At 39.4% G+C, this 64,937-nt stretch overlaps 1 protein-coding gene and 1 non-coding gene across 5 annotated transcripts; both read left to right on the forward strand.

Moving 5' to 3' along the window:
• The first annotated feature begins 8,703 nt into the window (after positions 1-8,703).
• LOC124622139 (methyl-CpG-binding domain protein 3) lies at positions 8,704-55,562 on the forward strand. 4 transcript variants are annotated; one of them, XM_047147769.1, is made up of 5 exons: positions 8,704-9,006; positions 10,139-10,291; positions 16,884-17,025; positions 53,577-53,822; positions 55,062-55,562. In XM_047147769.1, the coding sequence occupies exons 1-5, from the start codon at positions 8,861-8,863 to the stop codon at positions 55,158-55,160; spliced, it is 786 nt and encodes a 261-aa protein (XP_047003725.1). In that variant the 5' UTR covers positions 8,704-8,860; the 3' UTR covers positions 55,161-55,562. The 4 variants fall into 4 exon arrangements, with proteins under 4 accessions (XP_047003725.1, XP_047003724.1, XP_047003727.1 ...); XM_047147768.1 differs by having other exon boundaries at positions 8,705-9,006; positions 16,881-17,025; XM_047147771.1 differs by lacking the exon at positions 10,139-10,291 and having other exon boundaries at positions 8,705-9,006.
• Trnas-uga lies at positions 51,532-51,606 on the forward strand. The gene has a single exon. It is a non-coding gene; the product is annotated as a tRNA-Ser (tRNA).
• Positions 55,563-64,937: the final 9,375 nt, after the last annotated feature.

The following is a 64,937-nucleotide window of genomic DNA, read 5'->3' on the forward strand; positions in this document are numbered from 1 at the left end:
TCCATTCAACTGCTCTTCCAAGTCCTTTGCTGTCTCTGACAGAATTACAATGTCATCGGCGAACCTCAAAGTTTTTATTTCTTCTCCATGAATTTTAATACCTACTCCGAATTTTTCTTTTGTTTCCTTTACTGCTTGCTCAATATACAGATTGAACAACATCGGTGAGAGGCTACAACCCTGCCTCACTCCCTTCCCAACCACTGCTTCCCTTTCATGTCCCTCGACTCTTATAACTGCCATCTGGTTTCTGTACAAATTGTAAATAGCCTTTCGCTCCCTGTATTTTACCCCTGCCACCTTTAGAATTTGAAAGAGAGTATTCCAGTCAACATTGTCAAAAGCTTTCTCTAAGTCTACAAATGCTAGAAACGTAGGTTTGCCTTTCCTTAATCTTTCTTCTAAGATAAGTCGTAAGGTCAGTATTGCCTCACGTGTTCCAGTGTTTCTACGGAATCCAAACTGATCTTCCCCGAGGTTGGCTTCTACTAGTTTTTCCATTCGTCTGTAAAGAATTCGTGTTAGTATTTTGCAGCTGTGACTTATTAAGCTGATAGTTCGGTAATTTTCACATCTGTCAACACCTGCTTTCTTTGGGATTGGAATTATTATATTCTTCTTGAAGTCTGAGGGTATTTCGCCTGTTTCATACATCTTGCTCACCAGATGGTAGAGTTTTGTCAGGACTGGCTCTCCCACGGCCGTCAGTAGTTCCAATGGAATATTGTCTACTCCGGGGGCCTTGTTTCGACTCAGGTCTTTCAGTGCTCTGTCAAACTCTTCACGCAGTATCATATCTCCCATTTCATCTTCATCTACATCCTCTTCCATTTCCATAATATTGTCCTCAAGTACATCGCCCTTGTATAGACCCTCTATATACTCCTTCCACCTTTCTGCTTTCCCTACTTTGCTTAGAACTGGGTTTCCATCTGAGCTCTTGATATTCATACAAGTCGTTCTCTTATCTCCAAAGGTCTCTTTAATTTTCCTGTAGGCGGTATCTATCTTACCCCTAGTGAGATAGGCCTCTGCATCCTTACATTTGTCCTCTAGCCATCCCTGCTTAGCCATTTTGCACTTCCTGTCGATCTCATTTTTGAGACGTTTGTATTCCTTTTTGCCTGCTTCACTTACTGCATTTTTATATTTTCTCCTTTCATCAATTAAATTCAATATTTCTTCTGTTACCCAAGGATTCCTACTAGCCCTCGTCTTTTTACCTACCTGATCCTCTGCTGCCTTCACTACTTCATCCCTCAAAGCTACCCATTCCTCTTCTACTGTATTTATTTCCCCCATTCCTGTCAATTGCTCCCTTATGCTCTCCCTGAATCTCTGTACAACCTCTGGTTCTTTTAGTTTATCCAGGTCCCATCTCCTTAAATTCCCACCTTTTTGCAGTTTCTTCAGTTTTAATCTACAGGTCATAACCAATAGATTGTGGTCAGAGTCCACATCTGCCCCTGGAAATGTCTTACAATTTAAAACCTGGTTCCTAAATCTCTGTCTTACCATTATATAATCTATCTGATACCTTTTAGTATCTCCAGGGTTCTTCCATGTATACAACCTTCTTTCATGATTCTTAAACCAAGTGTTAGTTATGATTATGTTGTGCTCTGTGCAAAATTCGACCAGGCGGCTTCCTCTTTCATTTCTGTCCCCCAATCCATATTCACCTACTATGTTTCCTTCTCTCCCATTTCCTACACTCGAATTCCAGTCACCCATGACTATTAAATTTTCGTCTCCCTTCACAATCTGAATAATTTCTTTTATTTCATCATACATTTCTTCAATTTCTTCGTCATCTGCAGAGCTAGTTGGCATATAAACTTGTACTACTGTAGTAGGCGTGGGCTTCGTATCTATCTTGGCCACAATAATGCGTTCACAATGCTGTTTGTAGTAGCTTACCCGCATTCCTATTTTCCTATTCATTATTAAACCTACTCCTGCATTACCCCTATTTGATTTTGTGTTTATAACCCTGTAGTCACCTGACCAGAAGTCTTGTTCCTCCTGCCACCGAACTTCACTAATTCCCACTATATCTAACTTCAACCTATCCATTTCCCTTTTTAAATTTTCTAACCTACCTGCCCGATTAAGGGATCTGACATTCCACGCTCCGATCCGTAGAACGCCAGTTTTCTTTCTCCTGATAACAACATCCTCTTGAGTAGTCCCCGCCCGGAGATCCGAATGGGGGACTATTTTACCTCCGGAATATTTTACCCAAGAGGAAGCCATCATCATGTAATCATACAGTAAAGCTGCATGCCCTCGGGAAAAATTACGGCTGTAGTTTCCCCTTGCTTTCAGCCGTTCGCAGTACCAGCACAGCAAGGCCGTTTTGGTTATTGTTACAAGGCCAGATCAGTCAATCATCCAGACTGTTGCCCTTGCAACTACTGAAAAGGCTGCTGCCCCTCTTCAGGAACCACACGTTTGTCTGGCCTCTCAACAGATACCCCTCCGTTGTGGTTGCACCTACGGTACGGCTATCTGTATCGCTGAGGCACGCAAGCCTCCCCACCAACAGCAAGGTCCATGGTTCATGGGGGGGCTTACAAATATGTGTTTAAAAATGTAAAACATTTACAGTATCTACATGTTTTGTTAAACGACTGTCATTAAATCAAAGCTCAGATATTGAAGACCACAGAGATTTCACACTAATTACGGTGATGGAGGGTTCACTTGATACTTCCCCACTATTTCTACAAGACATTTAAGTAGAGTCAGGTTTTACACACTAAGGCCCACACATGTTACCGTATTTAAGAAACTGATGAGTAGTTTATCACTGCTTTTCAGGAGTCCCAGTATTTTCACAGGTTAAATATGGTAAGGTTAAGCAGAAGCTGACAACATTCTCAGAGTAATAACGCTTCAAACTTTGTATTGTAGACTGATGTCCTGGCAGCTTACTTCAAAATATTTTGAACAATCATGAAGATGATAACAGACAGAAGCCCAATGTTAAATTTCCGTTCACTCACCAAGTAAACCATGTCTGTCTCCAAGGTTGTATTGTCGAATTTCGTTCTTAAGGCTTATTTAAATTAGCAAATTGTTTAACAATATTAAAAAATTTTGTCGTTTGTAAGCGCAGTTATTTTAAAACGTAAAAGGTTAAAATGAGAACAGAGCAAAAAATGCTGCCCCCCTTAAAGTGCCGCCCCTTGGCACATGCCTAGTGGGCCTATAAGTAAATCCGCCGCTGCTGCCAGCAGCGCGCCTAGTGGCCAGTAAGTTAAAATGTTGAGTTTGGCACGATCGTGAAAACGAAAGCGAATAGTAGTTGTTTATTTTGGTTTGTACAATGGTTTTTACAAATGGGAACGTAGCGTAGCGCAATAAATTACAGCAACAAGTAGAAGAAGATACCACACCTGTCTTTCTTTAGGTTTCCTAAAGACCCTGAGAGGTATATATTATCATGTTACTAAACTGTATCGTCAGGATTCGCTCGCAAACTACATGTATATTGATGATTAATGTTCCGTTTTAGGGGTAGAAAATGGATAGTGAATAGCAGATGAGGACATTTTTATGAAAAAAGATCTTGTTTAACTTCATAATAATGTTAAGTTTTGTCCACCACATGTCGAACAAAACCAGTTCATGAATGCAGACAATATTAAACTAGTGTGAAATGCAGTTAACCTCACTGTTTGGCATTTCAAATAAGACACCTCAACTGACAATGAAGAGGAAACTCCTACAAAGGTTCGACAATTAGTCTAATGCTGTAAAATATTCTATGGCACAGAAGCAGCCAGTTCAACTCTCCATATATCAATGCCAGATTCATCTGAATCGTCATCACAGACCTGCTTTGACGATGAAGTGGCAAAATTAAGTGCGGTTATTTGTGTCTAGAAAAAGCTTGTGGATTATCAGAATGTGCAAATCACAAGACTTCATACAAAACTGTTATGGGACAAGGAAAGTGCCTATCATTTTAAGTACAGACAGTAACAGAAACTGTATGAGAAGGATCAAATGAAGAAGGAAAAACAAATTTTGAAGACTATAGGATCCCGATATTTAAAAAGAGATGCCAGATTAAAATGCCATTTGCAAGATGGAAAGACAAAAATTTACTGTTTGCTGTTTTATGTTCCCATCAGTGCATACATTACAGAGGTATGTGGAAGGCATACAAATTAACTGTGGGATAAATGACATTATATTCCACCTTTTATGCAGAAGGTACAACATTTCTCCGATACTGATAAACTACTGCATATGTCATTGGATGAAAAGCATTTAATGACAAATTTAGCAGATGACAGACCTTCTGACAATGTTATTGGCTGTGAGGACTTGGGGTTTACACTCACAGTATATTTCTCCCACTATTTTGGAGATGCTCGTCCCACTTATAACAATATAAAGATGAAGGTCTTACTAGTGGGAACAGGCGGAATTGACTAAACACAGTAGACCTATGGAACAACAGATGGGGTGTCGATCCCTTTTGCATGTAGAGGTGTGAATTATGTGATTATATTCCGTTGATATCTATGTGGTAAGCTGCAGTTCTATCAAATATTACAAGCGTTTCTTCACGAATATTTTATTACTTGCCACTGGATTCATGATTTTATCCCTACTTGCTCTTATTTTAGAATCATTTTAGAAACATCTACGTCTTCTGATAATACAATCTTGGAGGCAAAAAAATAGTTCAAATATTTCGTAAATCACGTAAGAAATGGATGCAAAACAAACGTTATGCTTACGACACATGTGAAGTTCTGCTTTCTCGTCGCTTGGAACCCTAGTGTCACTCCAGCTCTCAAACGGTAACAGCTTTTACAGCAGTGAGTGTCGCGACTGTTATATTAGACTGTGTACGAAGTGTCATTACAGTGTCGGGCAGACATGCTATTCATAGAGTTGCCCTATCTAACTGCGACCTCGCTGGGACACTCTGAGATAGGTTTGTCAAAATTAAGTAAAAAATTTATTCAATATAATTGCTTTTTATTTAGAACACTACCGATATTACATGGAAATGCTGCGGTAGAAGTAGTTGGTACACCACGTTTTTCGGAAGATTTCATCTTCTTCAGCAAGTCATTTTTCCCATTTACGTATTTGTAAAACTCCATGTAAGTCAGCTTGTAGCTAAACTGGCATTGGAAGATTGATTCCACAGTCCCTGGCAGCAGTCAATTTCTTTTATCACCCCACTGGGCCGACGTCAGCGAAAATACTTTTTCCACAATGGCATCATATGCGGGAATAGAAAGCAAATACTCACATAATTTTAGCAGCTGGTGTTTGTATTCAGGATTTTCGTTTTTCTTAAGAAAGTAAATCCACCTTTCTTCTAGGAGTGTTTAGACTTCCATTCTTCCAAGTCCATTCTAAAAAGTTCTTCAGACACATATACTGCTGAAAACAACTGTCACCTGAAATCCTCACACCATATATATTCAGGTATATAATAGTGTTTACAATCATCCCCCAGTTTGGGGTTTCAGATAGCATCATCAAATCAAATACTTGACATGTATTAAAAGAAATAGCCCATTTCTCTAAGTAATCAAATGCTATGGCACAGAAAGCCATTCTCTCTCTCTCAAATTTCGAAATGAAGTTAATTATTTCTTGCTTAGGGTTCTTATCTTTTAATTTGTTCGAATTCATTTGGTTTGCATGGCAATAAAAGTGGCAGTCACCTTTTCATTCAAATGCCTTTGAGTGTCGATTGATATTTTCTTATTTCAACTATCGAGACTTTTTTCTTCTCCATGCTTTCTACATTTTTTCCCAAACAGAACCAAGTTTGACTGCAGAAACATGAAGTAAGTTTCACTGATTGGACTACTGAAAAAATCTAAAACTAGTTTAGGTAGCCTGTCTTTGGCTTCAAAAATTTGGAATCCAAAGCTTAATAATTCTCTCAACTGTAAACATTAATGACAGCTGCATCTTGTTTTTGAGTGAGATGGAAGACTGATGATTGACAGCAATGGATAAGCAGAACTCTTTCAGCTTCTCTGTCCTTACCATGTGTATTGCAAAATAATTAAATAATTTTTCATGATGGTTATTTCATTTCTGACAATTAAGACTCCAGCACTGCTTGAAATAGCATTGTGGAGACTATGGACAGCGCTTGATGGGCAGGGCATCCAATTCTTTCTACCTTTTTTTTCCTAGTTCTTCTTTGATTTGGTCATGTCTATGAAGCCCTCCACAGTTGGCATTGGTATTGGTATGTCTCCACAAAAAGTTATTAATTTATCTAATAGAATTTGCAGTTATCTTAAAGTATCTTAACAAAACTATGTAACTGTCTCCAGTGTTTCGTTATTCAGCGAATCAAACTTCAACAGCTTCTGCTGGGTTTTGTCAGTTCCAGTAAAGTACTAAATAATTAAAGGAAAAAACATTTTGAGCCTTGTGCTTCGATACGTCGGCGCCTATGCCATAAAATGAAACTTCTTGCAATTGTTTTATGCATTCTAACATGTAGTGTGATGCAAGAATATTTTTAACAATCGCTGTGGCTTCGGTCCTGGCTGTAGACTGCTTTGCGGCGACGTTGGAGTCAGGCTACATTGGAGCATTCAGCTTAATGAAACAGTCAAGAGAACTGAAGGACTGGTGATGCTTGACAACCTTATAAACTGTTGTTAGTTCTTCAGCAGCAACGAACAGTTCTTCCTGAGTATCTTCTTTAATGTAGAGATAGGCTTTGATATTGATGCTTTTGTGAATCTATTTGTACAATTCTTCGTAGGAATATCATGCCTCACATCTGCCTTACCTTCGTGAGTTACTGAGATGAAACAGGAACATATCTCACACAACACTTCCTGATCTGTACGTCGTTTCTTGACAAAAGACCACTCTTTCGTGTAATCATCCGAAAAGTGACACTTTCTCTTTCCAGCCTTAGGCATTTTCGGATGCTATGATAAGTTTATTGGGCGGTAAACAGCCGACAGTAACACTTTATTCATCGAAGTACGTCACTATACACTTCACGCCCTATATACCCACAGTAAACACTTCAGACATTATTAACTTGCACTCGGTCGTATTACATTTACAAAGAATCGTCTTATCAGATAGCTATTCGAGAGGGAACTGCACGATTCTTCCACGTGGCGCTGTTTAAATAGTTCCAGCCCCGTACTACTGGAGAAGTCAGGTACTTTATCGAATGATGACGCTAGATCTAGAATGTGCTTTGATCATCGATAAACGATATGCAGCATGCAATGTCATCTGTGAGACAACTTAGTCAACGTATACTTGCTGACATAAATAAAACTAACTGAGGCTGTATTTACATGTTGCACTAACAGACAGCGTTACTTCAGTACCTGAACCAAGCTCGCGACAGTATTTTGCAAAATCGAGAGAAAATTTGGTGTTATTGGGATGTTGGGACAGAAAGATCCATAATGGTGATGGTCCCAAAATATTGGGACAGATGGCAACCCTACCTATCCAACTAGTTAGACATGTTCTTATCGATGCTACTGTTTCGACTGCGCCGCTTGTGGACAGTAAACATTTTCATGATTGTGGCTGTCAGCCAGTTGAACAGTGCTCAGACGTTATTTTCCCCCTACTATTTTGCTCAATAATGTGTAGCCGATGCCAACAACAACTGCATCCATCTTGCCTCGCCGCGACCTTAACTCGCCTCCTGATGAATTCAACCGATTAACATCAAGCACGACACTTTCGTCATCTTGCCATCAAGGTGTGGACCACACCAAACGCACACCCGCCCATTTCCATGAGTATCATCTCTATCTACACTCTGCACCAGACCGCAGACCACCCTCGCCCGTGTTTCTGCCCTTCCAATCATCGCCTCCACAGCGCACTACCCGGTACGTGGGAGGGGGGGGGGGGGGGGGGGAGCGGTGGAAGGGGGCTGTGTGGCAACGTTAACGACGCTGGCCAGAGAAAACTACTCGCAGTCTCATCTGTGACTGTTGTTGTGAGAAGTTTAGTTCGCTCTGTGACTCGAGTGCGCTAGGTCGTACATCCTTGTATGCATTGATTTTCTGTAAAATAAAGTGTGTTGTGTACTCTGTACCACTGTGTATCAATCATTCGCTATCAGTGCGTACCGGAGTCCTACGTTATTAGTTTGTGAGAAAAATAGACAATGTAAATGGGCTAGCCGGCCTAAGTGGCCGAGTGGTTCTAGTCGCTACAGTCTGGAACCGCGCGACCGCTACGGTCGCAGGTTCAAATCCTGCCTCGGGCATGGATGTGTGTGATGTCCTTACGTTAGTTAGGTTTAAGTAGTCCTAAGTTCTAAGGGACTGATGACCTCAGAAGTTAAGTCCCATAGTGCTCTGAGCTATTTGAAATATTTGTAAATGGGCTGTATTTATACCCTCATAAATGTTATTTAGTGTATATATAATGTCGATGGTTTGAAATTTTGAAATGTTGTTTCACTTCGCAGCACTTCACCACAGAAAACTGATTAATAACTTACGTTATAAAGTTTGCTTTGGCCATTAATTTCACCGTTCGTAACTGGGCTACGCGAAATGATGTGACGTGACGGACAGCGTGAACTGTGAATACATCCCGACGTGACGGTGACGGAACGTGACCATCAGTCTGAATCGGCTTTCGAGACGATATGACAATGCTCGTTTGATGCTGATAATCGATTTTTATATCGATAAAACGTTGTCTTCGATGCACCCAAACTGGTAAACAAACGACGCACGGGTGAATATGCGGTGGGTGCTTGTCAGAATTCGATAATAGTGTTTGAAAGTTTACTACATTTTTGGAGGTGTTTGTGCATCACTTATAAATACATTAAATAGATAATGTGACACGGAGCTCAATGCAGGACGTGATTGGTGATACGAGAACAATGGCTCTTGAGAAAAGGAAATATGAGTGCAGTGCTTTACCTAAGGGATGGCAGCGAGAAGAAGTAATCAGAAAGTCCGGCCTATCTGCCGGAAAAGTCGACGTTTATTATTATAGGTGAGAAAGAAGTTGTGTATCATAAGCAGTTGATTTAAACCATTAAGCTATTCTTTGCTACTCAGTAGACGTTTATATGCATACTACACAGCCCCAAGTTTTTTAGGGTTATTCAATAAATTGCTGTTTGTGTTAATCTTTTTTACTACTCTCAGTGTAAATCTTCCTTTTGCTGGCAATACCTTTTTCGAAGTATAATTGCCTCTCATGGTACGTGACATTTCCTTCCATTATGAAATTTCAGTTTAATTTTCTGACAGTTTCTTAAGCAAAAATTTTAAACCTGACCAAAGAGAGTCGTATCCTGGGTATGTTGAAAATAAGTTTTGGCATTCATTGCAATTGCGCGAGAATTATTGCAGTATCAATTATTTGGTGTTACAAAGGCTTGTGTTGTTTTGAAGTAAATGATTAACAACTTTTATAACTTGTAGGGTTGTATAGAGAGAGCAGTTTATTATATATCTTTGTTAAGTCCACGTGAATCAACTTGCTTTTCGAAGATTTAAAATTTTAAGCAAATGCTAGTCTTGTGACTGTTGCTTTCCATTACATAACCGTTTTCATTAGTTTTCTTTGTGGTCACAATATATATCACCTTGTTTCCTGAACCTCACTGTGTGGGATGAATTTGAATTTATTGTAAATAAATGCGTCACCTTCACATTTTTTTTTTTAAAGAGTAAAATGTTTAATTCACTCGTTTCTCTTCCTCGCTCGATAGATTAATATTATGCATTTTCTGACTCAGGCAGCATGTATCAAGGACAGTGCTGCTGCAAATGCCTGTCGATAAATTAATTTACTTTTATTAGATAAGGGTATTAAAATTCGTACATAATTTGGAGTATCTGTTCTTTTTTGCCACCAGCATTTGGAGATTGTTTTTATTGCTCATAACCTATTGTTCAGTATCAATAATACAAATCATAATTTTAGTATGTGGTGGCACTGTTTGACAATGTTGCAGTATGGAGCAGTATACTACCCTGCTGAAATCATGCAGTGTGGTGTGCAATTGCATGGCATTTCTCTGTGTAAATGCCCTCTCAATTTAACTAAATTTTAAATTAAATATGAGTGAGGTAAGAACAAGATAGGCCGCGACTGAGCAGCTGTTTTCCAATTCCAGCCCAAATGGGAAGAAGTTTCGCAGCAAACCACAACTGGCTCGATACCTGGGCGACGCTCTAGACCTCGCCACGTTCGATTTCCGGTCTGGCAAAATCAATTCCCTGCTTCTCCGAAAAAACAAGAAGCAGAGGGGAACTCAGTTTGATTACAGGTAGGCTTAAGCCTACAGACTTGCACTTTATACCTCACTGAGAGGGCTGCGGGTGGCAATTGACTGTCTGTAGTCACTGAATTGGCTCCATACTAATTTATGTTTATTAACAATATCCAGGATAGTTTGTGTGGTATATGAGATAAGATCATGTGTTCATGTTTTCTACTTGCTTTTCGTGTACACTGTTGTGGAATCTGTTGTAAAATGTGACCCAATTACTTTCAAACAAATTGTGTTGATAATAAAATGATTTGTTTTGCATGAGTACTGTGATTATTTCCATAGTTTTGCTACACTTTGTTGGTGGTGTTCATGTGTTGTGCTTTAAAACTGGCTTTACTCTGTTTTACTAACTTTAAAACAGTAAATTATGTTGGTTAAATTTCTCTCCTCTTTCCAACCCACCCAAGAGAATCTGTAAATCCACTGCCTTGTATACGTTTAGCATACAAACTTAAATATGTTTTGTGTCTGGTTAAGTTGGTTGGTAACTCAGCAGCTTTTGCACCTCCTCCTTCCACTTTTACTTATATCAAAAAATTATGCTGCAACTCTGTCTACACTGATCAGCAAAACTGAAGATTGCAGAACCTCCTGTCTGTCTGGACCCATGATGTCGCCAAGATGGTGGCCACCCCTATTTCAACTGTATACAGTATGGCAATCATGGCATCACTGGTTACGCGTGTGAACAGACATAAATAATTGAATAAATATGTAACTGTAAATATACAATGAAACTAATGGCATAACCACAAGAATGGGTTTTTTTGGGCAGGGACAATTTAAATGTACAACAAACCTAATTATGAAGTGATAAATTTTTAGTTTCTCATCCTCAAATAACATTCACAAAATGTTAAAGACTATTATTAGTTGGTTTTATTAAATTGAAAAACAACTGAAGACAACACCCCTCCTCAATACAACGATTTTTATATTTAACGGTAACAAAAATGAAAGTAAACCCAATAAGCTTCTGAAAGTGATGAATCTAGGAACTGGTAAGCCTTTGGTAAAGATATGTGCAATCTGGTCCTCCAAACGTACATGCTCAGCAGTGATGATGATGTGGAGGTGAAACTAATCCACAGGGTCATATTTAACGTTGATGTGCCTCAACCGATGATGTTCCCATTTTTCAGGAACTATATACAGGACTGATTGTCATTGAATGTACAAATTGGTAGCTGAAGTGGAATTTGAATATCGTCTTTGAGCCAGAGTAATTCAGCAGCAGATGTTGCCGAAACTACGTGTTCTGCCTCTGTAGAAAACAAAGCAGCACTAGTCTGTCTCTTTGTTGCCCAACAGACAGTATTTCCAAATATTTGTAACAGATAACCAGAGGTAGATCTTATGTCTTCCTTTTTGTTTCAGTTTGCATCAACATAGGCCAGTAGAGGCTTCTTGATTTCCCTTTCGATGATGTAGTTTCATATTGATGGCTCCTTTGATATAGCTCAAAACTCTTCTCAAGTATCTCCAGAGTTCTTTCAATGGATTGTTTTGGTACCTGCTTAAGAAACTAACCACAGCATGCAAATCGGTCCTTGTTTGCTATCATTACACACATCTTGCATGTTGAATCATTGTAGCAAACTCTTCAAATATGACATTTGGCTCATATACATTTCTTCTTTGTTCCATGAAATCTCGATTCCCAAGTATGATTGTGACTCTCCTAGTTCCTCCATTTAAACTACTACTTTTAAGTTAAAATTTTTTTCTTGGATGGTTGGTTGCTTGATTTGGAGGAGGGAACCAAACAGTGTGGTCTGTCCATCAGTTCCATCAGATTAGGGAAGGATGGGGATGGAAATCAGCCGTGTCCTGTCAAAGGAAAGCGATTTTGGGAAATCATAGGAAACCTAAATCAGGATAGCCGGATGTGAGTTTGAACTGTCATCCTTCCAAATGTGAGTCCAGTGTGCTAACCACTACACCACCTCATTTAGTAAATTTCACTCTGTCCACTATCTTTCTGTGATTTCCTGCCATCAGACTGTCATCAGCACATAGAGCACAATGTAAATGACAACTTCCTTTAAATAAAGTAGTAAAGACATTATCTGCTTCTGACTGAGTGACTCTTATAGAAATAAGAAACATATGAATAGAATGATTCCATGCTAATGGTTCTGGCTTTAAGCTATATAAATACTACTGTAACATGCAAACCAACCCAGTTGCATCTTTCAGTTCTTCAGGAATAACCATGTATATTTGCTCCATGGCTAATCCTTGAATAAAAGCATTGGCAACATCAAATTGTTCCAGAACCAGTCCTTGTTAAATTGTAATAACTAGCATTATTCTGACAATTGCAAGTCAGATCACTGATGCATATGTTTCCTCATTGTCAAATCCTTTTGTCTGTGAACATCCTTTAGCCACAAGTCTAGCCTTGTGTCTTAAGATATTTCCTTCTTCAATTTGAATTCCCACTTACTGCTGATGACCTGTCCAGGGGATAATTTAACAAATATCCAAGTCTTGTTTTCCTTTATAGAGTCAGTTTCATCCAGTATAGCTTTATAACAGTATTCCTTATCTTCATGACTTGCAGTTTCCCTCTAGCTTTTCGGTACACCATCAACAAATGATTCAGCATTCAGTGCAAGAACATTACAGCCATCTAGGTGTTTAGGAGGGTTCCCCTTCCTGGTAGAATGTCGAACAGCTTCATTTTCAGTTTCCTCTTCATCACTGGTCAGTTCTGGTATGAGAACTCTTTTGTGACCTCCATCATTTGATTTAACATTGTCTTTGGTGAGTTCTCCTCCATTATTGTCCTTTTGCTGCTTCTATGATGATTTCTGTACAGATTCTGGTCTCCAGTCCTCAATTGGTATATGTTCAAAGTCAAATCTGCAATTGTAGAAAACAATATTGCTTCCTGTGACTTTTTTTTTTTTCTCCCTATGGATACCAAAGTCTCTAGCTATTAGGAAAGCAGCCAGTGAAGGAGCACTTCAAAGATTTGCAATTGAATTTCTTTGTTCTAAATTCCTTTGGTATATGTAGATAAGCAATATGTCCAAATGCTCTCAGCTTATTCAAGTTAGGTTTCTCATTGTACCACAAAGCTGCAGGAACCTTTCCTTTCAAAGCCGCAGTAGGACTTAGTAGGTATACAGCGGTACAGACAGCTTCTGACCAGAACATCTCACTTAATTTACATTGAAGTATCAAACAGTGAGCTCTCTCAGTAAGAGTGTTGTTCATTCGCTCTAAGAGCTCATTTTGCCAAGGAATGTATCTGATTGTGAACCGAAACTGTATTCCTTGTTCTTCAGAAAATTGCTAAAAGTCATTCAAGATGCATTCAAGACTATTGTCACACCACAGTCTGCTGATCCTCAAGTTGAAATTAGTTGCAGCCATGGCGTGAAACATGTTCAGATATAGCAAGTTACCTCCGACGTCAATTCCAATGTGTAGTCCACTGTCAAATGTGTAAAGTCATCGATGAACATGAGTACATACTTCTGATCGTCGAACGATTCTAGTGAGATTGGCTGCTGTCGATCACCTCAAGAGATCTGGTGGCACATTTCCTAGTGTGATTGTATAATAGCTGTGATTGTTTTCCTTCGACACAATCTGAGCATCGTTCTGTGGGGATCGTTGAAGGGTCCAGTTCCATTCTGTCAATGTGTGACTGTAGGTGTTTAATGCTATCATACCTCAAATGGCCTAATGTGCGGTGCCACAGTTTCACCTTAGTTTCAGTTGAAGCAGCTGACAAGGCTTTACATTGCAAAAAATTTAAAACATATAGCTGAGATTCATTCCTATTTGCAGTAGCAATGATTTCTTTTCCCTTTTTAATTTAACCTTGAGCTTTTTCAAATGTGATAAAAAAACCATTCATTTCCAATTTTCTAACTGACAGGAAACTATAATTAAGACTAGGCACAGATAAAACATCTTTGATCGTTATATGAATTTCCCCTCCTTTTACAACACTGTTGACTTTAATGTCTCCTTTTACTTTAGCCTCATGACAAATGCCTGATTTAGCTACTTTAACTTCAATTGGTTGTTCCAGTTTCTTTAAATTAGTGAGAGGTATCTTATTGCTAATCAACTATTCCAGAGTCCAAGAACCAACTTATGTTGTTCACTGATTTATCTTCACTTGATGCTGCAAAGCAAAAACCATCTTCCTCTTTGACATTAGCCACGACCACTGAATTACTGGTTTCTGAATTCTTGTTTGGTGACTTAACTCTGCAGTTGGCCCTTTTGTGACCAGGCTTTCCACAGTGATGACAAACAAAGTTGAATGAGTTCCCTGAAGTTCATTGCTGACTTCTTGTTTTACTGGTGTCTGATGAATCTTTTTTTCTGATACCATTGAGTCTAAAAGGCTGTAGGAGGTGCTGTATCTTCACTGTTGTTTTTACTGATGACTCCTGCTTTGACTCTTCATCCAGTAGCCCATTTTTCACAAAACTCAGCATCAAGTCTTTCATTGAGAACGTTTTGATTCCAGTGATCACTATGTTGTATTTTGCAAGCATTGTTAAAAGTAGATGGCATACAATGACGATTTCTTCAAAAGTAGCCCCAGTTGAATGTAAATCTCAAATCAGTATATCAAACTTAAGAAATGATTAACTAGCATATCATTTGCCACATTAAATTTCGTATTTAACAACTGTTTTCTCAATGGAAGTTGACTAGCAATTCCTTTTATCTCAAGCTTATTGCACAGAGATGTCCATAAATCGAAAGTGTTAATCTTATCTTTTGCATATTCCAAGTGAATGTCGGTGATGCATTGAATAAGATGAGACTTACATTTCTGATCTTGTTTAGCCAGTTCAGCCAATCATGTTTCCTTTGTGACATACTGCGTGTTCACCTGTCCATCTACAAATTCCAACTTTTTCCGATAATTCACTTGCACAGGTGGTAAAAGTTCCAGTTCCTCAAGCAGAGTTTCCATCCTGAATTTCCAATTGTTGAAATTTGTTCCATTGAATAAAGGAATACAATATTTTTCAACTTTGCTTACCACCACAAAAAAAAACTTTGTGAGGATCCACTTGTGGCCAGGTATTTTGTTACAAATTCCATTTTGAAACAAACCTTGGCTCATGACCTATTAGATTTTTGGTTTCTCACCCCCAATAATATTCACAACATGTCAAACACTGTTATTAATTGATTTTATTAAACTTAAAAAAAACCAAAGACAACTGAACACAAAATAACAATGGCAGGAAATATGCTTTTTATCTTTGAAATTATTTTACATAAATCACAAATATAATCATTGAAATCACACTCAGTGTGAAGACTGCCAAAACAAATACTAACACAAAAATTAAACATACAAAGCCTTCAGCAATTAACGCAACCTACGTACCCCGATACCACACACAACTTCATGACGTGGTATCTAGCCCTTCACTTAATCTATATAGCTAGAGTGAAGTTAGCAGTACCATAAAACCAAAACTCATTGGTACAACTAATATCTAAAACCTAACTTTACCAAAAAAAAAACAAAAAAAAAAAACTCCACAGTATTTACCAATCAGAATCCAACAAAATTAACAATAAACAAAGCAACCCAAAAATTCATAAAAAAAACTGCATGAATACCAATTTCAGTATACGAGAAACATGCATGTAATACAATAAAACCATAAAAATGTACTTACCAAGTCACAGCCAGCCAACACACAAATTTAGCAATCTAGTGATAAGAAAAATAATTTCATCAACACAGTCTCTCGAGAGGCCAGCCAACATATGAACCAGAAATTGTGGATAAAATGCCATATGTTGTCCCACTGACAAGACCACAAGTCTTGGTCCCTGATCTGAGCAACTTTGCTCAATCTGATGCCTTCTCCACAAATGTAACACTTCACATACTTGCCAACTAAACCAAATAACTGTAGGAATTTAAGCACAGTCAGTATGTTGCCCCCTATTTAGGTACTAGCAAACTTCTTTGTAATATCCAAAATAAACAAAAATATGAAACATAAAATTAAATCTCAAACCATAAACAACACTGCAGTAATAATTACAAACCTGAAAAGTACCCACAACTGCCAAAATCCAAATAACTCACTCAAAGAATGCCACAAACTCTTCCAATATTATTCTCACAGGCAGCACTCTGACCCAGTGAATCACTAACATCTCTTACAAACAATTTAGAAAGCTAAGCATCCCACATGAGAGTGCCACCACTTAATTCAACATGCCCTCTACAGTCACAATCCATTTCGAATAGACTGCGCCCCTTTGATGTCATACGATGCAGTTACGTCATGGGTCAAAGCAGATGGGTGGTTCCGCAAACTTTGGTTGATGCTGGAGCCTGATGTGAACCTGTGATCTCTGTGATTAACAATCACCATTGTTCCTTGACACTACCATAAAAAGAATTGTCAGGTGTTACAATATATTATTTTCAAATATTTATGCAACATTTTGAATTGATTTTAAAATGTACATGCTAGATTTGATGCATTAAAACTATACTTTCATTCAGTTGGACACTATATAAGAAGCTGTTTCCAGGAGTATCTGCTACTTATATAGAATTTTATTGCAGCAGGGGTGTCCGCAATGATGCCTCTCTAGTACCTCCAATCAGGCAGACAGCATCAATTTTCAAACAGCCTGTGACTGTGCACAAGATGCAAGAAGGCAAAGTGAAAACAGATTTCAAGCATGGTCCACAGGAGAAGCCAAAGCAGGTTGATACATTAACTTTATGGAAGCATATTTTGTAATTGGACTTTGTTGCATCAGAAAAAGTTATATTTCAATAGTGGCTAGACTTACAGTGTATGAGACTTCATTTATTTTTTTATGTGTAAAATACCAGTCCCCAACACTTATTAATAAATCTAAGAAGGCATAACATATATGTAATGTAGGGGAGTTATGATTATTATATTGGATAACTAAAACAAGCAGAAAGATAAAAAATCCACTCACCAACCGGTGGCAGAACACACACATAAAAGAAAGTCATAATTAGGCAAGATTTCATTGCCTGTGGCTCCTTCTTCATGCAGAAGGGTTGAAGGGGAAGGAAGCGACATGTAGGAGAAGGACTGGAAAAGTTTAGGGAAAGGGGTGGATCTCAGGAAAGTCACCCGAACTGCAGGTCAGGGGAGACATATTGGATGGGATGAGAAGGAAAGACACTTTTGGAGACTGCATTGGACGAGATTTGAAAACCTGAGAGCTTAAAGGTGGGAGGCAGGGTAAGATGCAAGACAGAGATTACTGCTTAAACATTGTGCATGAGTTAATAGCAGTGAAAAGCTAAGTGTATTGTACATAACATGTGGAAGGGAGATGATAAAAAATAGATGGGCAAGACAATGAAAGATTTAGAATACTAAAACTGAGTGAAGAAAAGAGTAGTTACTGTGAAGAAATGTAAATTACGGCCAAGAGGGTGGCGAGAGCCAAGGACATGTTTTAGCTTTGGTTCCCACATACCACGACCTGAAAAACTGGTGTCTGAGGGAAGAATCCAGATGGCACATGTGGTGAAACAGGTACCGAGATAACGATTGTCATATGGTAGAACATGCTCCGAGTCCATATAGACTATGATGAGGCTGGCCTGTTAAAATTCCTGGAATCTCTGAATACCTTCTCCCAATTAAATTTCACATGGCCCTATTCCAAATCCTGTGCCACTTTCCTTAATGTTGATATTGTCCTCACCAAAGGCGAGCTACACTATTCTGTCCACATAAAAACCTACTAACAACCAACAGTACTTACATTTTGACAGTTGCCATCCTTTCCATGTCAAACATTCCCTCCCATACAGTCTTGGCATTCAAGACAAACATATTTGTTTGGATGCAGACTCTTTACAGCAATAAACCACCATTCTCACCTCAACCTTCACTGGACGTAATTACCCCACCAGCCTAGTTCAAAAGCAGATTTCCCAGGCATCACATCCTATTACTGCTGAACTCTTCTAAAAACGACTTCAGGGCACACCACTGGTCACTCAGTATCATCGTAGTCTGGAATGTATTAATTAGTTACTTTGACAAAGCCATGACTACCAAGAACCATCCCCTGAAATGAGATCCATTCTGTCTGAGATTTTACCCACCCCACCTACAACAGCTTTTCATCGCTCTCCCAATATCCACAATATTCTTGTCAGATCCTACGCACATTCTACACACATCTCCCTACACTATGGCTCCTACCCCTGTGACCGTCACTGCTGCAAGACTTGCCCTGTGCACCATCTTACCACCACCTATACCAACCCTGTAACTGGCAAAACACCTACTATCAAAGGGAGGGCCACCTGTGAAGTGACACGTCATCTACATCTACATGACTACTCTGCAATTCACATTTAAGTGCTTAGCAGAGGGTTCATCGAACCACACTCATACTGTCTCTACCATTCCACTCCCGAACAGTGCGCGGGAAAAACGAACACCTAAACCTTTCTGTTCGAGCTCTGATTTCTCTTATTTTATTTTGATGATCATTCCTACCTATGTAGGTTGGGCTCAACAAAATATTTTCGCATTCGGAAGAGAAAATTGGTGACTGAAATTTCGTAAATAAATCTCGTCGCGACGAAAAACGTCTTTGCTTTAATGACTTCCATCCCAACTTGTGTATCATATCTGCCACACTCTCTCCCCTATCATGTGATAATACAAAACGAGCTGCCCTTTTTTGCACCCTTTCGATGTCCTCCATCAATCCCACCTGGTAAGGATCCCACACCGCGCAGCAAATATTCTGACAGAGGACGAACGAGTGTAGTGGAAGCTATCTCTTTAGTGGACTTGTTGCATCTTCTAAGTGTCGTGCCAATGAAACGCAACCTTTGGCTTGCCTTCCCCACAATATTATCTATGTGGTCTTTTCAACTGAAGTTGTTCGTAATTTTAACACCCAGGTACTTAGTTGAATTGACAGCCTTGAGAATTGTACTATTTATCAAGTAATCGAATTCCAGCAGATTTCTTTCGGAACTCATGTGGATCACCTCACACTTTTCGTTATTTAGTGCCGACTGCCACCTGCCACACCATACAGCAATCTTTTCTAAATCGCTTTGCAACTTATACTGGTCTTTGGATGACCTTACTAGACTGTAAATTACAGCATCATCTGCGAACAACCTAAGAGAACTGCTCAGATAGTCACCCAGGTCATTTATATAGATCAGGAACAGCAGAGGTCCAAGGACGCTTCCCTGGGGAACACCTGATATCACTTCAATTTTACTCGATGATTTGCCGTCTATTACTACGAACTGCGACCTTCCTGACAGGAAATCACGAATCCAGTCGCACAACTGAGACGATACCCCATAGGCCCGCAGCTTGATTAGAAGCCGCTTGTGAGGAACGGCGTCAAAAGCTTTCCGGAAATCTAGAAATACGGAATCAACTTGAGATCCCCTGTCGATAGTGGCCATTACTTCGTGCGAATAAAGAGCTTGCTGCGTTGCACAAGAACGATGTTTTCTGAAACCATGCTGATTACGTATCAATAGATCGTTCCCTTTGAGGTGATTCATAATGCTTGAATACAGTATATGCTCCAAAACCCTACTGCAAACCGACGTCAATGATATAGGTCTGTAGTTCGATGGATTACTCCTACTACCCTTCTTAAACACTGGTGCGACCTGAGCAATTTTCCAATCTGTAGGTACAGATCTATTGGTGAGCGAGTGGTTGTATATGATTGCTAAGTAGAGAGCTATTGTATCAGCGTAATCTGAAAGGAATCTAATCGGTATACAATCTGGACCTGACGACTTTCCCGTATCAAGTGATTTGAGTTGCTTCTCAACCCCTAAGGTATCTACTTCTAAGAAACTCATGCTGGCAGCTGTTCGTGTTTCAAATTCTGGAATATTCCATTCGTCTTCCCTGGTGAAGGAATTTCGGAAAACTGCGTTCAATAACTCCGCTTTAGCGGCACAGTCGTCGATAACAGTACCATCGGCACTGCGCAGCGAAGATATTGACTGTGTCTTGCCGCTTGTGTACTTTACATACAAGCAGAATTTCTTCGGATTTTCTACCAAATTTCGAGACAATGTTTCATTGTGGAACCTATTAAAGGCATCTCGCATTGAAGTTCGTGCCAAATTTCGCGTGTCTGTAAATTTTAGCCAATCTTCGGGATTTCACGTTCTTCTGAACTTCGCATACTTTTTCCGTTGCCTCTGCAACAATGTTTGGACCTGTTTTGTGTACCATGGGGGATCAATTCCGTCTCTTACCAATTTATGAGGTATGAATCTCTCAATTGCTGTTGCTACTATATCTTTGAGTTTGAGCCACATCTCGTCTACATTTGCATAGTCAGTTCGGAAGGAATGGAGATTGTCTCTTAGGAAGGCTTCTAGTGACACTTTATCCGCTTTTTTAAATAAAATTATTTTGCATTTGTTTCTGGTGGATTCGGAAGAAATGGCATTGAGCCTAGCTACAATGACCTTGTGATCGCTAATCCCTGTATCAGTCATGATGCTCTCTATTAGCTCTGGATTGTTTGTGGCTAAGAGGTCAAGTGTGTTTTCAATTCGTGTGGGTTTGTGGACTAACTGCTCGAAATAATTTTCAGAGAAAACATTTAGGACAATCTCGGAAGATGTTTTCCGCCTACCACTGGTTTTGAACAAGTATTTTTGCCAACATATCGAGGGAAGGTTGAAGTCCCCACCAACTATAACCGTATGAGTGGGGTATTTATTTGTTACGAGACTCAAATTTTCTCTGAACTGTTCAGCAACTATATCACCGGAATCTGGGGGTCAGTAGAAGGAGCCAATTATTAACTTAGTTCGGCTGTTAAGTATAACCTCCACCCATACCAATTTGCACGGAGTATCTACTTCGACTTCACTACAAGATAAACCACTACTGACAGACACAAACACTCCACCACCAATTCTGCCTAATCTATCTTTTCTGAACACCGTCTGAGACTTCGTAAAAATTTCTGCAGAACTTATTTCAGGCTTTAGCCAGCTTTCTGTGCCTATAACGATTTCAGCTTCTGTGCTTTCTATTAGCGCTTGTAGCTCAGGGACTTTCCCAGCACAACTACAACAACTTACAACTACAATTCCGACTGTTCCTTGATCCAAGCACGTCCTGTATTTGCCATGCACTCTTTGAGATTGCAGCCCACTTCGTATTTTCCCGAGGCCTTCTAACCTAAAAAACCGCCCAGTCCATGCCACACAGCCCCCGCTACCCGTGTAGCCGCCAGCTGAGTGTAGTAACATATACCAGCTGTTATGTAAATACTGTTTGGCCTTTTATATTGGCATGACTACCACCATATTATCAATTAGGATGAATGGACATAAGCATATGGTGTATACTGGCAACACACAATATCCTGTTGCAGAGCATGCTGCACAACATGACAATGTGATCTCTGTGCCTGTTTCACCATATGTGCCATGTGGATTCTTCCCCCAGACACCAGTTTCTCAGAACTCCACGGGTGGGAGCTAGTGCTATAACATGTTCTTGGCTCTCGCCACCCACCTGGCCTTAATTTACATTAATTTCTTCCGTCTCAGCATTTCTTCACACTTACTACTCTTTTCTTCACTATGTTTTAGTCTTCTACACCTTTCATTATTTTACGCTTCTATTTTTGACCACACCCACCCCCTCTCCCGCCTCTGTTATATACCATGCACTTAGCTTTTCACTGTTATTAACTCACGCATGATTTTTAAGCAGTAATCTCTGTCTTACATATGATCCTGTCATCCACCTTTAAGCTCTCGGGTTTTCAAATCTTATACAATGCAGTCTCCAACAATCAGTCTTTCCTTCTTATCCTGTCTGGTAAGTCTCCCCTGACCCATGGTTCTGGGTAACTTTCCCGAAATCTACCCCTTTTCCTAGACCTCTCCAGTCCTTTTCCTTCATGCCTCTTCCTTCCCCTTCAACCCTTTTGCCTGTATAGGAAGCCACAGGTTCCGAAAGCTTGCCTAATTATAACTTTATTTTATGTGTGTGTTCTGCCACTGACTGGTGAATAAATTTTCGATCCATCCAATTAAATTATTTTGCCAAAAATTGATTGTTTTTGTTCTTATAAAATGAGCAGAAAGATGTATATGTTCAGAAAACTGGGTAAAAAATCAGTATGTTTCAGCACAGGGCTCAAGTTTAAAAGAATAGTTGACCATGCACTGTACTCCATGGTATGCAGTCTCTGTAAAGAAACTTCTGAAAAAAAAAACAGACTACTGTATAATAGCTGTAAAACATTGCATAGGACTATTGGCAAAGAGACGCTGGATGAAATACACATGGCTGTCAGGAGAGCAAGTGTGAAGCCTTCAGTGATTACCGTAGCAGAATATTGTTAAATGATCTTTCACAAAATCCAGAGAATTTTTTTTCGTATGTAGTGGCTGTTATTGGCACTGCAGTGAGTGTCCAGTCCCAAGCGAACGGACAGAAACTGAAACCGAGGGAAGCGAAGCAAAAGCTGGAATGCTTAACACCATTTTCAAATGTTATTTCACAAAAGGAAAGCCCAGGAGAATGTCCCCAATTTAATTCTTGTATCACTGAAAAGATGAGAGAGAAAAGTATTAGTGTCAGTGTTGTTGAGAAACAGCTGAAATTGTTAAAATTAAACAAAGCTCCAGAGCCTGATGGAATCCCTATCAGAGTCAATACTGGATTTGCAGTTGAGTTGGCCCCTCTTCTAACTAGTTGAAGTGATCCACAAAACTGCTGTCCAGTATTCTAGATATTGATTTGTTGTAGAATCTTAGAACATATTCTGAGCCTAAACGTAATGAGGTATCTCAGACAGAGGAACCTCTTTCATGCCAACCAGCATGGATTCAAAAACATAAGTCATGTTAATGACATACTGAGATCTTTCGATCAAGGCAGTCAGGTAGATGCAGTATTTCTTGATTTCCAAAAAGCATTTGACTCAGTACCACATCTGTGCTTTTGTCAAAAGTGCAAACATATGGCGTATCAAGTGAAATTGGTAACTGGATTGAGGATTTTTTGGTAGGGAAGTTACACTTGTGTGTTGGGACCTTTGCTGTACATGTTATATATTAATGACGTTGCAGACAGTATTAATAGCAACCTCAGACGTTTCATAGATGATGCACCTATCTAGAATGAAGTACAGCAGAGTCCCACTAATCTGAACCCCGGTAATCTGAATGTTCAGTTAATCTGAACATGAAAAATGTTAGTTTAAGTATGGGAAACTGTGCAGTAAACTGCTTGTACATACACACTATTTTAATTTACACAGTACATTAAACATGTATTAGAAAAATTGACAAGAAAACCTTAGGTTTAAACAATGCATAACAATGAAAGAAATGCTGTCAAACTTACTAAAATACAGCAGACATTTTATCCCTACTTTTTTAGATGACAAAAACTCAGTCGTCGTGTTTTGGTGTAATGAAGACAGTCTGTTATATGATGCATAATTGTGCCATCGTCTCATAAACATCAAATCAGCAGGTGTAGCAGTGGGCTGTTGCTCCAAATAACGTAGTGTGAGGTCAAGGGCTTCTGCTGCATCACTGTATGGCACCAGCTCTCCTTTGTCACTTTCAGGCTCACTGTCACTTCCGTCACAGCAGTCCACTTCTTCCTCGTCTGGAGTCACAGCAGCAATTAAATCAGCATCAGTAAGGTTCTCCACACATGCCCCATCCGCTGCCATTCACTCATCTAAGTCTCCTTCACTAGCTTCTTCACATTTAGGGGTTGTCTGTATCATTTGTAGTAGATTTTTCTCTTCATTTTCAACTAGGTTGTCCTGAAATTCAAGAGATGTCCACAGTTATCTCCATGATTTTCTCAGCATATTTTATGAAATATTCTGCCATGTCTCAGCGGCCCAATCACATTGGTCTTTTTTATTTTGTCCACTAAAGGAATGCTATCATCTTGAATCATCATTCTTAAAAATTGTTTTCTATAAATCAGTTTTAATGTTTGTAGTACGCCCTGGTCCATTGGCTGTAGAAGTTGTGTAGCTTTCAGCGGAAAAAATTTTGCCACAATTTCTCCATCACATAATTCCTCAGTGCTGGGGTGAGATAGCACGTTATCAATGAAAAGGGTTGCGTGGGGAGACATGATTTTCCTTAGAAAACCATCGAACAGAGGGGACAAACTGGCCGTAAAACCATTCTTTGAACAGGTTACCACCCATCTATGCTTTTTTCTGGTTGCAATAATATGTGGTTGGGGACTTCATGTTGCAGTTTTTAAAAGCTCTTGTCCTAAGAGATTTGCCGATCAGCATTAAAGGCAGCTTGTGATTACCAGCAGCATTGCTGCACGCTAATAAAGTCACACGATCTTTGCACATTTTAAAACCAGGAGCATGGTCTTCTGCTTTTGGTGCCAGGCTTTTTGTTGGCAATGCCCTAAAATTAAGGCCAGTCTCGTCAGCGTTATAAATTTGTTGGGGAGAATACTTTCCTATTCTTATCATTTTTCAAACTCACTCAAATATTCCTTTGCTGCATCATGGTCAGAAGAAAGCTTCTCTTCAGTAATTGTTAGTTGACGGATTCCATGACGTTTTTTGAATCTGTCCAACCAACCCGTACTCACACTAAAAGACTCATCACCATTCATTAGCTTGTTCAGGTAAACAGCCTTCTCCTAAACCAGTGCTCCACTCAGAGGAGTTCACGTTTGTCTTTATTGCATAAACCAAAGGAAAAGAGCATCATCCACTTAATCGTACTGGGACTGTTTCAGAGTCTGCTGAATTTTGAGTGTTTTTCCTGAAGAGGTTGCACAGGACTGTTCAAGCTTCACTTGGTTCTTCTTCGAATCACAAATGATTACTTTGCCAACACCCAGTTCTGTTGCCAGTTTAGATACATTCTCACAATTGTCTATCCACTTCAAAGCATTCAGTTTTCCTTTGAGAGTTAACATTGTATGTTTCTGTTTACTCATGACGAAAATATGTACACCACTACACCCGAATGAATGCAATACAACTGTTACGTGTGCCAGCGATTGATAACTAACATAACCAAGCACTCTGCGAGCCAGCTGGCAGTGCACTGACCTCAGACACTACAAAGGTCTCAACAATGCACAACAACACGGGCAGGGAATGAGAGTGAGCCATTGTTCCCATTTGTTACCATGGTGTACCTACTTATCTGATTTGTATACTTCATTGTAGTAACTTGTCACCATAATTTTGGCTAGTCCAAGCAAATCAGTAATCCGAACAAGGTCCAGTCCCAATTAGTTCGGATTAACGGGACTGTACTGTACTGCCAAAAAGAAGCTGCATAAATATTTAGTCAGATCTTGATAGGATTTCAAAGTGGTGCAAAGATTGGCAACTCACTTTAACTGTTCATGAACTTACAATTGTGCATTTCACAAAACAAAACAAAAAATGTAGTATCCTATAATATCAATGAGTCGTAGATGGAGTCGCCAACTCTTACAATTAGCTGGATGTAACACTTTATAGGGATAAGAAATGGAATGTTCACATAGGTTCAGTCATGGGTTAAGTATGTGGTACACTTCTGGTTATCAGTATGATACTGGGAGATTCAATCAGTCTATAAAGGAGACTGCTTATAAATCACTCGTGTGACCCACTCTGGAATACTGCTCAAGTGTGTGGGATCCTTACCTAATAGGGCTAACAGGGGTATTGAACTATACAGAGAGGGGAAGCACAAATGGCCACAGGATTGTTTGTCTGAGAGAGATATTGAAGGATCTGAAGTGGCAGACTGTTCAAGATAGACGTAAACTGTTCTGAGAAAGTTTACTAGCAAAGTTTCAAAGACTGGCTATAAATTAGAACTCAAGGAATATACAACAACCCCCTATTTATCGCTCACAAAGGGATTGTTAGGCCGAAATAAGAGTAATTGCGGCAAGAACAGAAGCATTCAGACACTCAGTCTTCCTGCACTCCATATGTGAATTGATTGGGAAGAAACTGTAATAACTGGTACAATGGGAATGATCCTCTGCCATGAATGTCACAGTGGTTTGCCAAGTATAGATGTAGATGCAGATGGATGGACATGGCCATAACTTCTTCACCAAAGTTTTGGACAGAAAAAAAAGAGTACAATTTTATATAAGGGGCATTCAAAAAGAAATGAGCCGGAGGCATAATACAGAAACCAGTACCTGTATGTTAGAAGTATTGACTCTGGCTGTTGAGACATTTGTGCCACTGTGACACAAGGCGGTGAATGGCTGTATCATAAAATTCCCGGGGCTGTGATGTTAACCAGTTCTGCACATACAGCTGGACGTCCTCGTCCAAGGTGAATCGTTTGCCCCATCAGAGCCTTTTTAAGAGGACCAAAAATGGCGTAATCGCAGGGAGAGAGGTCTGGACTGTATGGAGGGTGACTAAGAACCTCCCACTTGAATTTCTGCAGGAGTGCCGCGACTGTGTTGGCTGTATGAGGCTTTGCATTGTCGTGAAGCAGAATAACCCCATGGGTGAGATTGCTTGGTTGTTATGATTTGATCACTTGGTGAAGGGTGGTCAAGGTTTGCGAGTAATGCTGGGCATTCACTGTTGTCCCGTGCTGCAGGAAGTGAATCAGAAGGGGGCCATCTTGGTCAGAGAAGAATGTCAGCATAACTTTGTTGTTTTGGTTCTGATTCAAAGTGACGACACCATGACTCATTTCCAGCCACCAGTCGTGCCAGGAACGCATTCCCTTCCGGAGTAAAGCGCTGCAGATGAGCTAGACAGTGGGCCATTCAACATACTTCCGGGTGTGGTTGAAGATTGTGGGGCACACATTGGGCACACACTTGGCACTTGTGCAGTCATTCCTTCACGATGGTGTGAACACTTCCGGTACCCAATCTGACCACGGCAGCTATGGCTTTCACTGTCACTCAGCAGTGCTAGGTAATGAGTGCATCCACGAGCTGGACGATGTCATCGGTAATGCCGTGTGGTGCTCCAGACTGTGCATCATCGGCTAATGATACCCGTCCTTCCCTGAAGTGCTTGTGCCACACCTTGATCCTCGCAAGGGACATATAGTGTTCGCCGATGAATGTCCATTCCTCCTCCTCCTCCTCCTTCTACTATCAGAAAATGAACAACATCTCTTTGCTCCTCTGTTAACGCTTCCATGTCACTGTTTGCAATGCGACCGGCAGCATTGGACGATTGATGCATGCTGCTGCTAGCTCTGTATAGTCACATAACGTGCATGCGTTCCCCCTAGCGATGGGCTGTGAACTTCCGCGCTCTGGTCAGAACCACACGTTGTTACACTCGCCACAATATGACCCTCCTGTCACCGGTTTGCGCATTCCAGACTCTGGCTCATTTCTTTTTTAACACCTCTTATAGTTGCTGATTACTGGGAAATGTAAAGAAGGTCTGTGGTGAAATTCAGGTTTTGAGAAGTTAATTCTCAATCTATTTGCCAATTAGTGCCCATAACTGTAAGAAACATTTTGCAATTCTAATACAGAATCTGTGAAATACTGTAGTTTTATAATTAATTACCCTATCCATAGTTTTCATCGAATCTATAAAGTAATTTTGCATGAGTGTTGTATTAGCATACTGAGCAAGGTGGCACTGCGGTTAGTACACTGGACATGCTTTCGGAAGGTCAACAATTCAGTTCCACCTCTGACAATCCAAATTTATGTTTTCCATGATTTCCCCAAATCACTCCAGGCAAATGCCAGGTTGGTTCCTATGAAAGGGTGCAGCTGATTTCCTTCTCCATCTTTGACACAATCTGAACTTGTGCTCCATCTCTAGTGACCTTGTTGTCGACAAGATGTTAAGCTATGATCGTCCTTCCACACATTAATGTCAGTAACATTTTCAAGACGGTGGTTGTAGTAATTTCTGACTTCTAAGAAACAAGCTGGCTACATCTTCACAGCACTCTTTGTGCTACCAAGTTGACTTTATATGAACTTGGATAGCCATGTGAACCAAGAATTTCTTGGGCATCAGATTCTCTGTGTGATTGGCTGTTGTGTTTTAGGTAGCTTATCCTGTTAAACTGAACTGTACACAAACATCAGCTCTCATAGTATTGAGCTGTTTATTCAGATACAATAGTTTACCTCCAAGCAACTATTCCAACTGTTAGTGAAAAATAAAGTGATTTGGTTTGCTTTAGATTTTGTATTTACAAACATTAAATGCAGATATCTGTAGAGGAGGCTCGAAAACTATAAATTCTCATACTTTGTCTTTTGAGTCAGTTTGTGAGGTGTCCTCAGGGTAGTAAATTTGGTACCCACACCTGAAATGTCGTAAATTCATATAGAAATGATTTACTACAATAACTGAGATCTTTGTGGAGTATCTCAACAGGTTTCAGTTTCTAGAATGCCAAAATTTTGAAAAATATTGCCTGTAGATAGATTAGTTTTCAGATGTTTGTGGAGTTCTGACTATAACATTCCCTGTTGAAAATGTCTGCAGCTTGTATCTCCTTAGTAGATTGTTACAACTACTCTATAAATTGAATTAGGACTTGCCTGAGGAGGAAACAAAAATTACATAGATTAATCCTCCTGGGCTGCTGACACACAAAACAGTTCTGAAATAAGCTCTCACATCCATCAATTTTGAAAGCAACAATGTAGGAAAAGGCAGATTGCTACTTACCATAAAGAAGACATGTCAAGTTGCAGGTAGGTACAATTAAAAGACACTCAAACATAGTTTTTGTGATGCAGGCCATGTCCAAAAGCTATATGTAAGTGTCTTTTAATTGTACCTCTCAGCAACTTGATGCGTCTTCTTTACAGTAAATAGCAATCTGTCTTTTTCCACATTGTTTATATTGCTACCTGAAGTTTCCATTGTTTGATTTAATTTTGAAACCATTGAGACATTTAGAGACCCTGTCAGCATCTGCTTAGGGAAAAATAATGCATCCATAAATGCACAATATGATGCTCAAACTAGTTCACTAGCTTCTAATGCAAGTGTAGAAGTCATAAGGTTTTCAAGTTCAAAACATGCTCAAGGACAAATTTTCCAGTTACAAAAGCACTGTACAAAATATACTGCATGCCAGAGAACAGGTGGCACATGATGCATGTTAAAGAACATCTGGCTGGTGCTAGCCAACTTTTTCTCACTTGTGGCTGTATTCTCACCATCCAGACAAATGCAGCTACAAGGTCACTCCGTTCTGTTGAAAACTATTCTATCCTTCATAAACACGAAAGAAAGAAAAAAAATGCTGTTTTGCTTCATGTTTGTAGTGTGTTGTATTTTTAAGAGCCCATAACAGGAAGAGGTGAGCTTCAATCACCTTATTGTTTTTGAGGGTGCAAGTACTGCACTAACTGATCCATTTTGTGTTCATAATTTGCTACAGTTCATATTTAAGAATATTTTATGTTTTTCATCCAATGCATTTTTTGTAAAAATTTAACCTTTATACTTCAGAAGAACCAGTACAGTTTAATTCATTTCTTTTGAGTCAGAGTAATTTTATTGTCCTCATATGGTCATGGGCATACAGTAGTGTAGCTGCTGCTTCATGTCTGCTGGTTATTAGATTTCTGCAAGTGTTGACAGATGTGAAAATTATCGAACTATCAGTTTAATAAGTCATGGCTGCAAAATACTAACATGAATTCTTTACAAACGAATGGAAAAAATGGTAGAAGCTGACCTTGGGGAAGATCAGTTTGGATTGCGTAGAAAACAATGAACATGCGAGGCAATGCTGACCCTACGACTTACCTTAGAAGATAGGTTAAGGGAAGGCAAACCTACGTTTCTAGCATTTGTAGATGTAAGAAAAGCTTTTGACAATGTTGACTTGGAATACTCTCTTGCAAATCCTGAAGGTGGCAGGGGCAAAATACAGATAGTGAAAGGCTATTTACAATGTGTACAGAAACCAGATGGCAGTTATAAGAGCCAGAGGGCATGAAAGGGAAGCAGTGGTTGAGATCCCTGATGTTATTCAATCTGTATATTGAGCAAGCAGTAAAGAAAACAAAAGAAAAATTTGGAGTAGGAATAAAAATCCATGGAGAGGAAATAAAAACTTTGAGGTTTGCCGACAACATTGTAATTCTGTAAGATACAGCAAAGGATGTGGAAGAGCAGCTGAATGGAATGGACAGTGTCTTGAAAGGAGTATGTAAGATGAACATCAACAAAAGCAAAATGAGGATAATGGAATTTAATAGAATTATATCAGGTGATGCCGAGGGAATTAGATTAGGAAATGAGATACTTAGAGCAGTAAATGAGTTTTACTATTTGGGGAGTAAAATAACTGATGATGGTCGAAATAGAGAGGATATGAAATGTAGGCTGGCGATGGCAAAAAGGAAAGTGTTTTTGAAGAAGAGAAATTTGTTAACATCGAGTGTAGTGTTATGTCGGGAAGTCTTTTCAGAAAGTATTTGTATGGAGTGTAGCTATGTGTGGAAGTGAAACATGGACGATAAACAGTGAAGACAAGAAGAGAAGCTTTCGAAATGTGGTGCTACAGAAGACTGCTGAAGATTAGATGTGTAGGTCACGTAACTAGTTTGGAGGTACTGAATAGATGTGGCACAACTAGGCTAGAAGAAGGGATCAATTGGCAGGGCATGTTCTGAGGCATCAAGGGATCACCAATTCAGTATTGGTGGGAATCGTGGAGGGTAAAATCGTAGAGGGAGACCAAGGGATGAATACACTAAGCAGATTCAGAAGGATGTAGGCTGCAGTAGTTATTTGGAGATGAAGAGACTTTCACAGGATAGAGTAGCATGGAGAGCCGCATCACACCAATCTCTGAACTGAAAATAATAACAACAACAACATATTGGTAAGATTGCACTTAACTTCACAGCCATTCTTGTGTTCTAGTCATTTTCGTATTGCAAGTTGGATGGGATGCCTACAAGCTTCAACGTTCTGACTAGTCATTTCCCTAAATGTATACATAGAACACAATTTTAAAACATAGAAAAAGTTGATTTAAGTCTCTATTTATTTGTTGTTTTATGTTTCCAGGAAAGATTAGGTCCATCTGGCCCTCCTTTCAGCTAATCACACATTATGCAAATATTGCACTACTTTCAGATGGACACAAATGATATAATAGTTCATACATCTAACGTGGAATCCAACACATAGAGAGAACTATAATATAGATACTAGAAATGAAAAGTAGAACAACAAAGGCAAATTACAAGGAGGTAGATTTAACTGTGAACACTGGCAGCAGTGAATGTGGAAAAAGGGGAGGAAGGAATAGATGAGTGTGATCAGGGTTGATAAAAACCCATGTATTTACTGTAAATGCTATATCTAATTAATTACCTGAAATAAATTCTGAAAAATATGTGGTGAACACTTGAAACTATAGTGATTTAAATCATGTTATAAAAATTAATTGTTTACAATGTTTTTTTGAGAGTGATAGAGCTCAAATCATGGCACAGTACACAATTCTGGGTTTACAGTAAAAATGTTGCATATGTATGATGTGTCTCTTCTTTGCTGTTTTGTTGCACACGGCACACATCTCCTTAGTGCTATCTTCTGGTTTTTGTTGCTAGATTTGCTTATGGGAAGTGTCTACCAGTAAATTGGTGACAGTCGTTTGTGTTCAGTGGCACTGTGGTGGTAATTAGTTAGGAGTTCATCTATCAGTTTCACTCTCAACTCTAAATGGTCCTTCTTGTCTCCATTCTGGCAGTACAGTATGTAAGTATTTAGAACAGCCACATTTAACAAATGCTTAAAAACTTTTTGTATCAAACTGTACTCTGCTTTCTTTCCACAAGGAAGGATTCCAGTAACTGGTCTTTCAGGTCCACTCCTGCCCATGTTCTGGTTGTAGTCAAAAATATAGAGCGATATCTGGGTCACTTGCACTTCTCCCCCTTTTCCTCTACTTTGCACATCTTATCGTTGATTCACCATGCTTTGTTGTTAGCATTGTAACTTCCCTTTTATCCTTACATTTCAGAGCCACCAGTTTCCCCTTTTGTGCACTGGTCTTCTTTCATTTCTGTAATTTCATATTTACTATATGTGACATTCCTTTACTACAATTTCTAGTTATTCCTACTGCATCAGTATTCCTGTACACTAGTCTTTTGGATAGGTCAGGACTTGAGCAGTAATTGTCCATATACACACACCTACCTGCATCTAACAAGTTTTCACACAAATTTAACACCACCTTTGTCAACAGAAGATCATTATCTTTTGTTATTTGACAGTTAAGATCAATATCTCTTCCAGTGTACAAAATAAAGTTCCCTAAATAACTGTTCTTGTCTCACAGTTCGGAAATTTCATACTAAAGTGTTTTGCTTTCAAAGGTTTATAGTGCTTCCACAAGAGTCTCCCTTTCCACAGTAACAAGGATTTGTCAACACTTACGCTATTTTGTGGCTCATAAGCTCTCTGAAATCTTGCTTTCAAATGATTTATCAGAGGCATAATTTTATAAATGTTTTTACAGCCGTGTACATTGTAGATATTCTCTGTTGTCAGCAAAATGTAAGAAGCTTGTCAAGAGATGAAATCTTTCTTCACTGATAATATTAGGGAGGAAGGGCATTTCTAGCATGTTCTGTCTGACAAAATAAATTTTAACTGATCTTTTAGACACTATCCCCATCCATAAAAATGGGGCTAAAAGAACTCTGACTTCATCATCTTTGGTTGGAAACCACTTTACAAATTGCGATTTCATCAGAGAAAATATTTTTTTCATGTTCATTGTGTAAAAAACCTTGTGTATATTTATTTGTTCCTTTTTCAATCATTTCTATTATTTCATTGTCAAAGAACAATTCAAAGGAAGCTAATGGCCCTGCATTACCAGGAATTTAAAGTTTCAGCCTACCTTCAGCAGTGCTCAATATAAATGCAGTTGGTGCTGAAATATTGTCATGTCCTTCCAGTTAGATGAGACTGCATTCTGCTCTGTTAATTAGTCATCTAAAGAATTATCAGACTCGTTGTCCTCATTATCACTCTTCATCAAAAGTCATAGAACTTCAGCTTCATTCAGTCCTGCCATTGTGCACACTCTACAAAAAATTAGCACGCACACAAAGACAAAAAACATTCATAACCCACACGAGTAACAAATGCAAACTCTGTCAGCATGTAGCTAAGGAATGTACGACACTACCGAGGAAAAACATTCAAAAACCACAGATGGCATATGACATAGCACATGCTGATCGAGGGGTAAGCGGCGGTCGAAATATACCGTCGCACATGCCTGAGGGGTTAAAGGAAAAGAATGATCTTATGCCGAATCTCCCAATTTCTATTGGATGGAGTTCCCAGCCTGATTGTCTTCACATCTTTATTGACAATTATTCTAAATATGTTTAAATTGTAAATGAGCAGTATGAAGAAGTCCATGCTAAAAATCTTATAATTTATAAAGATTCCACTCATCTATGATAATTGTCAGAGGTTTGTAGAATCCTGGACCTCCTTTCAAGCAGACACAAATATTGCACAAGCCGTTGAGCCATGGGTCGATTTTTTAGAAAGTCCTGACATGGAACCATATATGAAAGTAATAAAGAAAATGAAAGGGACAAGAAGTAGAATCCTTTCACTATCTTGATAATATGTTGCATCCAAGATTCAGAGAGAGAAGATTAACTACTGAACAAGGAGAAACTGCAGAAAACTGGTTCATAGATAGGCATCCAAAGTGGATGGCAAGTCTTATGTCTTTTTAAGATTGCTGATGATGATTCTGATTGTTTTCCACCCACTATGTTTTCTTATACAATTGTAACAGTTCCATCCAAACAAATGGTAAATGGAGGAAAAAAGTACCAACATGATTTATTACTTTTGTAAAAAGCCTCATTTCTTATCCTGCCAGTATTGCATCCACTGAGAGAATCTTCCCTAGCTAAGGGAATGTTTGTTTAAAATGAAGAAATAAGTTCAGAAAGAAAGTAATTAGTGAACATCTATAAATTTCTGCATGCTTCCAAAAAGGACTTAATTATACTTTAGTCATTCTAGTTCTGGAAGTCTAAATGTTATTTAATTATATTTCTTATATTGCAAGAAAAGTTAAAATACAATATTACTAAATTTCTTGTGACTGTAAATAGTTGCCTTCAATAAATATTGTGGCACTTTTAAATTTCTGTCGGGCTAACTAGTAAGATTTCGTATGTTACTTAAATTTTCTTAATTATGTTTAGTTGAGTTTTATTGTGTTTTTGCTGGTAAAATTCATGGGCTTTTTGGTCAGGTTAAATTACAGCCACACTAAGCATGATAGACCACAAGTAACCATGACACGGTGGAGGGGGAGGACTGTGGGGAAAAGATAGAGAGAGAGAGAGAGAGAGAGAGAGAGAGAGAGAGAGAAGCATCAAAAGGGATGATTCACTGTGTTGTTTAGCAGAGAGGACTGGCTGTGCACAAGGAGATATACGGTTTTAATTATTACCTATGAAGATACAACCAGCAATATGAAACTTTGTGATAGTATTGGTCTCTCTGCACATATTCATCCTTTAACGCAACATATTTTCTCTAATGATGGATGGCTTGACTGAGGGCATGGTTGTAGATGTCTGCATTTTGGCTGCTCAGGAAATGTTCCACTTTGAAAATCACCTCATCGTTATTCAGGAAATGCCTGCTATGCAATGATTTCTTCATTGGTGTAAAGAACATTCCATTGGGTGTATTACCAGGAGAATACTGGGTGTGAGACAAAATGTGATAGCTCTAAGAAGCACAATTTGCAACTGTGTACTGTGTAAAATGAGTTGGGGCTTGTTGTATAGCAAAAACACCGTGACACTTCTTTCTGACTGCCTCTTGTAACCATGTCAGGCGATTTCAGTAGTTTGCTCCTGTGATGGTATGCCCTGTGTCGGCATAATATGTTAATACCGCACCATGGCAGTCCCAAAAAGCATATCGTATTGCCCGATGATGGCTGGGTTGCCTCTTTTTATGAGAGTGATGAATCAATGTGTTTCCACTGCTTCCTCTGTTACTTTCCTCGGAGTCCTAATGATACACCCAACAATTGTCTATGGTGATTTGCTGGCTAAAGAAGTCATGAGGATTGGACAGCTGTAACATTTCCAATGCTACCACAGTTTGACAGCCTTACTGAACTGATTTGAACAGCCAGGAAGTCTGGGGGGCAGCTAACTTTGTCATGTTTAAAATGTGTAAGATGTTGAAAAATCATACATGGCTAATTTTCACTTTTCCCACTATCATCTCGATTGTGATACCCTGGTCTTCAAGCACCAGGGTCTCCTCATCTGTGCCACCTAACCACTGTGTCATATGATGATATTTTGTTGCCGTATACTTCCACTGACTCAGTACGGATTGTTGCTGCATTGTTCCCCTTCAAAGGTAGAAAACGAATTATGGCTTGATATGAAACTTTAATTAGTGTATTAATTTGTTATAAACAAATATAATGTAATAGAAGAAAGTCCTTCATTTTACCCATGAATGCATTGGGATATTGAGGCTCCTTCTGCTGCCAGGAGGTGGAAGGGGAAGGAAGAGGGATGAAGGAAAAGGACTGGAAAAGTTATGCAAAAGTCATCCAGAACCCAGAGTCAGAAGAGACTTGCCGGATGCGATGAGAAGGAAAGACTGATTGTTGGAGGCTGCACAAGATAAGATTTGAAGGCCTGAGTGGTGGAAGGTAGACTAGTAAGCAAGTCAGAGATTATTGACAAAATATCATGCAAGAGATAATAAGAGTGGGAAGCTAAGTGTATTATATGTGATAGCGGAATATGCGGGAGAGAATCCAGATGGTACGTGTGACGAGACAGGCATTGAGGTCATGACTGTCGTGTTGTAGACCATTCTCTGCAGCAGGCTATTGTGTGTTGCCATTATATTCATCGTGGTAGTCATGCCAATGTAAAAGGCCGAACAGTGTTTACATAACATCTAGTATATGACATGTTTTGTTTCACTGTTGGCTCTCCCATCGAGTATATTTTTACCAGCTACAGGGCTGGCAAAGCTGGTGGTAGGAGGGTGTATAGGGCAAGTCTTACAGCGGGGATGGTCACAGAGATAGGAGCCACAGGGCAGGGACATGGATGCAAAAGGTGCATAGGGTCTGACCGGATATTGGCGGAGATTGGTAGGAGGGAGAGGGGAAGGCAGCTACGAAAATCTGTTTTAAGTGTGGTGAGCAAAATGCCAGACAGAGTGGCCCTCATTTCAGGGCAAGATTTTAGGAAGTCATAGCCTTGTCAAAGTAGCTGATTAATACATTCGAGACTTGGATAGTATTGAGTGACAAGAAATGTACTCCCAAACTGTGTTTTGGAGGAATCAGCAGTACCAGGATTGGATATTATGGTCCAGGAAATCTGCTTTTGAGCTAGGCTGGTGGGGTAATTGTATCCAGTGAAGGCTGAAGTGAGAATGGCGGTGCATTGCTGTAGAGTCTGCAGCTGAACATACACGTTTTCCTGCAATTAATTGTGCACAGAGTACAAGGTAGCTTGTCACAGACGCAGAAAGCAGTAACTGAGAACAGATTTGTGATTTTTTGCATTATAGGTTGGCACCTAGGACAGTAGCTAAGCAAGACATTGTTTTGTGATTATTAGATGACAAGTACTTGTTGTCTGATCTCAAGGTACTGGGATGCGTCCACTCTAAGGAGCTGGTAAAGTAAACAGAGCATATGGTAATCATTTAGCTTGCCTGGCCAAAGACATCGTAATTCTACATCTGAAACAGTGAGATGAGGAAACGGATGGATGCTACAGGTGTAATGCAAGCAACCACACATGGCTGGTTCTAACCGCCAGGAGCCTTCACTACTCATTCCATATTAGATTACATTGCAACTGTGGAGGTATGACAGAATGAGTGATTGCACAAATTTACGTTTAACTTACTGTGGAAGTGTGTTTTGAAACTTCTAGAGGGCCATTTATTTAGACAATGGTAGTGTTTATAGCTTCAAGTTTGGCACATAGGTAAAGCTGGCAGTTATCAGCACAGAAACAATATTTGTGGAACAGAAATGATGAAAAACAAAGAGAATATTATCAGGCCCAGCTCTGGCACTCAGAAGTAACTTGCTTCCCAGACAACATGTTATTTTCACAGACAATACGTTTCTTTCTGCTTCTCAGTAAGCTGTCGGATCACTTCAGTACCTTATCTGAAAATTTTAGCTGTTGTATTTTTCTGAGAAGTGTATTAAAGTCTGCGGTGTTGAGTGCCTTCTTGAAGTCCTAATATTTCCAACATTGTGGCCCCATAGTCATCTACGGCATGTTTCAGATATCAGTTACCTTAATTAGTGCAGTGTTATTGTTGTGGTGTTTACAGGAGAGTCCTGAAAGGAAGGGGGTGGGGGGGGGGGGGGGGGAGCGGAGATCTTGCGCTAATAGTTCTGTACAACATTGGGGTTGGCTGATGCTGAAGGAAATTCATTCAGCTGGAACCTATACACTACACAATTTTTTCCATATGATTAAGGAGATCTCATTGCTGCATACAATGGAGCAAGTGTGTCCAATTTTGGCAGTATAAACAAATTACTTTTCCACGATTTGCAGATTTCTTTGTTATTCTTAGTATCTAGGCTTCAAATTTGACTAGAAATATCTGATAGAAGCATCCCTTTCCATCATTTGAGGTGAACACACTTGTCAGCCAAGGCGTATGAGCTTCTCTTACTGAGATTGTACATACAGGAGCACATGGGTGTAGAGGGTTGTGAGTTTAGGTAAGTACATTAATTTTGCTATCTATTGTGGCTGGCTGATTATCTGGCACTATTGGTTTTCTGAGCAGTAAGTCCACTTTTTCAGTCCAGAACCATAGTGACCACTGTGAAGCTTGACCAACTGGAATCATTGACAGGGCATTATACTGTAATCTTTCTTTCCTTCCTTCCTTCTCTCTCTCTCTCTCTCTCTCTCTCTCTCTCTCTCTCTCTTTTTACCACCACTTAGTCGGCAGCCTGTTCGAGGAATCATAATGAGAACCTTCTGATAGAATGCAGTTGTTTGACCTTTTTGAATATATGCAAGCATTTACATACATGCAACTCTGGTTTGACAAAGATGGATAGATAGTAAACTGTGTTCTATAGTAGGAATCATCCCCACCCTGCGTATGCCTGAAGTAATTTAGGTGAACTTTGAAAAACTAACCCAAGATAGCCAGGTGAGAATTAGACACCTCATCCTCTTGTATTCAATTCCCATTTGTTAGGAGTAGCACAACTTTGTTCCGTTTAGCCCTTGTGTAGAATATTGTTTTGTTTATACATTATTACAGAGTAGTAGTTATTTCATTATGTAGATTGCTAGTGCTACAATGTTAAATTTCTCAATATCAATCACTGCATGTATTACACATAGCATATCCACCATATCACCTGACTCAGGACTGTGATGATTGGCTTCTATTTTGTATACTACAACTTAGCATTTGCATGCCTAAAAAGCTGACACAGTACCCCCATCCCCTCTCCCCCACCCCTTAACGTGTTGTACATTTTAGATTGGAAAGAGAAGACATTGAATTATCCATTGCAGAGATTGGGCGTAGGGTTTTCTGGAGAAAAAGGGAAAAAAAGATCATTATAGTGCAAAAGTATGTCATGAAATGGCAGACGTTTCATTATTATTTATGTTACATTTTTTATCAAATTTCTACACTTTTTTATCGAAGCCTTCAATGTGTCTAACATATTGCACAGGCACTTTTTAACCACCTTTTAAGAAGTTTGTTTCATGTAATATCTGAAGTATCTTTCTGCAGTTTATTGTGCAATTTGATTGCTTGGCAGAAAATGCTGTTTCTGAGCTTTGTTTTTACTTCCATGTAAATTCAGTTAGGTCTTGCTCCATGGCCAAGGACACAACTGTTTGTGCTGTAATTATCATATTTTTTTATGCATATGACTGATTGGTAAATTTATTGAAGTTGTGTAGTTAAAATACCTGCCGGCCAGTGTGGCCGTGCGGTTCTAGGCGCTTCAGGCTGGAACCACGTGACCGCTACGGTCGCAGGTTCGAATCCTGCCTCGGGCATGGATGTGTGTGATGTCCTTAGGTTAGTTAGGTTTAATTAGTTCTAAGTTCTAGGGGACTGATGACCTCAGATGTTAAGTCCCATAGTGCTCAGAGCCATTTTTTAAAATACCCAGTGTTTTGAACAGATATTTATAGTGAGCCAGATTAATATACTTGGTTATACATTTGTTTCCCAGTAAAGAACTACACAGCTTAACATCCAGAAAAGAATTCCATAGCTTAGCAGTAAATGTGTGTTCAAATAGTATGTAACCAAAAGGCACTGGCTGTGTGTGTGTGTATATATATATATATATATATATATATATATATATATATATATATATATATGAATATAATAGAGGGAAACATTCCACGTGGGAAAAATATATCTAAAAAGAAAGATGATGAAACTTACCAAACAAAAGCGCTGGCAGGTCGATAGACACACAAACAAACACAAACACAAATTTTGTGTGTATGTTTGTGTTTGTTTGTGTGTCTATCGACCTGCCAGCGCTTTTGTTTGGTAAGTTTCATCATCTTTCTTTTTAGATATATATATATATATATATATATATATATATATATATATATATATATATATATATATATATATATATATATATATTTTTTTTTTTTTTTTTTAGCCTATATGATGCTGTCATGTGCAAAGAGAATTCTTTCCTCAAGACTAACATTATTGGGAAAGTCATTTCAGTGTTGGTTCTTATATGCTACAATGATGAAGTCATGTATTAAGGCAATTTGGTTCTGATAAGTGTTCCACTAGACATTTGATATTTGATTATCTCTACTCTTGTACCCTATCTCTCAGCAGCAAACAGAACTAGCCATTAATTGCGCCTCTTTTGTAATCTTCGTACTGACCAACTAGGGTCATGCAACAACCTCATCCTTCTTCTTTCTTTGTTTTTTTCCTGTTTTACCAGCACTCTGTCAATTTGTCCTAATGCTGTCTTTTCCTTTCTTCTGTCCACATTGTTCCAAATTTCTTTTTCCTTCCACCTTAAAAACTTTCTAAATTCAGAATTTTATTCTTAAAAAGATTTCATTCTGTTATTTCCAATTCCTTGTTTTTTGATTGTAGCCCTTTTCATATTTCTGTTATCCATGCCATTCTTGATTTCTTTTTTCATAAATGGAGGCATATTTGTTTTATTAGCTTGTTCTCATTTATTCAGTTGAGATAACCAAAGGAGCTTAATCTTTGTTTTGCCATTACTTTTTATGTTTTCTGTTTTCATAGAGTTTATTAATTCTCATCTTCTACCATCTGCAGTTTTTTTTGTTCACTCATTATTTTTCTAATAACCCATCTTTCAAGTACCTTTATTCTGCTCACCTTATAGTTTGTTCAGCATTCACATGCATAAAAACATTCTGGCCTTACCACTGTGATGTAGTATTTCAGTTATATTTTTTTAAATGTGCATTTCTTGTTATAGGCTGTTTCCATACTATTAATTTTTTCATTTATTGTAAATTTCTCTGGTCTATTCTGTTCAATGTATTTGAATTTACTAATACTATTTCCCCATTGGGGGGGAGGGGGGGGGGGAGAAATGAAAGAGGAAGCCGCCTGGTAGAATTTTGCATGCAGCATAACTTAATCGTAGCTAACACTTGGTTCAAGAATCATGCAAGGAGGTTGTATACATGGAAAATGCCTGGAGATACTAGAAGGTATCAGATCGATTATATAATGGTAAGACAGAGATTTAGGAACCAGGTTTTAAATTGTAAGACATTTCCAGGGGCAGATGTGGACTCTGACCACAATCTATTGGTTATGAACTGTAGATTAAAACTGAAGAAACTGCAAAAAGGTGGAAATTTAAGGAGATGGGACCTGGATAAACTGAAAGAACCAGAGGTTGTACAGAGTTTCAGGGAGAGCATAAGGGAACAATTGACAGGAATGGGGGAAAGAAATACAGTAGAAGAAGAATGGGTAGCTTTGAGAGATGAAATAGTGAAGGCAGCCGAGGATCAAGTAGGTAAAAAGATGAGGGCTAATAGAAATCCTGGGGTAACAGAAGAAATATTGAATTTAATTGATGAAAGGAGGAAATATAAATATGCAGTAAATGAAGCAGGCAAAAAGGAATACAAGCGTCTCAAAAATGAGATAGACAGGAAGTGCAAAATGGCTAAGCAGGGATGGCTACAGGACAAATGTAAGGATGTAGAGGTGCATATCACTAGGGGTAAGATAGATTCTGCCTCCAGGAAAATTTGAGAGACCTTTGGAGAAAAGAGAACCACTTGTTTGAATATCAAGAGGTCAGATGGAAACCCAGTTCTAAGCAAAGAAGGGAAAGCAGAAAGGTGGAAGGAGTATATAGAGGGTCTATACAAGGGCGATGTACTTGAGGACAATGTTATGGAAATGGAAGAGGATGTAGATGAAGATGAAATGGGAGATATGATACTGCGTGAAGAGTTTGACAGAGCTCTGAAAGACCTGGGTCGCGAAACAAGACCCCGGGAGTAGACAACATTCCATTAGAACTACTGACAGCCTTGGGGGAGCCAGTCCTGACAAACCTCTACGATCTGGTGAGCAAGATGTATGAGACAGGTGAAATACCCTCAGATTTCAAGTAGAATATAATAAGTCAAATCCCAAAGAAAGCAGGTGTTGACAGATGTGAAAATTACCGAACCATCAGTTTAATAAGTCATGGCTGCAAAATACTAACGTGAATTCTTTACAGACGAATGGAAAAACTGGTAGAAGCCGGCCTCGGGGAAGATCAGTTTGGATTCCGTAGAAATAGTGGAACACGTTTGGCAATACTGACCCTACGACTTGTCCTAGAAAACAGATTAAGGAAAGGCAAACCTACGTTTCTAGCATTTGTAGACTTAGAGAAAGCTTTTGACAATGTTGACTGGAATACTCTTTCAAATTCTGAAGGTGGTAGGGGTAAAATACAGGGAGCAAAAGGATATTTACAATTTGTACAGAAACCAGATGGCAGTTATAAGAGTTGAGGGGTATGAAGGGGAAGTAGTGGTTGGGAAGGGAGTGAGACAGGGTTGTAGCCTCTCGCCGATATTCAATCTGTATATTGAGCAAGCAGTAAAGGAAACAAAAGAAAAGTTCGGAGTAGGTATTAAAATCCATGGAGAAGAAATAAAAACTTAGAAGTTCGCCGATGATATTGTAATTCTGTCAGAGACAGCAAAGGACTTGGAAGAGCAGTTGAACAGAATGGATAGTGTATTGATAGGAGCATATAAGATGAACATCAACAAAAGCAAAAGTAGGATAATGGAATGTAGTCGAATTAAATCGGGTGATGCTGAGGGCATTAGATTAAGAAATGAGACAGTTACAGTAGTAAAGGAGTTTTGCTATTTGGGGAGCAAAATAACGGATGATGGTCGAAGTAGAGAGGATATAAAATGCAGACTGACAATGGCAAGGAAAGCGTTTCTGAAGAAGAGAAATGTGTTAACATTGAGTATAGATTTAGGTGTCAGAAATTCTTTTCTAAAAGTATTTGTATGGGGTGTAGCCATGTATGGAAGTAAAACGTGGATGATAAGTAGTTTGGACAAGAAGAGAATAGAAGCTTTTGAAATGTGGTGCTATGGGAGAATGCTGAAGATTAGATGGGTAGATCACGTAACTAATGAGGAGGTATTGAATAGAATTGGGGAGAAGAGGAGTTTGTGGCACAACTTGACTAGAAGAAGGGATCGGTTCATGTTCTGAGGCATCAAGGGAGCACCAATTTAGTATTGTAGGGCAGAGTGGAGGGTAAAAATCGTAGAGGGAGACCAAGAGATGAATACACTAAGCAGATTCAGAAGGGTGTAGGCTGCAGTATGTACTGGGAGATGAAGAAGCTTGCACAGGATTGATTAGCATGGAGAGCTGCATCAAACCAGTCTCAGGACTGAAGACCACAACAACAACAACATTTCACCCATTTGTGTTTGTATGTATTTTGGAGCATGTGTTACATTTTTCAAGAATTTAGAGTTTTCATCTGAGATTTTGAGAGTTACTCTGTTATTTACTTTTTTCCAAAATATTTATTTGAGTAACTACTGCTGTCAGATTTTCTGAAAGTAGCAAAATTGTTCACAAAAGCCATTTTATTTCTTTCCCAGAATTATTGGTTAAGTTTTGTTATTTTTTAGCTCAAAATTCCAGATCTTTACTATTTGCGCTAAAATGCAATTAAAAGTAAAGGTAGTCAAAATATCCACGGGTGTGCTGCCGGTCTACAGTGTCCAACGGGCGCATGGTGTTGAGTGAGGATGCAGTCTCGGTTTTGCAGAAAGGTCTCAACTTCGCTCCCACCCCCAAGTTCACTCCGGTCGCAGAAATTGTTAGTGCTGTTGAACAGGTTGCAGCTCGACTTCCGCCAGAATCAGCCGAGGAAATACGTCGTGAAACTTGTCGTGCGTTGTTGACGAAATCCAAGCCGATGAAGTCAAATATCAGCAGTAAAGAGAGAGCGGCCATTCGTGATCTGAGGGAGCGCTCTGAAATTGTTGTCTTACCGGCTGACAAAGGCAATGCTACAGTTGTTGTCTCCCATAAGGACTACACTGATAAGATGCAGAGCCTGCTAAATGACGATTCCTACCGGAAGATCAGCGTTGACCCTACAAAGAAGGTGGAGAACAAGACTAGGGCGCTTCTTAAGGACGCAGATTTACCGGAGGGTGACGCTAAGAAATTGTTACCCCAAGGTCCGGTACCGCCTAGATTATATGGACTCCCGAAGGTTCACAAAGAGGGGATACCATTACGCCCCATTGTCAGCAACATCAGGGCACCTACATATTTGTTGGCCAAATACCTGACGGGAATATTAAGTCCTTATGTGGGTAAATGCCCTCATCACATCCGTAATTCCGTGGATTTTGTTAAACGCCTTGACAGCTTCAGGTTGGATGAGTCAGATATCATGGTGAGTTTTGACGTCGTTTCCTTGTTTACGAGGGTACCCCTGCGAGAGTCACTAGAATTGGTTAGTCAGAAGTTTGACGAGAAGACCACTGAACTTTTTAGGCATGTCTTGACTTCCACGTATTTTCTTTTTAATGGAGAATACTACGAACAAACGGAGGGAGTCGCCATGGGTAGCCCACTCTCACCGGTGGTAGCGAATTTGTACATGGAGAACTTCGAGGAGGAAGCCCTGTCGTCATCCGTATGGAAACCTACTTGCTTTTTCCGTTACGTGGACGACACGTTCGTCATCTGGCCACATGGTATGGATAAACTCCTTGACTTCCTTACACATCTAAACTCCATACACCCCAACATCAAATTCACTATGGAGACTGAAACGGAGGGTAAATTACCTTTCCTTGACGTCTTGGTCAAGAGAAGGGCTGACGGCACCCTAGGTCATGGGGTGTATAGGAAGACTATGCACACTGATCTGTATTTGCACGCAGACAGCTGCCACCACCCTTCACAGAGGAATGGGGTACTTAAAACTCTAGTACATAGGGCGCGCACTATCTCTGACGCAGAGAGTCTACCCCAGGAATTGGAACATCTGAGAACTGTATTTCGAAAAAATGGGTACTCAGAGTGGCAGATTCAACGTGCTCTCCGCCCAACCGCTGCAGCACAACCTCTTGAGATGGATGAAGTCACGAGGGAGGAGGTAGGCACTGCATTTATTCCTTACACAGGCGCACTCTCGGGGAAAATCGCTCGCATTCTGAAGAAACACCGGGTCGGAACTGTGTTTTGTCCTCCAAATAAAACTCGTGCACTGGTGGGGAGTGCCAAAGATGACGTCGGTTTGAGGAAGGCCGGCGTGTACCAGATTCCGTGTCAATGTGGCAAGTCGTATATTGGTCAGACGATGCGTACCGTCGAGGATCGATGCCGTGAACACCAGAGGCACACTCGTCTGATGTATCCGAGCAAGTCGGCGGTCGCTGAACATTGTTTGTCGGAAAATCACGCCATGGAATATGACCGCACGAGGATTCTGGTACAGACGTCGAGATATTGGGACAGCGTTGTTAGAGAGGCCATCGAAATTCGCACCAATGACGACCTCATAAACCGTGACTGTGGCTATAATCTTAGCAAGGCTTGGGAACCAGCGATCGGGTTAATCAAGAGTAAATCGAGCAAACGTATAGTTGTGACGACCACGGCGGACAGAGCCATCACTCCGACGTCGTCTCAGATGCCGTCGCAATCTGTTCCACCGCGCGACCGTGGCGCGGACGGCGGAGGGAGCGCGCCGCGGGCGGAGGGTATTTAAATCGGCCGCCGCCGCGACCGAACCCAGTTCCCTCTGAGCAGCCATAGCGTACGGATCTCCGTGCCGGCACGTTCACAGGAGCTCAGTCCGTCAGTTCACCTGATGATGGCGACATGTATGATCGCCGAAATATTGTGCCCGTTGGACACTGTAGACCGGCAGCACACCCGTGGATATTTTGACTATCAAATACGCCGGGAGAAACTCAAGAATCACAAAAGTAAAGGTGATAAGCTGACATATTGTCTATCACCAGTCGTCATTTCAAATGACTGAAATACTTCTCTCATAAATTTAACTTTAGATACTATACAGGGTGTATCAAAATGAACATACCGATTTTAAGGCATTGTAGCATTTATTACATTCCACTTACAATCATAAATAATACACCAAATGAAAGAGCAACTCAGATGGTTTTGTTTGTATACCTGTGCGCAATGGGAACGTGTTGAACAAGTGCGAGTCTTTCACACTTAACCCCAAGAAATATCCCCGCAGATAGTTTATGGGCCTTTCTTTTTTGGTGAATCAGTTGTAACTAATGTTTCTTACTTTGATGCGCTACAGCTATGGCCCGTGCCTCAGTGGGAAGAAATTGAACAACACATCTTTATATGGGAGCAAGATGGTGCTCTGCCTCACTGGCATAACTCAGTGCGTGACTGGTTGAACAATGTTGTATCTGACCTGTGGATTGGGCACAAGGGGACAGTTTACATAGCATTTTATGCATGATCTCCACGTTCGCACACAATCTGATGCGATCATGTGTGTGTGCTTCCAATACCAGCTGATCTATCTGACTTCAGAAACAATGTTGACACATTGATCAAGATTCCAGAACAACTTGCCTATTGACTCGATGTGTGATCGGTGTTCACACTGAATAATTGTAAGAAAAATGTTTCTCTTTCATTTGGTGTATTATTTTTAATTGTAATATAATAGAGGGAAACATTCCACGCGGGAAAAATATATTTAAAAACAAAGATGATGTGAATTACCATACGAAAGTGCTGGCAGGTCGATAGAAACACAAACAGACACACAAAATTCAAGCTTTCGCAACAAACTGTTGCCTCATCAGGAAAGAGGGAAGGAGAGGGAAAGACGAAAGGAAGTGGGTTTTAAGGGAGAGGGTAAGGAGTCATTCCAATCCCGGGAGCGGAAAGACTTACCTTAGGGGGAAAAAAGGACGGATATACACTCGCGCGCGCGCACACACACACACACACACACACACACACACACACACACACACACACACACACACATCCATCCACACATATACAGACACAAGCAGAGGTGAATATAAATCTACAAAACCCATATATTCATTTTGAAACACCCTGTATTTTTCATAGTTTCATGAATTATGCCAGCTAGTTTTGCTTTAATGCCTTATTATTTGATGATTTTATCTATTGTTTCCCTGTCTGCAGAACCAAATGCTTCATGTGATAGGTTTAGTTGTTAACATTCTATGGAAAATTGCTGATTTTGAAGTTAAAAATCTATTCTGCGCAGTGATTCTGGCGGAGGTTCGAGTCCTCCCTTGGGCATGGGTGTGTGTGTTTGTCCTTAGGATAATTTAGGTTGAGTAGTTTGTCAACTTAGGGACTGATGACCTTAGCAGTCCCATAAGATTTCCCACACGTGTGAACGTATTCTGTGCAGGATCTTCCCCTTTCAAAAACCACCCTGTTGTTTGTCCAAAATTTTTTCACCTCTGCTCAGGAGAAATTTTTATAATACTTTGTATGCTACTGGCAGAAGTGACATTACTCTGTAGTTGTTGATATTTTGTTTGTTTCGTTTTATTTATTATTATTTATTCTATTATCACTCGCCTGGAATCTTTTGGTTTTCAAATGTTCTAAAAAAGCAAGTGCAGATCACAGTTGTGATTGAGTCTTACGCTCTTGGTTTGTTGTTTTGAGTGCTTCAACAGCATCACGAATTTCTAGGAGATTTTCCTAAAGAGTTTTCTGTTTTTGCTGAAAATTTGAATTTAAGTATTGGAACTGGGCAATTTAACAGACTTTAAAAAATGTTTTAGCACTATGTGATTGATACAAATATGAAATGATGAATTTCTTTTTGAAGTCAAACTCTGTTAATTTGGTAGGTGATATTTGGAAGTGTTTTTTCACCAACTGTACAAAGGTCATGTCTCAGTTTAAAATGTGTTCATTTCTGACATACATAGATGATATGCTACCAGCAAAGAAGTCCTAAAGTAAGAGTCTGACCTTTCATCCAGTAATAATACTACACATTGCAGCTTTTCGTCTCTGCACCAGTGTTCTGTGACTTTTACTACATCTACATCTATAATCTGTGAACCACTGTGAGCTGCATGGCAGGGGATACATCCCATGGTACCAGTTATTAGGGTTTCTTTCTGTTCCATTCACATATGAAGAACAGGAAGAATGATTGTTTGATTGTCTCTGTACATGCAGTAATTATTCTTTACTACTATACAGATCAAATACCAAAGTTCAGTGTCAAAATGCTGTATTTTAATTTTTACTGAGTGCAAATTTTGGTGAAGAATTGTTAAGTCTGTGAAATGTTTGATGTAGTCCCAATGTTTTCTTTTTCTTTATACCATATTGTAAGTGTGCCATTTAGCTTGTCAGCATCTGTCCTGTGAATAAGTAATAGCAATTTCTTTTAACTGTTGGAGACTGTCTTCAAGGAGAGAAACACGTTGCCTTGATGTATTCCAAAAAGAACCCAGTTCTCCTGGCCGTAACAACAGTTACCTATGTGTGGCCAGAGACCCACTCATACTTACACTAATTAGCTGTACAAATCTTCCCTTCCATTTCCTGTGTAGGCATTGCTCATGCCTAGTGAAACCCTACCCCTGTTGGCAACAGCACAGTAAGTGTGAAATCAACTGCCGTCAATGACATTTCAAACCTCACATTAACCTGCCTCATTCCTCCGTTAAGGTGTGCTCAATCATAATGCTGGAACAGCTTGACAAAGTGTACATTGGTGCCACAAGGCAGCGAGTCTTGACTTTTCTAGATCACCTCCGATTTCATATGCTATGTCCCTGTTCAAATTATTTACTGTCCCATCCAGTGGTATTACATGGGCCTCTTTTGTAAAGTCCTTAAATAAAGGGTATAGGTCAGGGCTTCACAACATACGTGCTCGCGGAGCAAGCTGTTAGCAGCAAGGCGCGAGCACGGAGCAGCGCGAGCACGCTACCCCCACTACCGGACTAGAACGGCGAGTGGGGAGAGTCATGTGGGGCACATAACGGCTGCCGCCAGTCAATGTAAATCCGCGGCCACCCGCAGGGATATCACTCACGAATTATTACTGCGACAAATGAAACAAATAAAGGAGAATGTACACGTGCCACATAATTTTATTAGCTTAGTGTATGCATCTACATTCTTATTAATTTGTGAACTGTTACACAATAAAAGGTGTCACTGAAGTGTGGGATTCTCGGTTATCTTGTACTTTTTGCCCTTTACAATTGCGTGTATGTTCGAAGTAATGTTCTTGCGCATTGTAGGCGCAGCATGCAGTTTAAATTTCGATCAGACAGTGCGTTTCTCAGGCGCGTCTTGTTACATTTCATTGCAGAGAACAGTTGTTCACAAACATACGTGGAACCGAACTTTGATATTATTGTAGCCGCCAGTTTGTGCAAACGAGGAAATCTATCCTGAGGGAAGTGTCTGTAGAATTCCAAAATGTTTTCCTTGTTCTGAAATTTGTCTCTGTATTCTCTGTCACACTGCAGGTCAATAATTTCTAGTTGCAGCTCAGGACGAATCTCTTCAATATTCGCTGAATATGGAGAGGAGAACAGATCAAAATCACTGTCTAGTGCGGTCAGATCTTGAAAGCGTTGATCAAATTCTTCCTTATAGGCAACTAAACTATGTGAATAACGTTCACAGTCTTTGTGAACATCTTGCATGAATGATAATTTAGGAAAATGAGCTAGATTTCCTGTTTCCAGCTGACTCACCCAAAGTGTCAATTTCATTTTAAAAGCTCGTATTCAATCTATGAAATGAGTAATTAGCAGATCTTTACCTTGTAGTGAAATGTTCAAAGCATTCAGATGGCTAGTTAAATCTGCTAAGGACGCGAGATCACAGTTCCATGATGGCTCTTTCAATTCAGGAACACATGTTATTTATTTCCATGAACATATTTATCTCATCTATAAGGGAAAAAAATCGATTTAATAATTCACCACGACTAACTCAGCAGACCTCGCTGTAATAAGGCAGGCTACCATACTGGCTTTCTACTACATCCTCAAGAAAGCTTTTAAATTGCCTGTGTTGTAGCCCATGCTTCCTTATATAATTGGTTGCACGAACAACACCACTCATCATTTTTTAGAGTGATACTCTTTGCACATAAGTTTTCCTGGTGGATCACACACTGAATGCCCCTTATTTTATTCGGCACGGTCAGTTTTTGCATTTTCTCCTTCAACAGCGCAACGAAACCTGATTTGTTCCCTGTCATCGCTGGTGCACCGTCTGTAGACACTGAAACTAAAGAATTCCACGACAATCCTATATTTTCAACACTTTCTTCAACACTACTTAAAATATCACCTCCGGCTGTAGTGTTCTTCATGGCTACTTTATCGAGGAGCTCCTCCCTCACCTGAAGATCTCTATTAACACCTCTAATAAATATGGCAAGCTGCACTGTTCCACTGATATCAACACATTCGTCCAGAGCTAGAGAATACGCCATAAAATCTTTACAGATCTTTGCAAGCTGGCTCTGGACGTTGTCTGCCACGTCCTGTATGCGACGCATAATGGTCATGTTAGATAATGGTACAATCCGAAACTGTTTGACTTGAGATGGACACAAATGTTCCGCTGCAACTACCAAACATTCTTTTATTAAATCGCCATCAGTGAAGGGGCGCAGGGATTTTGCTAAAAGCAAAGCAGTTTTGTAGCTCACTCTGAGAGCTGCCTCAGTTGATTTTTCTTCGTCATCCAGATCTTCTTCGGATAGCTTCCTTTTAAGTTTAATAACTTCCTGTGCACGATCTGGTCCATCACATTTTGCTCTTCCGTAGTCTTTCGCGTGGTACGACATATAATGTCGCTGCAAATTAAATTTCCTAAAAGAATTCAGCATTTTGTGACATACTAAACATTTTGCAGCACCATCTTTTTCTGTAAACAGATACAATTCCTCCCAGTGGGGGTTCAACTGCGAAAGCATGGTTGGGGTTACACAACGGCGACTTGACATGATTCTTAACCAGCGAAGTGACTGTTAGAGCTGATCGTAATACTTTAAACGTTACACAGTCGGCGCGAATTCAATAGGCACGCTGCGGCCCTATTCAGACGTGCGCGCGCATTTCCCCTCCCTCCCTACTCCGCGACCTTGCACCTGAATGAGATTTTCACTCTGCATCGGAGTGTGCGCTGATATGAAACTTCCTGGCAGATTAAAACTGTGTGCCCGACCGAGACAAGAACTCGGGACCTTTGCCTTTCGCGGGCAAGTGCTCTACCAACTGAGCTACCGAAGCACGACTCACGCCCGGTACTCACAGCTTTACTTCTGCCAGTACCTTGTCTCCTACCTTCCAAACTTTACAGAAGCTCTCCTGCGAACCTAGCAGGACTAGCACTCCTGAAAGAAAGGATATTGCGGAGACATGGCTTAGCCACAGCCTGGGGGATGTTTCCAGAATGAGATTTTCACTCTGCAGCGGAGCGTGTGCTGATATGAAACTTCCTGGCAGATTAAAACTGTGTGCCCGACCGAGACTCGAACTCGGGACCTTTGCCTTTCGCGGGCAAGTGCTCTACCAACTGTGAGTACCGGGCGTGAGTCGTGCTTCGGTAGCTCAGTTGGTAGAGCACTTGCCCGTGAAAGGCAAAGGTCCCGAGTTCGAGTCTCGGTCGGGCACACAGTTTTAATCTGCCAGGAAGGACCTTGCACCTGTTCGCGAGCACGGGCCTGAGCAGACGCGAGTACTCGTGCTCAAAACCGGCCAGTTGTTAAGCCCTGGTATAGGTGCTCTATAACTTGCATCTGATTTGAATATGCTGGCAGTCTGGTATGCTGCCCCTAAATTTTTCCCTAAATGATGGCCTAGACTGTCTAGCTGTAGCGCTTTCTTCAAAACATTTTGCTCATTCTTGGGCTTCCTGTTCACTGTAGAAGTATGTTCCACATTGCAGCTCAGCAGAAGAAACTGTTCAAAGAGTTTGTTCTATGACCGCTAGTAGTTCTAAGGAGATCTACCACTTCAGTTTGGCTAATTAATGCCTTTTTGTGGCAAATTTATTTCCTTAATCTGTTATATTGATGAGATATACCAGTGCAATGAAGCTTACATATCTTTTAATTGATGAGGCATAGAAAAGGTCGGCTAAGTAGGAAATGTGATATTTGTTACAACTGTTGCAGCCTTATAATGAATGACATTTGTGGAAAAAGTTTCAGTTGGCATCAACATATATCTTGTGATGACTATTTTATTTAAACATTAGAAATAGAAACATTGTGTCTCAGTGAATACTGCTTATTTTGCTTTTAACTAAAGCATCAATGTCTGACACCACTTTCTGAGCACTGTTGATTTGAAGATGCACTTTTAAATTGAAGTCTGTCAATGAGATTCTGTAGGTTAATATTGTTTTCTTCATTGCGGAAAAAAGATGTTTGCACATGTATGTTGGTCCCAACAATGACAATCATAACTGCAACTTTATGAAGTTGTGAAAATTCAAGTTGAAGAAAATTTTATATGAATCTGCATGACTTATAACAGAATAAGTCTTTCATAACAGAATGAAATTGATCACTCAACTGCCTGTCACATTGCAAGTGCTAACTGTAGCTAGGCAATCTGCACCAGCATGTTATAAATTGACACTGGTGTGTCTGACCTTTGATTTGAAATTCCTGATCTGGTTGTTGTGCTGCTTTTCATCAATTTTAAAAGAGCTACTCTCCACTTTAAGCACCGCACCTTTAAGCATATATGTTTGTTATTAAAACTACAGCCAGCTTAACATATTGTCATTCCTCTGAAAACGGTGCACAATTTGCACTTCCCCTGATAGACATAATGATGTCTGGCCTGTGATTTTACCACAAGCACTGACTAACAGATCTGGTCTACATTACCTTGCTGGTCTTGCCAAACACTCGCATCCAGGTGATTTGCACGTACACGTAACACATATCAATAGAACACTGTGCCAGGTAGCTTATACTACCTGCAGCTGCCTGGGTACGAGCTGACAGGTGCTCACATGTGATTGTGCCACCTGGAACAGCCTGAAGTAGGGATTCATTCCCAGATCTTTCAGTTCTCCTGCAGAGCCTATGAGCATTACTTTAAAATTTTATTGTTATCATTTGTGAATAAAAAAATTTGTGTCATAGTTATTTGAGACAGAAGAGGGATTTGCACTTGTCAGTTGTTCGCCTTTCACAAATTAGTAGGCAGATGTGTCTCCTTTGTGTCATAGTTTCCTAATATTTAAACAGTGGCATGAATATCAAGGCTGTGGCAAACATTTGCATTTGACAATCGTGTGATGTCTTGTTCGATGATTCTGGTGTTGCACAATTTACTAGGCAGTTCAAGGGATTGACTGCAGACTAAGAAGTTATTACAAAGAAACCTGTATTTTTAAGTAAAATGAAGTACCAGTTACCATGTGAAGAATTAGTTTCATCTTAATTTTATATAAATAAAAGAAATTAGTTTTTAGTACAAAAATTACATGGTTTTCTTCTTTTTGAAAATTAAGCTGTAGGAAGTAGTGAATAATCTCATTAGGAACAATTGTTGCTTGTTAACTTAACACACACAATTTGATACATGATTTGTTACATGTTTCATTATAAATGTAATTTTTTCAGCTGTTCTGGGAAAAACGCTTAGAGGGGCTTCGTGCATGTGATCTCGACGGTACAGAGTTCGATGCTATGGAGCTGCCTCGTGCGCTTCGACCAGTGGGCCCACATGTTGGTGATGAGACGTTGCTGCAGTCAGTTGCAACAGCACTGCATGTTTCTGCTCAACCTGTTACTGGTCAGACAGGATCTCGAACTGTTCTAGACAAAAATCCTGGTGTATTTCTCAACCCTGAGCAACCCCTTGTGCAGGTACATGTTTGCACATTAGTATCACAAATTGAGGTGAATTAGTAAGCATATCTCTCTCTCTCTCTCTCTCTCTCTCTCTCTCTCTCTCTCTCTCTCATTCTCTCTCGCTCATATGTACCGCTTACTACAGCAGTTGATAATGACTATGTGGCCAAAATTGGTCCATTAGTGACAAATAAACCATTTCATTCAAATAAGACAGCCACAGCAAACTCTGGCATCTTTTGATTAATTTTTGATGGCTGTGAAACAACATTGGGGAAGCAGGAATTTCAAATTAAGTCATTGACATACTCTAGTTTAGCAAGGGAATTTTTTTCATCCTTGGTCTCTGGGTACTGTCACTTCCGTGAATCCCATTTATAGGTTAAGGCATCTCTTTCATTTGAGATACTTTTTTATACTAATGATATTGATAATGTATTTTCCTTGTAGTCACAATGGGCTCATAAAATTGCAGCCAGCTTGTTTCCATAACCTTATTAACTGCCAGAATGCAGTCACAAAATCCATTTTTTTTTTTTTTTTTTTTTTTTTTTTGGGTGTAGCTGTTCAGTTTATTTGTTTAAGAAGTGTATTCTTGATGAATTCTGTTGTTCTTTATATCTTCATAATAAAGTGTCAACCAATTTTTCCATAATAAAAGTCATTGTGGGCCTAAAAAGCATTTACACATTAATATTGATCTAACACTATAAATATTTTATGGATGGCACAAATTAAATTTACTTTAGTCTGTCTCCAATACACCCGATGTACATAGACCATACTTCATTCATCCCACATAGGGGCAACACACAATTAATCAAGTATTTCCTGTCCCATCAGAAAAGTTTATTGTTAAGATAAGTATAAAATTCGTAGTGATGTGTCATTCAATCCACTACAAGAATATTATGAAACCTGTATTAATACATTTTTACTCAGCAATTTCTTCCCAGAACAACAGAACAGTTATATTACTAAAATTGATTAATTATTACAGACTCTGAACTTTATTATATAATTTTATAGATACAAAAATCTGCTCACCAATCAATGGCAGGGAAAAACACACACAAAATTTGAGGAATTGTGTTTTCTTCTGCCACCAATTTGTGAGTGGATCCTTTATCTATCCAATTATGTTATAATTTGAAAAATTATTTTTGTTGATACATTACACTCTGAACTTCATTATTGTCATACATAACTAACTTCAAGTAACATTATTACTTAATGTGCTTCAATTTCTTGCAGGCTGTAACCATTGCAGATGAAGATATCAAACGCCAAGAGGAGCGTGTTGCAAGTGCTCGTAAGAAACTTCAGGAAGCTCTCAAGAGAATTGTAGCATAGCAGAATATCGTAATTGAAATGTGACTGTTTGGGTACTGACAGACAGGTTGTCTTATTCACTCAGGTTGTGGCATGTGTTGCAGGAAGGTGTAGTTGTGTGTGAAACTGTTGTGTGGTTCCATTGGTATACACAGTGCAGCAGTGCTCTTTGATCTCACATTTTGTAAGCACAGACTGAGTCAGATTTGTTCTTGGACTAGTTTTCTTATATTGCCTTGACAAAGCAAAGAATCTTTCCCCTTGGAGGACACTACGAATTAACAAAATAAATGCAATAATTCTGTCGATATAAAGACTAAAAGTGATTTTTATGGCCTATGACAACTAAATGTACTTCATTATTGTAATACTTCCATTAATGAATAAATGTGTACAGGTTGTGTGTAAATTATTAATATCTAAGATTCAGGCTTATGGATGTCTAATGATAAAAATTCCAAAATCAAACAAAAAAATATGACTCTTAAAAAATATTTATTGTGATTAAAATTTCAACATTTTATCAGTTGAGTATTGTGGGGTGTTAAAGCCCACTCTTCACCATTAAGTTGTGACCTGCTGGAACAAAGTTTCAGTTTAATGTTGTAGCAAGGGCTTTAACATTATGTTGAAATTGCAGTCACAGTAAATATTTTCAACAACCATGTACAGTATGACTTCATTCAGTAATTACACTAAGGCTGTGGACCCGTTCCTCATCAGAAATCACATTTTATATTGATAAATATAAATTTGGAGATTAAATGACAGAAAATAATACACAGGGGTATTCAAAATTATAGTCTCAGTTCGTACTTTTGTATTTAATGAACTATACATAATACAAACACAATTTAACTTATATTTGATTATACTGATATGACAGTTTATGGGCATCAATATGCCCCCTTTGGCTGCACAGATAACATCCAATCAGTAACTGAACCATTCCATCTGTTGATAAACTTATTGTACCACTGAGTGAGTTTACTGTAACTGTGATGTGGTCTTTAAATTTATCCAGCATTGTTGTTAGAGAAGCTTCTTTCACTAATCCCAACAACAAAGAACAAAAGAAGTCAGGCTGGTGACCAGAGCGGGAACGCGAGTTCACCCTCCTGACACAAGATATTTAACAGAGACTCATTGAGAAATCGTTAAATATTTAGTTTTCAATCAGGTGGGTCTATGTCCTGACTGAAATTCTGCATTTTTTGAGAGTATAAATCACCATTTGACTGTGTATTATTACATTTATCTTCTGTACATCCAGATTTCAGCTTTTATCCCATTATCAGGTACAATGTTCTTAGACCATGATCATGTTACTAGTCTAAGAACTTGTAACATTGTACTTGATAATGGGATAAAAGATAAAATCTAGATAGTACAGAAGTTAAATACAGTAATACACATGAAAATGGCAGTTTATTCTCTCAAAAAATGTTGCATGATTATGGCTTAACATTATGAAAAACTTTTAAAATCTGCATTGATTTGCTACAGAAGCCTTGTCTACTATATTGAGTCATATGATATGCCAGTAGTCATGTTTTCATGAAAACAGAAAACCTTATGTTGGTGATACAATGCAATTTATTCACCTTGAACTGTAAACTACATGCCAAAACCAACCATTGCTGATGTGTATAATTTTCTCTCCTAATTTACAGTCTGCTGGGCCAATAACTTAGCACAAAGAACCAGGTTGTGTGTTCCACTCAAATTCTCCTCTTCACTAGAGGTGTAATGTGTAATGTTGAAATGACAGCTCATACAGCAGTTACTTATTTGATTTTATTGAACCTATAAACAAAAAACATTTGGTTCTTCATATGCTTCACCCTCAAATTGAAAGTTATTTAATTTCTTCAATTAATTAATAACTAAGGCATTGTCAGCTGTTTTATCCAAGCAACAATTTAAAAAATCTGGTTTTCTTTTCACCTGTGACTGGTGATAAAATTCTCTCTAACTGTGGCTGTACACTTCACGAACACTATTTGACTAAAGAAGTTTGACCATTATCTAATTTTATATTGTGTCAGTTGTGTCCAAGAAATCTTCCAATTAGAGATGGACTAAACTATTAATTACAAGTAACAGGCTACAACTGGAATGTTGTAATAATAAATGCCACATAGGTCACGAAGTGCAAGAAAACCAGAGAAATACAGAAAATTGCTACACTAATGCAAATTAAGTGTTTTGTATGGTTAATATAATCAGTTTGTTTAAGATGCTAAATAGTATATTCATGCTTTCTTTAACAAACCACGTTTCGAAAACAGAACCTTTTTTACAGACTTCGTGCTTAAGCGAGTATGATTATAATTGTGAACTGGTAAATTTATTGTTGGATGCCTTTGCTCCAGATGTTTTCTCAGGTTGCAATAATTTTGAAACGTAATGTTTGACCAAAATATTTTCCCAATAAGTAACTAGGACTTTTATTAATTATTGACAACATGTGACTACACACAAAATTGAATGTAAAATCCCTGTACTTCACTTTCCTGTAATGTGTCACATTTGTGTAATACATTTGGAGCTGTAGACATGTGATGGCTTCCACATTTAAACAGCACTCCACAGTCTGCAGACAGATAACTGTTACCGAAAGTTCCAAGTGTTTGCGACCACGCAGAGTTGAAATAAATCACTGCTGCGAAGGAAGAAATGTAATGCAGTTATTTGATTAACACCCAGCCTGGGCAGAGTTACTTGCGCATATTGTCTATTGCAGTGCAGTTTAGTGCAGGAATGGTACTGAGTTGTTTAACACATTGATTGTCAGGTGGCCGTCGGCAGCCACAGCAGAGGCTCACGCCTGATGCTGTGTGTCCACCAGCCAGGTGGTGAAACTATGTGTGATAGTCATTGTGTTAAGATTACAGAAATTTTAACTAAAATAATGGAAACTCCAGGTAGGAATCTTAACAATGTAAGAAAAGATTGACTGCTACTTATCGTATAATGGAAACTCCAGGTAGGAATATTAACAATGTAAGAAAAGATTGACTGCTACTTATTGTAAAGGTGACACTTTATGTTGCAGACAGGCACAATTAAAAGGCACTTACACATGAGCCTTCAGCAGAAAAAGGGAAACGCACACTATTCATTCACACAAGCAAGCATACCTCAAGCGCACATGACTGCCAACTCCCTTGCCCAAGCTGCCGGAGTTGCCGGTCATGCGTGCGTGGGGTATACTAGTTTGTGTGAATGAATGGTGTGTGTTTCTCTTTTTCTGATCAAGGCTGTGGTCGAAAGCTTATGTGTAAGTGCCTTTTAATTGTTCCTGTCTGCAATCTAATGTGTCATCTTTACAGTAAATAGCAATCTATCTTTTCTTACATGGTTAAAATTTTAACTGCATGAAGAAATGAACTGTAACAAAAACCGAGTACTTTTCTTGTTGATATCCAAAATGGTGTGACTGGCAGAAACTCAATTTTCTGTTGATGAATACAGAATTTAATACGGTTCATTGTGGTATTATTTGCTTTATAGGATGACTCCATAACTGTTGTTTTAATAGCTAAGTTCAGTTTCCCCAGCAACATTCATTTTCTCATAGAACAGTAGCCAACTTGTGTGTGCTAATTTATTTGCTAGAGTGTCATTGCAGAAGTCAACATTAGTCCTTTGAGTTTTCATGACCATTTCCCTGCATTTCACAAGTTTCATTCATACACTTCTTTAGACAACAACACCACTAATACCAAATCAGTATTCAATAAACATTTAATGTTTTATGGCTTTCTCTTTCTTTCAGTCTTGCTGATTTTTCAAAATAATAATAATAGTGGTTTTTAAGTGTTGTACATAATGTAAGGCAATCTGTAATTTCCAAATATAAAAGTGGCATTAATGTATTAAGTGCAGTATAGGACTTGATCTTTTGCCATGATTCTGCTGCCAGTTTTTGTGCTATTAAATACGTTACAACAGCTTATGACAGTTTGTAATGTTTCGGAATATACATTGAGTCTGTAAATAAGGTGAAGTCCTGAAGTGCTCTGAGGGGAATGAATAACATTTTAATCTATGTTGAGGGGGGACAGAAGAGGAAACTTTACACAAGGATAATACAAAAAGTTACTTGCGAGTAGAATACCACTGGCAGTACCAAAGCTGCACTGTATAGTAATTAAACTGGGAAATGTTTGTTGGTGAACTTAATGTCCATTATATGCTCAACATTACCTGAGATGTGGTTGAATAAAAATTTTGTATGTGATCTCACCTGTGAGGGTATTACATTTACTTTGCATTCGTTCTCCACATCATTTTCTGTAAATCCCATTGTAAAGGAGAGCCTTCATGGATGTGGCATGTGTCAAGTTATGCATTAACATTCAGAAAACAGACACTACAGGCTACATCCGTAAGGCGTACAACAATGAATTATTACAACTAGAGCTAATCTGCTCCAGCTGTTAATTAGAGGAATTACTTCTAGTTTGAAGTGCCGAGGTGCACCACTGGAAAAATGTGTGTTTGGTTTTGTGTGTGTGTGTGTGTGTGTGTGTGTGTGTGTGTGTGTGTGAGAGAGAGAGAGAGAGAGAGAGAACATAATTTTATAAAAGTCGCTGCTCCTCCTCTTGCACACTACTCACCTGCAGTTTAGATTTGTACTAAGCTTTTCTATAACTTAACTGATTTCAGAGACCTGTAAAATTGACAATATACTAGAAAAATTAAAAACCTGTTTAACAGGAATGTTTGTGTTAACTGAAAAATACATCCATGAATCAAATTACAGAAGTAGTGGTTAATACACTACTGGCCATTAAAATTGCTACACCAAGAAAAATTGCTACGCCAAGAAGAAATGCAGATGATAAACAGGTATTCATTGGACAAATATATTATACTAGAACTGACATGTGATTACATTTTCATGCAATTTGGGTGCATAGATCCTGAGAAATCAGTACCCAAAATAACCACCTCTGGCCGTAATAACGGCCTTGATACGCTTGAGCATTGAGTCGAACAGAGCTTGGATGGCGTGTACAGGTACAGCTGCCCATGCAGCTTCACCACAATACCACAGTTCATCAAGAGTAGTGACTGGCGTATTGTGACGAGCCAGTTTCTCGGCCACCATTGACCAGACGTTTTCAATTGGTGAGAGATCTGGAGAATGTGCTGGCCAGGGCAGCAGTGAAACATTTTCTGTATCCAGAAAGGCCCATACAGAACCTGCAACATGCGGTCGTGCATTATCCTGCTGAAATGTAGGATTTCGCAAGGATCAAATGAAGGGTAGAGCCACGGGTCGTAACACATCTGAAATGTAACGTTCACTGTTCAAAATGCCGTCAATGCGAACAAGAGGTGACCAAGACGTGTAACCAATGGCACCCCATACCATCATGCCAGGTGATATGCCAGTATGGTGATGACGAATACACGCTTCCAATGTGCGTTCACAGCGATGTCACCAAACACGGATGCGACCATCATGATGCTGTAAACAGAACCTGGATTCATCCGAAAAAATGACGTTTTGCCATTTGTGCGCCCAGGTTCGTCGTTGAGTACACCATCGCATGCGCTCCCGCCTGTGATGCAGCGTCAAGGGTAACCGCAGCCATGGTCTCCGAGCTGATAGTCCATGCTGTTGCAAACGTCGTCGAACTATTCATGCAGGTGGTTGTCGTCTTGCAAATGTTCCCATCTGTTGACTCAGGGATCGAGACGTGGCTGCATGATCCGTTACAGCTACGCGGATAAGATGCCTGTCATCTCGACTGCTAGTGATACGAGGCCATTGGGATCCAGCACGGCGTTCCGTATTACCCTCCTGAACCCACCAATTCCATATTTTGCTAACAGTAATGGGATCTCGACCAAGGCGATAAGATAAACCGCAATCACGATAGGCTACAGTCCGACCTTTATCAAAGTCGGAAACATGATGGTACACATTTCTCCTCCACACACAAGGCATCACAACAATGTTTCATCAGGCAATGCCGGTCAACTGCTGTTTGTGTATGAGAAATCGGTTGGAAACTTTCGTCACGTCAGCACTTTGTAATGTCGCCACCGGTACCCACCTTGTGTGAATGCTCTGAAAAGCTAATCATTTGCATATCACAGCATCTTCTTCCTGTCGGTTAAATTTCGCGTCTGTAGCACATCATCATCGTGGTGTAACAATTTTAATGGCCAGTAGTGTAGTTAATCTTCTAATACATTTCAAGCCAGGCATTAGGCTGTCTCCTTAGGTGGATGTATATGGTCCTTACACCTTACACAGGTGAGGAGAAAATTTCTTGACTTGAGAATCGAATACCTTGTATGTGTGTCAAAAACCTCTAATTTTTTGACATAGTCACATTTTAGACCAATGTAGGTTTCCCCAAGTTTGTCATGAGTAGGTTCTGTCCAAGAAGTACTGATTCTTGAAGAGCTGTTACATACTTATCTGTGGCTTCACCAAAATCTCTTCCCTGTATTCAAAACGTTTTCCAGTCGCGAGTTTCTTTAGATTTTGGAATAGGTGGAAGTGAGAGAATGCCAAAATGGTGAATATGGTGGATGTTTCAGCGTATCATACCTCAGATTTCTCATTGATGAAGAGGCTTTGTGAGCAAGTCCATTCTCCTCATAAAAAATTACTTTCCTTTCAAAATCAGGGTCTCTTGTCGAATTTCATGTATCCACAAGATTAATACAGTAGTTGCCCTTTCTTGAAGTAATATTTAAATACATAATGGTTAGTAGTAAATGTTTCTATTTTTCAAGGTGCAAAGCTATCAGTTGCTACAGGAAGTAGTATACTGTATGTTGAATTTCATTATCAAAACAGGCCGTTGAAGTTCAAGCTACAAATTCTTTGTATATGCTTGCAGCTGGCAGCAAATCCATTGGTCTTGTGTATGCTAGTGTGAGCATCTTCCCCTTGGTGCTACAGAATGGGGGCCTGACCTTGACTATCAGTGATGTAGCTCCCTGTTCTTATCACCTACCGTTCTCTCTCTGATAGCTCCCACCTATATCATTACTTAAAGCTTACACACACACACACACACACACACACACACACACACACACACAAGTAAGAAAGGTATGAAATTTTGAGGTAATGAGAGACTCATAAACACACCTGTGTATCAGATCCGATAACAAATCTGTTTATGACCAAAGCAAATACTGGTGCTTGGAATGATACTCAACATGGTGTCAGTTTATACATTGCTGATTTGTCAGTTCTATGTGTCATTACACATACAGGGTCAAAAAGCAGTGCATGTATTTGATACATACATATTTAACACTAGAAGGATTGGGGATTTCAATCTACTTAGAAGGACCAACCCATCATTTTGACAGGTACAGTTCCATTTGCCATTTTTAAAAAAGTAAACACATTCTAACATATGTCAATTTATTTCAGACAAGTTATACTGTTTACTAGGATACAGTTTTACTTTTTTCTGTGGAATTCATAGTAGAATGAACTTTTCATACCTAAAAATTAATCAAAATATTATGTAACAAAATGTGGAACGAATAACTTTCTGTAGAAAAGAAAACCACGTGTTTTAACACAAATATCTGAATAGCACAATATATTCTAGAGAAAACGTTTATAACCCTGCCTTTACTCATTGAAAACAATCTGCTGCATTGCGACACGTCACACAGGTGTATTCAGCATTGCCTCAACATGGTCCACAAACATATGTGCCACACTTTATACATAAATGCTTGCTTCTATTCTTACCTCTGCACCCTCCAATTTGATAAGTCTGGTGAATGTTGCAATATCATGATACTGTAAAGGAGGAGTATTCTTACCCTTACGGCCTTGTCTGCTGAAGCCAATTCTTCTGCCTATTTGTATATAAAGTGATGTCTGCTTAATTTTGCTCCTGTTACTTCCTTACAGAGTACCCAAGCATTTATAGCTGCGAAGTCCAGGACATTGAAAAAAAATGTGCATGGGCCATCTGTGGCATTCACACTTCACAGTCTAAAGCCAAACCATTTGATCGATTATGTGAATGCCATACTTGGTGTTATTGTAGTAGGCCACTCACTCTGGTAGCTTTTTAGGATGTCATTCACCGATAGTTACTGTGTCATGCACTGAACTCAAAATAAGCCATTTTTGTTCTTTTTCGCCTGATAGCATGTTAGAGTCATGTCACCTGATTTACAAAGAATAGTTGTGTGCAACGGTGCTATAGCAGATTTTGCTGATCGAGGTATTTCCCTTCTAGATTTCTTCCCTGTGCCTACAGTGCTTGTACTCTTACATTTCAAATTTTCTGCAAGGCATTTCGGTGTGCAAAAATTGTCACAGGTTATGTTTCTTCCTGTGGAAACAAAGGGCTGAATAAGACACATTACAAAATGCTTTGCAAGGGGAACACTTGTGGGACACTGCTCATCTTTGCCTAGGTAAGGAGACCTATTCACCAGATACTTAGAATTCATATCAACTGCAAACCAAAACTTTATTCCAAATTTGTCTGGTTTATTGCTCATGTATTGAATGAAAGAGCATCTAGCCTTGCATGGAAACAGTTTCTCATCCATAGTGACATTTTCTCCTGTAATATAACACAGCAAGGAATTGACAATGAAAGGATTCCACACAGGGGTAGCAGGTGCAAAATGATCTGTCTTCAGTCTACGAACCTGAATATACAGTATATAATAGAATAATTCAGTTACAACAAAAACAATGAATTTCAAATTATAATACAGCAAAATAGAAAACATTTATAAAGCTTGCTGAAATATCAGTTGCGATAAAATATAAAATAATAATACAATGGCTATACAAACGTGCCTGCTACAGGTAAAGCAACATTGGTTTGCAACTTCTCGGCTTGCTCTTGTCCAGTAGTTGCAACATTGCTGTCTGAAGAGTCACTGATTTCATTGATGCGAGGGATAAAATTCCTCAATATCAATAGCGCTTGCAGCAGCATCATCATCTTGTAATTCATCAGCTTCACAAATATCAAGAGGATCTTCTCCTTTGGATTCACCATCTGACACTGACATAAAATATTTTAAAATTTCTTCATCAGACAAACCGCGTCTTTGAATTAAGAACACACACCGCGCCACTTGAGCAACAAAGCTTTGTTGCTCGTCGATAGTGGGTCTGCAGAAGACAATAAGCAAATCAGGGTTGTAAACAACAATAGCTTTGGACACGTCTGAAAGCTATTGTTCACATTTGGGTACCCATCAAAATGACAGATTTTGGTCCTTGTAGCAGGAGTTGTTTGGGACAATATTCAGAACGGTCCTACTGGGTAAATTCTTTGCAGATGTCTACCTAACAAATATTTATGAAATGTCATAGAAAATAGGACCAGTAGAAGTATCCACTTAGGAGAAATAAGTCTACAGAAGTAGAATACCTGTCAAAATGACGGGTGCGGTCCTTCTAGTGTTAACATGGTAACTACTGGGTTCCAGCTGCTAGTGCACAGTTGAATAATACACTCCTGGAAATGGAAAAAAGAACACATTGACACCGGTGTATCAGACCCACCATACTTGCTCCGGACACTGCGAGAGGGCTGTACAAGCAATGATCACACGCACGGCACAGCGGACACACCAGGAACCGCGGTGTTGGCCGTCGAATGGCGCTAGCTGCGCAGCATTTGTGCACCGCCGCCGTCAGTGTCAGCCAGTTTGCCGTGGCATACGGAGCTCCATCGCAGTCTTTAACACTGGTAGCAAGCCGCGACAGCGTGGACGTGAACCGTATGTGCAGTTGACGGACTTTGAGCGAGGGCGTATAGTGGG

Source organism: Schistocerca americana, chromosome 7 (genome assembly GCF_021461395.2).
Source record: "Schistocerca americana isolate TAMUIC-IGC-003095 chromosome 7, iqSchAmer2.1, whole genome shotgun sequence".
NCBI lineage: Eukaryota > Metazoa > Arthropoda > Insecta > Orthoptera > Acrididae > Schistocerca > Schistocerca americana.

Coding starts and splice junctions, on each gene's coding strand:
- LOC124622139 (XM_047147768.1), top strand. CDS start 8,861: ATGCAGGACGTGATTGGTGATACGAGAACAATGGCTCTTGAGAAAAGG. Junction 10,292..16,880: donor GGAACTCAGTTTGATTACAG/GTAGGCTTAAGC, acceptor ATTTTATTGCAG/CAGGGGTGTCCGCAATGATG. Junction 17,026..53,576: donor CACAGGAGAAGCCAAAGCAG/GTTGATACATTA, acceptor TAATTTTTTCAG/CTGTTCTGGGAAAAACGCTT.